General features: G+C 39.9%; 4 protein-coding genes and 1 pseudogene across 4 annotated transcripts; 2 read left to right on the top strand and 3 right to left on the bottom strand.

Annotated features, from left to right (window-relative positions):
- Positions 1-9031: 9031 nt before the first annotated feature.
- LOC142440337 (olfactory receptor 2L3-like) lies at positions 9032-9979 on the bottom strand. The gene has a single exon (XM_075542801.1). The coding sequence runs from the start codon at positions 9977-9979 to the stop codon at positions 9032-9034; it is 948 nt and encodes a 315-aa protein (XP_075398916.1).
- Positions 9980-27233: 17254 nt separating this feature from the next.
- On the bottom strand, positions 27234-28181 carry LOC142440336 (olfactory receptor 2L3-like). The gene has a single exon (XM_075542800.1). It carries the CDS (start codon positions 28179-28181, stop codon positions 27234-27236), a length of 948 nt encoding a protein of 315 aa, XP_075398915.1.
- A 12969-nt stretch (positions 28182-41150) lies between these two features.
- Positions 41151-42173, top strand: LOC142440335 (heterogeneous nuclear ribonucleoprotein A1-like; annotated as a pseudogene).
- A 6-nt stretch (positions 42174-42179) lies between these two features.
- On the top strand, positions 42180-43546 carry LOC142441192 (lactosylceramide 4-alpha-galactosyltransferase-like). The gene has a single exon (XM_075543245.1). The coding sequence runs from the start codon at positions 42200-42202 to the stop codon at positions 43406-43408; it is 1209 nt and encodes a 402-aa protein (XP_075399360.1). The 5' UTR covers positions 42180-42199; the 3' UTR covers positions 43409-43546.
- Positions 43547-51319: 7773 nt separating this feature from the next.
- On the bottom strand, positions 51320-52267 carry LOC142440334 (olfactory receptor 2L3-like). The gene has a single exon (XM_075542799.1). It carries the CDS (start codon positions 52265-52267, stop codon positions 51320-51322), a length of 948 nt encoding a protein of 315 aa, XP_075398914.1.
- Positions 52268-72089: the final 19822 nt, after the last annotated feature.

The following is a 72089-nucleotide window of genomic DNA, read 5'->3' as shown; positions in this document are numbered from 1 at the left end:
GAAATGGTAAAGTGCAAGAATCGAACAGAAAACTTAATATGGAACTGGAGAAAACAAAGTAAAATAGAATTAAGTATGCAAAGATCTAGAGTTAGGAAACCAAAAAGGAAGGACATTCTCAGCATATCATAAACTGAAACAATTGAAAAAAATCAAGCATTGAGTTGAAATATGGAAAAATTATAGGAGCAAAATACTGAAAAAAGCAGGAAGCACACAAATAAAATGAAAGCAATATAACAGAGACACTGTCCAAAAGAACTGGTTGATATTCCACTATTTCAGGAAGTAGCAAATGAGAAAGAACCAATGGTGCAAAAGAAAGAATTCCAAGCTGCACCAAAAGCAACAGCAAGAAACAAGGCTCCAGGGATTGATGGGATACCAATTGAAATCTTTCAACAAGCCGAGGAAGCACTGGAAGCATTTATACATCTACATTGTGGAATCTGGAAGAAAGCTACTTGACCAACTTACTGGAAGAGGTCCATATTTGTGCCCACTCAAAAGCAAGAAGACTCAACAGAATGCTCAACTGGACCAATATTATAGATATTGTAGCAGTGTGCATACTCTGGTCTAATCTGATTTGTAAGGCAGAATTGAGGTTATGATAGTGGGGATAAGGAAGCACCAAAGAACTAGAGGAAAGTGGTATGTTTCATTGGTGCTATACTGCATGCTGAATTTAATTTATTTTTATTTATCCATATTTAATTATTTTATTACTTTCACATAAATTTACCAAGAGTCCTGGTGGTGTATCTGTTAAGCACTTGGATGCTAACCAAATGTTCACAGTTGAAATCAATCCACTAACTGCTCTATGGATGAAAGACATGACATTCTTCTTCCATAAAAATTCACAGCTTTGGATATGCAGTGGGAGAGTATTTCTCCATTTTATGTGGTAGCTATATATCTGAAGCATCTAGACAGCTGGGGGGGTAGAGATTTGTTTATATGAACACAGCACATTATTTTATTGATCCATCAGTTATTGAACACATGAGTTTTTACTTTTTCTTTCAAAAATAAGTAAAGCCATTACATTTAAGTATTATTTTTGCATAGACATGTATATTCGTTTGAGGCTACCATAACAAAATAAAATCAACTAGGTGGCTTTGAATAAGAGATATTTATTTTCTAACAGTTCTGGAGAATATAAATCTCAAAAAGATTACTGGTATGTCCATGGTCTTTCTCTGTTGACATTAAGGAAGATTCTTCTTGTTGCCTTCAACTTTCTGTAGCCCTATGCACTTATTGACAATGTCTGACATGTAGATGCATCATCATATGTCCATAATTCTTCAGTCTGTATCTCTGCGTTGTTCTCTCTGAATGTTTATACAAATCCTCAGATCGAATTAGGACTGTGCTACTCCAGAAGAATCTCAAGCTGACTGATAACATCAACAAAGACTTTATAGTGTTCTAATTAGAGCTTCAAGAAATCTTTTTAAGGAACTACATTTAATAAATTACAGTCTGCCTTTTGAGTTCTGTCAGGTATATATACAAACGGCTGGAATTATTAAATCGTATGGAAAGTCATGTTAGCATTAATGGGAAGTGATGGACTTCTGCCTCTTAAATAATGAGAAAATACATGCTTGTGGTTCTATAAGAGCGTATAACTAAGGCAGCGTAGAACTTGAGTATGATGTCATATAATTCATTGGGATTTGCAGTTGCATATCCTTGATGGTTAACAATGTTAAGCATTTTTTCTTTCTTTTTAATTGTTTTATTAGGGGCTCATACAACTCTTATCACAATCCATACATACATCAATTGTGTAAAGCATATCTGTACATTCATTGCCCTCATCATTCTAAAAACATTTACTCTCCACCTAAGACCATGGCATCAAGTCCTCATTGTTTCCCCTCCCTCCCCGCACCCCCTTCCTTAGAAGCGCTTGATAATTTATAAATTATTATTTTGTCATATCTTCCCCTGTGCGACGTCTCCTTTCACCCACTTTCCTGTTGTCCGTCCCCCATGGAAGAGGTCATATGTAGATCCTTGTAATCGGTTCCCATTTTCCAACCCACTCTGCCTTTACCCTCCCAGTATCACCACTCACACCACTGGTCCTGAAGAGATCATCCGCCCTGGATTCCCCGTGTTTCCCATTCCTATCTGTACCAGTGTACATCCTCTGGTCTAGCCAGACTTGGAAGGTATTATTCGGATCATGATAGTGTGGGGGGGGGGAGGGGGAGAGAAGTATTTAGGGACTAGATACCTGATCCCTTCAACAGCTTGTGGTCACACAGGCTGGTGTGCTTTTTCGATGTGGGCATTGTTCCTTCTGAGCTAGATGGCCGCTTGTTTACCTTCAAGCTTTTAAGACCCCATATGCTACACCTTTTGATAGCTAGGCACCATCAGCTTTCTTCACCACATTTGCTTATGCACCCATTTGTCCTCAGTGATAGTATCGCGGAGGTGTTCACCCAATGATATGATTTTTTGTTCTTTGATTCCTGATAACTGATCCCTTCAGCACCTCATGATCACACAGGCTGGTGTGTCTTTCCATGTGGGCTTTGTTGCTTCTGAACTATATGGCTGCTTGTTTAACTTCAAGTTTTAAGACACCAGACACTATATCTTTTGATAGCCATGCACCATAAGATTTCTTCACCACATTTGCCTATTCACCCACTTTGTCTTCAGCCATTGTGTCGGGATGGTGAGCATCATAGAATGCCAATTTAATAGAAATAATATTCTTGCACTGAGGGAGTACTAGAGTGGAGGCCCAATGTCCTTCTGCTACCTTAATACTAAACCTATGAATATAGGCATATAGATATATTTCCCCATCCTCATATATAAATATATTTGCATCTGTACATATCTTTATCTAGACCTCTATAAATGTCCTTTGCCTCCCAGCTCTTTCCTCTATTTCCCTTGACTTTCCTCCTCTCCCATTATCATGATCAGTCCCCATCTGGGTTTCAGCAATAACTCTTCTTTACATTATCCTTGATCAAAGCATTTTTTTCATATGTCTGTTAGACATTTGCATTTTCTTTTTAGTGGAATGATTTTTTAGATTCTTCACTATTGTTAATTAATTATCTTGTACCATCATTTTATTAAAAGAGCCATTTATATATTAAAAATGCAAAATTCTTAACAGATGTATTATTTGCCAATATTTTCTCCATTTCAGACTTGCTCATTGAATCTTAGTGAAATGCATTGCATCATAAAAATTTTAAATTGTTACAAAGTTTACCTTTCTTTCTTTAGTTGTTGTGTACTTTTAGAGTCATGGCTAAGAACATACTTTCTAAAGTGTATGAGATATATTAAGAACCTAACAAGGTTATGAAGATTTCCTCCCATATTTAAACTGAATTTTTAATATGTATTTATTGAGTTCTTACACTTGAAATGTATTATCAATTTTATGTGTTATGTGGGAGTGAGCCAATAATAATGCACATTTTGAGGGGTGTGGGTTTTCAGTTTCTTAAGTACCATTTATTAAGAAGATATTTTATCCTATGAATGCAGAATGCGAGTCCTCTAGTGTAAAATTCTGTATTAAAATTTATTAGTTCTTAGATTCTTGACTTGAAATACATATTTCCATATATGCTTTTGAGTTAATGTAAAATAAAAAAGGCACTGAAGATTTGATAAGTAGAATTTTGAATTTACATAAATGTAGGAACTACAGTCATCCTTACATTACCAATTCTTATAATACTAAACATTGGTAGTCTTGTATTCCTTTAGATCTTAAGTAAGTTTGTTCAACCTGATTCAGAGCTGACTCAAAGGCAACCAAAAACAACACAATTTTGTAAGGTTTGACTATCTGTTTTGCAGTGTTTTTTTGTTAAATGTGTGTCTAATAATTTTATTGTACTCTAAATAGAATTGTATCCTTAGTGTAACTCAAAAGTCATGCCATCGAGTTAATTCCAACTCAGCGTAGCCCTATAGGATTGAAGAGAACACTCCATGTGTGGTTCTGAGATTATAGCTCTTTTCTGAAGTTCAAAGTCTCCTAATTCTTCCTTGAAGCCCCTAGAGGATTTGCACTGCTGATTTTACAGTTAGCAGCCCAACTAGTATCCACTACACCACTAGGACTCTGATATAAACTTGGCTTTTGTGGATTAATCTTGGAAGTTGGAATTTTGCTCAATTTGTATTAGTTCTAATAGATTTTAGATTTCGAATTTCATATTCGTGAGATGATGCTATCAATCACTTGCTGTTAAGTATCATTAAATTGGCTCTTTTTCATATTTATTGTTATTAGGTGCCAGGGAGTTGCTTCTGACCCATAGTGACCGTATGCACAACAAAACAAAACACTGCCCTCCCCCACTGCCATCCTACCTATTGTCCCTCTGTCTGCACAGGCCCATTGTTGCAGCCACTATGACAATCCATCTCATGGAGAGCCCGCCTCTTGTTCTGCCTGTCCACTTACCAAGCATAATACCCTTTTCCAATACTTGACCTCTCCTGACAATATGTCCATAGTATGCAAAATGCAACATTATCATCTTTCCCTCTAAGGAGCACTCTGGCTGTAATTCTTCCAAGACAGATTAGCTGTCTTTTCAGCAGTCCACAGTACATTCAATATTCTTATCCAGCACCACATTTCAAATGCATTGATTCGTCTACAATCTTTCATATTCAATGTCCAACATCGACATGAATATGAGGCAATTTGAAAAACCAAGGTATTAGGCATCTCTTAGCCCTCAGAGTAGTATCCTTGCTTTTCAATACTTGAAAGAAATCTTGTACAGCAGACATACCTAATGCAGAATGTGTTTGATCTCTTGACTGCTGCTTCCATGACCATTGATTATGAAAAAACAAGATAAAATTTTTGTCAGTATCAACCTTTTTCCATTGATGATGATGTTACCTATTGGTCCAGTTGTGTGCATTTGGGTCTTCTTTCCATTGACACATAATCCACAGTGAAGACTGCAATCCTGGAACTTCATCAGCAAGTGTTTCAAGTCCTATTGAGTGTCAGCAAGCAAGGAGCCTTCCTCAAATTCTGATGCCTCCTTCTTCTTCATATATTCCAGGTTCTCTGATTATTTTTGCCTAGCAACTCCATGTACAACAGAACACATCATTTTACTGTCCTGCACCATCCTTACAATTGCTATGCTCGAATCACCTTGTGTACTTTCTCTTTCCCATTGACATGAATTTTACATCACTTTCCTGATAATGGTTCTGAATAATACCTCCAGTAAATTGTTGAGTAAAATTTGATAGACCTGCCATTTTTATCTCCTTTCGACCTTTGAGAGGAAGCATTTAGCTTGTCACCATTGAGATGTTAGCTTTCTTGGTTTTATCCTCCTGTCCTGTTGAAAAGTCCATCCTACTTGGAATAAAGCATTTTATTTAAAGAAATGTGAAGAGTGATCTCTAAAGTTTTATTTAGAATTTAATCAATATCAGTATATATAACAACTCATAGTAGCATTACCCTTTACTCCTACAATAAATGTTTTTTTCATAGGTCTTTTCAGCCAATTGAGAACATTCCCCTCTGTTCCAATTTGTGGAGTATTGTTTGCAAGGAAGTGTTTAGTATTTTTTCTAGTGACTTTAGGCAACTCTGAGGTGGTCATGTATTTTGTTATTCTTTCTTCTGTTCTAATTGAGTTGATGCAGCAATTAAAGTATGTATATCCTGTAACTATTGAGTACAGATTTGCCTTGTTGTAGCTACCTGTCCTCACATTGTTTCTGACTCATAGTGACCCTGTATACAAAGAAGGAATCGCTGCATGATCCAGGACCATCTTCGTAGTCAATGTTACCTTTGGACAATTTGCAGCTATGGCGTCAATCCACCTCTTGTCTTTCCATGACACTGTGTTTTACAAGGCATGTTGTGCTCTCCGTATATGATCTTTCCTGATGAAACAGCCAAAGTATGTGAGACAAAGCTTCAAGATCCTTGATATTAAGGAGTTTCTGCTTGTACTTCCTCCTAACAAATCTGTTCTTTTGGCAGTTCTTGGTACTGTCCAGATTCTTTCACACCAAAACAAACTCACCGTGTGATTCATAGCAGTTCATCTGACTCATAGCAACCCTATAGAACAGGGTAAAATTGTCCCATTGAGTTTCCAAGACTGTAAATCTTTACAGAAATAGAAAAACTTCACATTTATCCCTTGTCCCCTGTTCCCCTGGATACTGATTGTTGAGAACTACTGACGTTGTGGCTAGCAACCCAAATCACAACCACTATATGAAGACCATTATTAAAATGCATCATTTTCCTCCTGTCTTCCTTATTCATGATCCAACTTTCATATGCTTGTTACAAGTGCCTCCATTCCTTCAAAATGGCATCTTTTCTCATTAAGAATTTAAAGACATCTTGTGCAGCAAATCGGCCCAATGCAATGCATTTTCTGATTGCTGGTTCCAAGAACACAAGTTGTGAATTCAAGAAAACTGAAAACTTTGATAACTACAACACTTTCTCCATGTATACTGATTTTGTCTATCAGTCAGTTTGTGATGGATTTATTGTTTATTTAATGCTTTCCTGAGTAATTCTACACACTTCAATTTACATCATGCCAAAATATACAGTTTGAGCATCTTAGAAGGACTCAAATTTTGCTTCAATTAAATGTTTTGTTTGTTTTTTTAATTTTGCAAGCAAAAATACTGAAGTGGTAAAATCAAGACGATGGCCTGGACAGGATAAGGTTCCCCATCAAAAGTGTCATGAGTTGTCCCTTGTTCTCTTCAAAGAATGAGCAAGTGCATTGTCATGATGGAAATCCATCTTAGCCGTAGCTTTCAAACTGCCCTGTTTCTTACCAGTACAATTTTCCATTTTCACCCAATTCACCCAAATCACCCAAAACAAATCACCATAACTTTCTGAGCTGACAGTTCTGGCCTAACATTTTCTGGGCAAGAGGATCCCCTCAAAGGTCACAGTTCTGCTTGGACATTTTTTAAGATTCCTTAAAGAGACAGACAAGTGTATTATTGAGAACTTCTCTACTGCCATCACTGATCATGGAGACATATTTCAATACTGTTTGTTTGGAATAAACCTGTACTTGTGTGTACTGTCAGAATAGCAGCAATATTATCTTATTTCCCTGATACATTTTTATTTTAATAATATTGTGTTAATAATTATTTTAAGAGCAGAGAATAAAAATATAACAATGGGCACATAATATAAACTAATATGATTCTGCTATACATGTTAAATATTTGTATATAAAAATAACACAAAAGCAATTATAGATACATCTTAGGTTTCCTCACATCCATTTCATATTTTTCTTTCTCAAGGTCATTACTATCCTTATACATCCATGTAACTTTCCAATCTAATATGTCGGTAAGTTATATACTGTTATTATATACAAGTATTGAATAACACATATCTTATTATAACATGTATATGTTTTTACAAGGAACCCTAGTGGTGCAATGGTTAATCATTCAGCTGTTATCTAAAAAGACAACAGTGGTTGGGCTCCTGCAACCAAACCTCAGGAAAAGATAAGGCAGTCTGATTCCACTAAGATTACAACTTTGAAACCCTATGAGACAGTTCTACTCTGTTTTATAGAGTTACTATGTGTTGAAATGAAATTGATGGCAATGAATATGCTATAAATGTAGGTTTGCTTTTGTAATTCACTTCATTGTATCAATATTATGCTTGATACTGATTTATATGGATGATTGTATGTCTGGTTCTTTGTGTTAAATATTTTCCAACATTTTCTGCATTGGTATGAATCAATCACAACCCAGCGATAATTATTTTACTATCAACTAAATGAATATTGACTCTGTCTTATGTTTTTTTTTTTGCTTTGTGAACACTGCTGTAATATATACTCATATTCTTGTCTCCCTCAGCACATGTGTGATAATTTTTCTAGGATAGATACTTTGAATAAGTATTGACTTTTAGAGTGCGCATATTTTCACCTTTATCTTATCCTGTCAAATTAATCTCCAAGTGATTTAACCCTTTCACAAGCCTGAGGCATCTAGTGCCCACCTACCTTTTCCTGTGTCTGAGGTTTCCTGGAAAACTGCTATCCTACTTTCAGTGCACGGTGCCATCAGGTAAAACACAAAATCACCTAAACTGACTCTCATTGAGGCAATGCTAACTCATAGTGACCCCGTAGGAGAGGGTTGTCCCACCCCCGTGAATTTCCAAGACTGTAACTCTTAGCAGGGGCAGAAAGCCTCACCTTTCTCTGAGAAAGCTGCTGTGGATTCCAACTCCTGACCAGCTGGTAACGACCTGGGTAATTGCATGAACCTGAAGAAACAGATTCCGTCTGACTGACCCCAGCACCAACCTCAAGGCACAAACCGTGTTAACTATATAAAAATCACTATTACCTCAAAAAATTGTGTTTACAATATTTAAAATGCTTTCCTTTACAAATGTGCTTGACACATTGAATGGACATATGGATTATGATATGCATTTTACCAGCCCCAATAAAACGATTTTTAAAATATGCCTTCCTTTACTGAAAACTCATGGTGTCCATGGTATATAATAGAAAATCATTTGAAAAATTAATTCAAATTAGAAAATAGTTTGTTCTTGAAAAGTTTTACAAGAGGCAATGCTCTTTATCCTACAAAGGAAATTGAAATAAACTCTTTATAAAGTTAAATTGTCTTAAGCAAAAATGGCCTAATTTGTGCCTGGCTGTGTATTAACACAGAGTAAAAGGATATTTAAATATTTGCAATAGTAGAATAATAATAAGTAGGGTTACAAGAGTATCTACAATGGACAAGAACATAAAATAATACGTATAAGAATTGGACTCAACTTGTGTCTGATGTGGAACTGAAGTCATCCCCATTCTAACAAATGGTTTTCTAAATTAGTATCATATTACAAGTTCTACAACAAAATATCTTAGAGATTGGGTTGACCACAAATGATCAGACATTAGAGGATGGCACCTCTTTTGAGAGGAACAATTTAGATGTGCTCTGTTTCACAGCTACAAAACCTTCTGGTCACCTTCCTGAGAGCCCCCACAACTTCCTTGTTCCTCAGACTGTATATGAGGGGATTGAGCATAGGGGTCACCATGGTGCCAAATACAGCAACAATCTGGTCTTGTTCAGGTGTGTGGGAAGAGCTGGGAGTCATATAGATGAAGATGCCTTGGCCAAAGTAGAGACTCACCACAGTCAAGTGGGAAGAACAGGTGGCCAGGCCTTTTTTCTTCCCCTTGCTGGACTTCATCCTGAGGACAGTGAGGAAGATTAGGCTATAGGATGACAGAATTAGAATAAACGGGACAAGGAGAAACACAATTGTGGATACAAATACCACCATCTCATAAGTTGACGTGTCTGCACAAGAAAGTCTCAAGACGGCAGGCATCTCACAAAAGTAATGATCAATCTCTCTAGAGCCACAGATAGGGAATTGCATTGGATAGATGGTATGGACAAGGGCCCCAAGAGCTCCTCCTATCCAGGCTGCAGCAGCCATCTGCAGGCAGACTCTGGGGCTCATGAGTACTGTATATCTGAGGGGGTTACACACAGCCACATAGCGGTCATAGGCCATGAGGGTCAGCAGGACACACTCAGCAAGTCCCAGAGTGAGAAAGGAAAACATTTGAACTGCACAGGCAAAATAAGAAATGTTCTTCCTCCCTGTGAAATAGTTGATTATTGTCTTAGGGACAGTGCTGGAGATATATGCCAGGTCAATGAGGGAGAGCTGGCTGAGCAGAAAGTACATTGGGGTGTGGAGGTGAGTGTCCAGCCAGATGAGGAGAATCAGGAGGGCATTGCCAGTAAAAGCAGTGGTGTAGAAGACGAGGACAATAAGGATGAGAAGGTGGGGATGCCTGAATCCAGGAAACAGTCCCAGGAGGATGAAATCAGTTGAATTTTCATTATTTGTACTCATTTTTTTTAATTATTTCAATGCCAAGTTGAACAAAAAGCCTATGGAAACACAATAACATGATAGTGGTTGCATTACTTTATTTTATTACTTTGTTTATTTTTTAATTAATTTTGTTTAATTTAAAATGAATTTCTTGCCCAATTACCAAACTCTATATGATTTTGGAATCATTAAAAAATGTTCTATATATATTTATAAAGTAGGAATTTGAAAAATTCTACAACGAATGAAATTCATAGACTTGGAATTACAGTTATGTGCATTTGGCCAAATGATATATATTTTTTAATCATTTTTGAGGTCTCATACAACACATCATAATTCATACATACATGCATACATTATGTCAAACACATTTGTACATTTGTTGCCATCATCATTCTCAAAACATTTGTTTTCTACTTGAGCCTTTGGTTTCAGCTACTCATTTTTGCGCTCCCTCCACAACTCACCTCTCTCATGAACTCTTGATAATTTATAAATTATTATAATTTTGTCATGTCTTACACTGTCCGTGTCTCCCTTCACCCACTTTTCTGTTGTCCTTCCTGCAGGAGGGATTATATACAGATCCTGGTGATTGGTTCCGTCATTCTATTCCACCTTCCCTCCACCATCCTGATATTTCCACTCTCACCACTGGTCCTGAGGAATAAACTGGTCCTGGATTGCCTGTGTTTCCAGCTATTAACTGTACCAGTTGTATATCCTACGTTATAACCATTCTAGATGGTAGTGGGGGGAAGCTTTAAAGAACTAGAGGACCCGATTAAAAGGCCTTAAGCAGAGAGTAAATGCTTTGAAAATGATTAGGGCAAAGAATGTATGATGTGCTTTATACAATTGATGTATGTATATGTAAGGATTGTGATAAGAGTTGTATGAGCCACTAATAAAATGTTTTTTTAAGTTAGAACAAAAGGAAATGGGAAAAATTGAGAACAGTGCCATATGCTAAAAATAGCTTACATATATTAATAAAACTTTTCTTAGAAGTCACTGCTCATGTATACAGATGCTTCATCATTACATGTATAATTTCAGAAGCATAAAAGTAACTATGGGTATCTGTAAAATACACAAATTTGGATCAGTCCTTCCTAATTCAGTAAAACTTAAAAAAGAAAGAGAAAAAAGAAAAAGGGACTCTCTGGGAAATAATTTTAAAAAATTAGAGGTGGACATATAGTAAAAAAAGAAAAGAACTAGAGGAAAGTTGTATGTTTCATCCTAACTACACTGAATGGGAGAGTGGGACGTGTGGGTAAGGAAGTTTGTGTTAACAAACCCAAGGTAAAGGGGACAATAAGTGATCCAAAATTGGGGGTAAGGAGGGTGTGGGAGGTCTGGTAGAACTTGAACGAGGCCAATCTAACTGTGAGGAATTACTGAAACCCAAATGAAGGCTGAACATGATAATGAGACAAGAGGAAAGTAAAAGGAAATGGAAACTACTAAGAAGCAAAGGGCCTTAATACAGGTATAAATACAGGGGCATGTACATATGCAAATATATTTATACATGATGATGGGGAAATCGATCAATGTGCATTATTTATAGGTTTAGTATTAAGGTAGCAGATGGACATTGGGCCTCCATTTAAGTACTCCCTGAATTCAAGAACACTTTGTTCTATTAAACTGGCATTCCAGGATGCCTTCCCAACACAATCGTTGAAGACAAAATGGGTGCATAAGCAAATGCGGTGAAGAAAGCTGATGGTGCCTGGCTATAAAAAGATATAGTGTCTAGGGTCCAAAAGGCTTGAAGATAAACAAGTGGCCATCTAGCTAAGAAGGAAAAGAGCTCACATGGAAGAAGCACACCAGCCGGTGTGATCATGAGGTGTGATGGGATTAGTCATCAGGGATCAAAGAACAAAAAAAAAAAAAAAAAAATTATCCTTGTGAATGAGGGCATGTGCGGAGTAGACCCCAAAGCCCGCATATAGGCAACTGGACATGCCCTTACAGAAGGGTTGTGGGGAGGAGATGAGCCCATCTGGCCAACTGATATTTAATCCTTTATAAAATGGTGAAACCTCACTTTGTCCTCTTAACAAGGGTTTTCAAGCATATATCCTTGGCTTTTAACTTATGGCTACTAGTATATTTTATTTTGCAATGGCCTTATAGAATGCATTATGCTTACCTGCTACCACACAGATATTTTAAGAATCTCTGGAGGCATTCCTCAATTAGACTCCAGAGACCTTCAATACCAGGGACATTTAGTGTGAAGGAGGCTGTTTTCTTCTAATGTGTTTTTTTCTCCTTCATAATCCACATATTTTAATTTCTGTTTTGGTCTCTAGTTCAATTTTATCCCAAATAAATGAATAACCTCGTTATTCAACAAAGCATGTCCTGAAACACGACAGTTGTCCTCTTTCAGTTACATTCTTGATCATCGATTCTTGACCACAAATAACAAAATTTGTCATTGATTTTACACTGTGCCACATTTAAGGACAAACATTTGGAAGGGAAAATGCCAAGCAATGTATATCAGTGTCTCTATCAGATGTATGAGATCGAATACTTATAGTATTGGCTCCTCAAATTCAAAGAAGGGTCTAACTTTATTCATGCAAGCCAAAGAAACCTTTTTAATAATCAGCAATCAGAATTGGTACTTATGTTACCAATAATAAAATCAATACTCTTTCTCACTTACATGATTATTTCATGCTATTCCAATTACTTTATCTTTAGGCAAGTATATTTCCTTTATAAGAGGGGGAAATGAAGGCACACATAACACAAAGCTCAGCACTTAATAAAAAGTGAACAGAGCTCTCAGTGTGGCCATATTTGAAATGTAGTTAGTATGAGTTGATATCAGCTCCATGGCCCTAGGGTTAAGATTTCTATGATATATTTTGTGGTTCCTGGAGGAGCTTGTGCTATTTGGGAAGGGCTCTACTTCTGATGTTTCTCAGTCTCTCTCCTTGTTGCCATGACCAAGCTTCCTCTTAAAGCAGCTATTTTTCCTTGACGAGAGTAACAAATATAACTGTTCTTCAAAGCAATGTTTCATAATGCTAAAATATCACATGCAAAATTATATACTGATGAACACACTTGTAGGAAAAGCAGACTATAGAAAGTGTATAGACTTTTAGTCTGGAAATGAAAATTAAAGAAAACAACTTCAAAAGTCCATGCCATAAGTAAGGCATATAACTTAAACACCATTCTTAAAGTTGGAAAGTGGTACTATTGGATTCCAAGATAGCTCTCAAACATCTTTCCAATTTCATAAGGAGAATAAAGGAATAGTTTGGTTAACATATTGAAGTGTTAATCAGTAAAATCTTCCATTAATTTAATTGATACAATCTTAATTAAAAGATATTTAGACATAATGTATCCTATTTAAAAGCTCCACAACTGGATCAAACAGTTATTGGTGATCTTTATTCATTTTAGTATTAAAAATGAAATTTAACTCCGTGGATAGTCTTAGCTAAACTGCTAGAAACCTTTAGGTTGTACTACTTTCTAGTGAAAGTAATATTTGTCTTGCAAGTCTTCATATATATTAATTCTATTCACAGTGTCTATTAAAGGAGAAAAAGTCAGTGATGTTAACAAAAGGAATCAATAAAGATTTTGTGGACAGGACAGAAGGCAGCTTCTGTTAACAAGGTTTGGACATAATTCTCCCATTCTTAACTTCTCCTACTCTTTCAAATGTTTTCAAATCTTCTGAAAAAAAATGGTAGCCAATGAGAGCATAGACTTAATTTTCTTTTAACAATATTTTATAATTTTTGTATAAATTAGATCCTCATATCCTTTCAATCTACTGTGCTGTATGAACATGCAAACTGCCCGTGCACACACACACATACACACACACACACACTCACACACACAAACACTCACACACACACACACACACACCAACAATAATAAGAATATAAAGCAAAGAGAAACTTCAATCTGAAAAAGAAAGAAGAACGTAATAAAAACTAGAAATTAACATAATAGGTAAAAATAATAAAAATATAAGATATTGAAATTTGGCCTGTTCCTGTATTAATTCACTTTCTTAAACAGTACGTCTAGGGATAACTATTCACAGCCCTAGTTAATGGTCCAAGGGAATTTAATAGAGGTTTTCCAGTGCACTCTGTCTGAGGGAAAGATAATTCACATCCGTGGTCAGTTGTCCAAGGGAATTCAATGGAGGCTTAATCTGGGAGGAATTCATCTATTAAATTTGACAAACCTGGTGCTCAGAATTTAATCTATCATTCAATTCTCTCCTCTGATCTAGGGTTCTATTATTTACAATTCTTGGATCACACATGCTGGTGTGTCTTTGTGTGTAGGGGGGGGGCTTGTCTGGCACCTCAATTATTTGGATGCTTATTTTGAACTAGCTTTTATGGCCCCTGACACTATTCTTTCTAATAGGCATGTGCCATCTGATGTTTCCATAACATTTAGCTACAGCACTCGTGTCTTCAATGAGCCTTCAGAGGACAACCATTGAACGGGTCCACATCAAATGGACTGATAGTTCTTAGGGTAGCATTTATGGTGAAGTACAAGGAAAGCTTAGTTCTTTTAAAATACATGATTCATTGTGTTGGTGTTATTATCAAGTCAATAGGGGTTCTGATGGAGAACATTGCAACACCCAGAATGGCAGGAAAATAGCTCCAGAAGAGATATATGAGGCAATTACACAATGAAGATTAGCTAACAAGGATGCTGAACTAACCAAGAGCCAGACACTATTCAAAACACATTGTATGAGTTTTCTCCATGTTGTATGAGTTTTCTCCCTGACTGCCCACAAGCAGAGGAGAAATGTAGTCAAAGATATACAAAAACATACTACCAGGTTGTGGAGGAGAAAGGTTGCGAGTTCTCACTTTTAGGCTCCTGGATCACCGTCTCTCACATCAGTTCTGCCAGTCTCTTACAGCTCTGTAACTTACATATTTTTGAAGCATTAGAATTCCTGTTATTTCTCTTCTCCTTCTTAATAATAGGATGGAAATTAATAATATTCATTCACCCCTATTAGAAGCAGGGTTTTTCTCTTTTTCCCCAAACTTGCTGTTCAATATTTCCTGTCTCACTCAATGATTATAGACTTGGTGAACAACCAGAATTAATTTTTAAATTAAAAATCATGAATTGAGCATTAGGTAAATTGCCACCAACCTCAATACTGCTACCTGTTGAACCTCCAGATTCTTCAGTGATCCATTGCACACCTGGCTCTCTGGAATTAGAGCAGTACTCCTAAATTGAAAAAAAAAATCTGATCTCATATATTTCATCACCTCGGAAATTGTATTAACTAAATTTTTGTACTCCACCTTATTCAAGTCTGAGGTCTGAGTGTGAAATCTCAATACTGTCTTTTGGATTAGACCAAGTATCATATAACTCTCACTGACATGTCTCACACCAAATTGGTGAACTTTTGATGAGTGTCTTATGGGAGGTTGTCCCCAGACTTTAATTAGCCATAGGCACAGACAGAGTCATTGCTGGACTATTATAAACCTCACAAAAAATCATCAATATCCAGTATTGCATATTATTTTCTTCAAAAATAAAAGCTATCATTGAATTTTATTGGTTACTAGGACATGAGAAATTTACATAAATATCATTTGACAAAAACTTTTTAAAATGAAGCACAGGTTAGGGAAAGAACTCCTCAAGCAAAGTAGGTGATCTTGCTCTGCCTGGCCTCAAGACCTACTGTAAAGCCACAGTTGCCAATACAGCCTGGTACTGGGATCCTGATAGATACACAGACCAATGGATCAGGACAGATAACCCAGATATAAAAGCATGCACATGCAGATGACTTATTTTTTTTATAAAGGCCCAATAAGCATTAAATGGGAAACAGATGTCCTCTTCAATAAATGCTGGGAAAACTGAATATCCACTTGCAGAAGATTGAAACAAGACCCATATCCCATGCCATGCACAAAGACAAACTCGAAGTGAATCAAAGACCCAAATGTAAAATCCAAACTATCAGGATCATCAATGAGAAAACTGGGACAAATCAAAGTGCCCGAGTGCAGGGACTACACGGACAATCAAAGACAACCACGGAAACACACTTTGTAGAACACAAAAAAGATGAATAGGACCTATTAAAAATGAAATACTCAGTTATATCAAAGGAATATATAAAAAGAGAGCCCAGAGAAGGCGAAAATATATTTAATGAACAAAGGAGTGATTACTATAATGTACAGTATATTACAAGCCTACATCAAGGGGGAAAAACAGCTAATAACCCTCTGAGAAGGTGGGCAAATGACATGAACAGATGATCCGCAAATTATGACATTCAGACCTGTTGGGAAAATGCAAGCCAAAATAACCACGAGATACCATCTAACACCCATAACTGTAGTTCAGTTTTTAAAAACTGAGAACAGCAAATATTGGAGAGGGTGTGGTGAAATTGGAATTATTATCCACTTCTGGTGGGCTTAAAAATAAATACATAGAGCCACTGTGCAAGGTAATATGGTGAGTCTTAAAACACATGGCAATTGAAATACCATATGATCCAGCAATACCGTTACTGGGCATATATTCAAAAGAAATAAGAAACAGATCGCAAACAGATATAGCAAATAGATATAGCACCCTGCTCGCCCCCCAACCCAAGCACATTCACAATGCTAACAAGCTGGAAACAGCCTCAATTCCCATCAGTGGAAGAGTGGATGAAAATCTCTGATGTGTACACAAAATATAAAGAACGCACTCCTAAAAAAAACAGAGATGAAACTGTGAAGCAACTCAAGACATGCAGGGATCCGGAAGACATTATTACACTGAGAGACCTTAGCCAATCACATAAGGATGAATAATGTGAGACCACTGCAGTAGGAACAAGAAGCAAAATGGACACACTCAGGCTGTAGAACATACAATCTGCTTGCTGAGGGCCATACAGCCCAGTAGAGAGCCTGACCGGCACAATTGAACCATACACCATCTGCTCTAGGCAAGTATTTTGAAGGTCCCTTTGCCAGAGGGCACCTCACATCAGTTGGGATCAAATGGTCAAGGAACCGAAAGGCGATGTTGTCAATAAAGGGCTGCCTCCTGGACTCATAGACAGCCCTATCAAGATGACAGATACTGATGGGGAAAAGAAATCAGGAGAGGGGAAAAGTAGAAAACCAGTCTGGGTGAACACAAATGCATGTGTGCTTGTAGGAAAATCAGGAGGCCTGACCTCCAGTTGGGGTGGGGGATTGGCTAGAAATGCTCTTGGGGATATGAAGGCAGAGTGTTTTTGGTGCTATGCACTGAGAGGCCACATTAACCCATGCTCCTGGATATATTCTGTGAACCCAGTCTGTAGAAAGCTGGGACCTGGAATCCCGGCTCTTCAAAGCACACAACATGCTCCATAGGCTGCATCAGTGAAATCTACCACAGAAACTCAACAGGGTGAACAGTGCTCTAATTTAGACACATTTGTAACCTGAGGACTTACGATGGAAAATACATGGAGTCTGAGGGAGAAGAAGACAGCCATACCACGATGATAGAACTGTTGGTAGGTAGACAAATATGGTCTCGCTACATCAGTGCCCTATATGTGGATTAAGATACATATTATTCCATCAAACTTAACTGACATTCTCAATAATAATTAAATTTAACTGAACATTAATCCCTTTAGTTTATGTAAGTAGCATCTAGCCTTGAAAGGAGTGAATCTGTTCAAGTGACTAACAGAAATAATGTGATAGGGAGTTATCCTACATTGGTCCAATATCCCTCTCTCAACAGGGTTATAAAAAATTAGTACGAGGGGCTTTTTGAACACAATATTAATGGAAGATATTTTTTGCCTTTGGTGGATGATTGATAAGACTCTCTCTCATAAATCAAAAGAGAGATTTTGAAAGGGAGCTGAGGTAGTTAATTTATTGTGCCAACTTGGCCGATAAACACATGAGGGGTTAATTGAACGGCGAGAGGAAAAGGGCTCAGTGAGCCTAGCCTTTCTAGTTCTCCAGTCTCTTGCTTTCTGATAGTGAGACCAGGGTGCAGCTTCCTTAGCTAGTTCCCTGCTTTAGCTGGCAAGGCTCACTTCCTGCAAGACATCCCTGAAGAGGAGCCACATGGACCGACCCTGTTGCAGGCCTGGGTGCTGGAGCAGCCGTGTGGAGACCCCTGCCCTGAGATGCTTACACACTCACTGACACTGCTTTCCTCCTTCAGTCAGTATCATTATATCTGTCTGTGAGATGGAGGAGGATTTTGAGGATGGATTTCGGATACATGGATTAATGTTGAACTTGAAGGCTTGAGCATAATTGGGTTGGGATGTTTTCTTTATGTGCACTTAACCTTTATATACAGCTCTTTCTTATCTGTGGATTTGTTTCTCTAAAGTAACCAGACTAACACAGGAACCAAAGACAGATTTTTAAAACCACAAAAAAACATAGATCCAGGAATGAGTTTTGTGCTCACATTGAATCCTAGTTATAACTTAAGAACAATTAGTTCTCACATCATGGCCATGCTCGGTACGCACCTTCAGCTAGGAACAAAGAAGACACAGATGCTATTTAGTAAAATGTGACCAAGAAATTACCCTTCTGATGAAGTAGCATGTGGGCTCTTAAAGGCTTGTCTACAAACATCTCTATTAGAGAGGGGTTAACTAAGTCCACATGGAAGAAGCACACCATCATCAGTCACCATGGATTGTAAATCATACAGTCCGAAGTCAGTGGAGAGATTATTATCAGAGGCTAAATTGTGAGAATCTGATTTACAGAAGTCAGTGGGTGCATGTGGGAGCCCAAGATGCACTTGTGGGAACGACATACGAGATAAGCCTCTGGTGATCTCCCTCTGTCCCTAATTGAAGGACTGGAGAAACTGGTTATTCACAGAGTGCGTTCGAGAGATGACTACCGAGGATCAAAAGGAAAACCCTGGCGCGCACAGTTAAAATTTTATACCTTGATCCCTCCTCTGACGCACACTGCACCTGAAGTGGTTTGAAAACGTTTTGTATTTTGGTTTTGTTTTTGTTTGTCCATCTTGAGGTTTAACTCAGAGGTGTTATGTCATTGAGGGCCACACTCATGAAGCTGTGTTATATGTTTCTCTGGTTTTTGGTGTAGGAAGCACAGGACTGATGACCTTATAAGGGCAGCAAGTAGAATAAGACCTTCAGGGGAGGGGAAAGCAGGAGGATACAGTGGTGGTAATGAGGGTGTAAAAATGTGGACAATATCAAGCAGTCCAGGAAGAAAATAATGTTTGAAAACTGATTGTGGTAGCAATTGTACAATTCTGCTTTATGTGACTGAATTATGGAATGATATGTATTAAAACCCAAATACTAATACATTATTAAAATAATAAAAAAATTAATTAATGGAACACATTTAGAAAAACATACTAAGAAATTTTATTCTGTAAATGAAAAATTAGGGAAAACAACTGCAAAATTCCACTGTTATAAGTATAAGAAATAACTTCAATATTCATCCTTAAACTTAAAAAGTGCAACTATTTGATTCTCAAGGTACTTTTCAGCCATTTTCCAAATTCCATAGTCAATAAATTTTGATATAATCAAAAATTGAAATATTAATCCATAATACATTGTATTAATTTAATATAGCAATATTTTAAAAGGGTACAAAATCACAATGCACCTATAATTTAGTCAAATAGGAAATATAGGTTGTGCACTGGACTGAGTATACTATAGAATAACATCCAAAGAAACTCATTTGTGCATGAAAAAGTTTTATGTAAATGATAATTGTGCAATAAGAAAGCATCCCAATCCAATCCAGTCCAAGCCCTTAAATCTGATATTGGCCCAACTGTCCAATACCAATCTACAAAGTACTGTACAGACTCACGAAACACATCCAATGAACCCGAATCCAAGCAGAACAATCACAGACCAGGGGAGGGAAAGTCCTTGGGTCCAGTAGTGTTGTAAGCATCTCAGTGCTGGCAGGGGTGTCCACGTGGTTTCTCCAGTTCCCAGGGCCATGGGTCTATCATTGCAGTGCCATATGTTTAGTGAGAAGAGCGTCACCAAGGGAGTCTGTCTTGTCAGTAAAGTGTCTCCAATGGAGTGAGCAGAGAGAGAGAGAAGTGTCTTCGGCCTCCAAGGTGAAAATACAGGAGCTCCCAGAATCCTCAGGAGAAAGCCATGTCCACACAAAGATAAAATTGGTTATGACCTAGTTGACAGTCTAGACTCCACCCCTTAACTCTATATCCTCTATGGTCCCAAGCTGACACGAGACAATACAACTACCTCATTGTGTTTGTTGTTCATTGCTGTATTAAAAATTAAATTCTGTGGGTAGTCTTTTCAAAAACAGCTAAAATGATTATGTCTGTTACTTTCTATTGAAAGTAATACTTTCCCTCTAAGCCTCTCTATGTCTACATTCTATATCTCCATGTCTATTACAGTGAGTAAAGGTCATGGCTGTTAACCAGAGAAACCGGCCCAGAAGGATCTTTGTGCAAATGACACAAGGCAACCTTTTGGGGGCATTGTTTCCAATGATGTTCCAAATGTCATCAAACTCTTCTGAAAAATAATGACCAATGAGAACTCAATCATTGTGTTCTGTTTTTAAAAAATGTTTTCTTTCATTTGTGTATTCATTGATATTTAGGTTCTTATTCCCCTTCAACTTCTCCTGCTACAATAAAACATTCAACAACAATGAGAATCTAAATGATAGATAAAAGGCAGTCTAAGGGAAAACACAAAGAATAAAATATAGATCACATTAAAATGGATCAAGGGAAACAGATAACAAGATGTTAAATTTTAATCCACTATATGTGCATTAATTCTCATCCTGATGCACTCAGAAGTGCCCATCATCAAACTGAGGAATCTTGATTGCTGTCTTATGGGATTTTGTCCCCAGAGTTCAATTAATCATAGACCCAGGATCAATGCAGGCCTCTTATCAAACTCCAGGGAAAAATAAATATCCAGAACTGCACATTGTTTGTTTTCAAAATTAAAATAAATGCTTGGGTTTTATTGTTTACTGAGAAAATGAAAAAATTACATAGTTATCATTTGAAAAATGCTTTTTAAAATAAGGAACAGTTGATAACACTGGGATTATAATTTTTTGCCCCAATTCACTCAGGAATGAAGCTCCAAATCATGAATCGCAAGCTGAGTAAACCAAGGTGACCGCTCAAACCCAGGACCCTTCTTGTAAAGAGGGAGCACAACGCAGAAAGAAATGGGCCCAATTGTTACCTAGGAGGCTCAAGGTTTCCAGCCTCTCCACTCCTGGGTTCTTCTATCACTTGCAAGACAGATATCCGGGGAGGACCAAATTCAGACAAGAGTCAGAAAAAAGGTTTGAAGAGGAAGAAGAAGTTTATTAAGGAGGATACTCTGGAAACAGAGCCCAAAGGGTCCTAAGTTAGTCTCAAAGGCCTGGAAAAATGTAAATCTGGACTTTCTAGTCTGCTAGTAGTGAGCTTCACACCATAGGCTGGCTTTCTGGTGAGTCTTCTGCTATTATATTGTCCTCTGTAGTGTCCCTCCTCCTTTCACACATGTATGTCCTGGCACCCAGTGCCCTATCCCTCCGAAGATTTCATGGTTCAATCTTGCCTCAGACCCAAAACTCAAGAGCCCATTTATCCTGTCTTTCTTCCTTCATCTATTTCAATATCCCAAATACCTCTGGTCACTAAAAGTGATAAGGAAATATGTTTTATTCTGCACTTCATCCTCCTTTGTGCAGAAGAGGTATTTGCAGATGCTTGTCTCCACCTCTTTAGTGTTTAAGATTCCTCCCAGTTCCCTTCCAGTATCACTTCTACTCTTGCCAGTCTCTGACTAGCTAACACTATACCCACTCATCAGCTCTGCAGCAGTAATGCAGATAAGTTTTCCAAGGGAAAGGCATATCATAGAAACATGAGCTCTGAAGCCTTCTCAAAGGAAATCATCTATTTGTAACAAGTATACAGAAGTTTGCACCCAAAGGTTCTCTGAAAATAGAATTGATAATTTTAGGTATGAGCAATTAACAGGAAGGTGTTAATTCTCTCAGAAGAACAAGTTAAAGAAACACAAATACCACTAATTTCAAAGAGCCAGAATATAATTGCATCTGATTATGGAACATTTATACTTCAATGCACTGAGAAACCAAATTAAAGCCTAACTTCTCCTAAGAGGCGAGGCTTCTCAGCAATGTGACACCAATGGAGTAAGTTTAAGAGAGAGATGAAAGTAATGTTTTTTTTATTTTATTTTAATTTTTAATCTTTTTATTGGGGCTCATAAAGCTCTTATCACAATCTGTACATACATCAATTGGGCAAAACACCCTTATACATTCGTTGCACTCATCATTCTCATAATTCACCTTCCACTTGGGTTCCTGGAATCAGCTCGGTTTCCGTTTTTCCCCCCTCCCTCTCGTTCCCCAATCCCACCCCTGGTCCCTTGATAGTTTATAAATAATTATTATATCTTATCTTACATTCCAAGGAAAGAGTCTGCTTAAACCATTGTCATGCCAAACTGCCTGAGAAACAACTTCAAGACTTCACAGACTAGAAGTAGAAATCCTCACAAAAGGATTTATTTTAGCCAAATAACTGAGAAAATACTAAAAATCCAAAGGAAAAACTAATAATAAAAATATCTGATTGGTACACGGGAAATATAAATGCAGGTAATAAATATTGTCTCATGACACCATTGCACCCAATCTGACCCCACGACACCAAGAAGAAACACTAAGGGCATTCAACAGAACAGCAAGGATAGCAGAGCAAGGAAGTCCCCCCAGGGAATCCCAAAAAAGGACTTTGGGGCCAGGGCATGGCACCCCATCTGAAAACACTCCTAAAAGTCAACAAACAGACCATGAACTGTTTACAGGCTTTTTCTCATTGGTTTTCGTTATCTTTTGTTGCTTTGTTTTGTTCTGCCTCCTTTTGTGCATGTTATTATCTCTGTAAGTGTTTCTATGTAAGACAGGCAGGATAAACAATCTGGAGGGGGGAAACAACAGCATGATCATTCTGAGAGTCAAGGAAGATATGGAGGCAGGGGAAAAGAAGTGGGTTTTGAACACCCTGGGATCAGGGAAAAACCCATGGTGTAAAATTGATGAGGAGGATGGTGTAGGAGCCCTGATAGGGCTTGATCAAGGGCAATGTAACAGAGAGAAATTACTAAAACTCAGATGAAGGCTGAACATGATAGTGGGACAAGAAAAGTAAAAGGAAATAGAGGAAAGAAGTAGGAGACAAACGGCATTTATAGAGGTGTAAATACAGGCATGTACATTTATATCTGTGATGATGGGGAAATATATCTATGGACATATATTTATAGGTTTTGTATTAAGGTAGCAAATGGAAATTGGGTCTCTACTCAAGTACTCCCTCAATACAAGAATACTTTGTTGTATTGAACTGGAATTCCATGATGTTCACGTTCCCCACAGGATCACTGAGACAAAGCAGGTGCATAAGCAACTGTGTGGTGAAGAAAGCTGATGGTGCCTGCCTATCAAAAATTATAACATCTGTGTTCTTAAAGGCTTGAAGATAAACAAGCAGACGTGTAGTTGAGAAGCAACCAAGCCTACATGGAAGAAGCACACAACGTATGCAATCACAAGATGTCCATAGATCAGGTATCAGGCATCAAAGAACAAAAATCATATGATTGTGAATGAGGGGAAGTGCAGATTGGAGACCCAAAGCCCATCTGTAGGAAACTGGACATCTCCGTACAGAAGGGTCATGGGAAGGAGATGAGCCTGTCAGGGTGCAGTGTAGCAACGATGAAACATACAATTTCCCTCTACTTCTTGAATGCTTCCTCTCCCCCCTTCCCCACTATCAAGATCACAATTCTACTTACAAATCTGGCTAGACCAGAGTATGTACACTGGGAGAGCTGGAAACACAGGGAATCCAGGAGAGAAACACCAGAATATGTACAGGGAGAGCTGGAAACACAGGGAATCCAGGACAGAGAAACCCCTCATGATCAGTAATGAGAGTAATGATAATAGGAGTGTAAGGGAAACATGGGGGTTGGAAGGGGAACTAATCACAATGATTTACCTATAACCTCCTCTTGTGGGTGGACAACAGAAAAGTGGTTGAAGGTAGACATTGGTGAGTAGAAAACATGAAAAAAAATTTATAAATTATAATTGGATCATGAGGGAGGGAAGTGGGAGAGAGGGAGAAAAATGAGGTGCTGATATCAAGGGATCAAGTAGAAAGAAAATATTGTGAAAATAATGATGGCAACAAATAAACAGAGGTGCTTGACACAATGGATGCATGGACGATGGGTTGTGATACAGGTTGTATGAGCCCCAATAAAATGATTTTTTAAATGTCTCATGAAATGATCCACATATTAGAATTAGCGGAAAATACCTCAAAATACTTTTTAGAAATATTGAGGTAAAGTGATATTTCTTAATATTGCTCTTTGATTCATGTATCTGGAACTCCCACTTAATTGTAAAGTGTGACTATGCAAGTAGAGTGTATGACACCAATTGAGGGGATTTTTCAGCTTTCTTTAGCATGCATTGGCTATATAGATGAGCCATCTTTGAAATATGAGGAAAGAGAGAAAAATTCCAATACTATTGGAAGAACCCATACAGACCTCTATCTGAAGTAGTGGAGGCAAATACCAGAAAGACCACCCCTCCTGTGGCACAGAACTCTGAGACAGAGCAAGAGAAGCAGTGCCAAGACTATGGGGCTGTGAGACAGAATTATAGGCTAACTTCCTGGTCCAGGAACCAAGGGACCCTGTGACTGAGAGGCTGAGGACTAGAGAGAGAACTGGGTGCTACAACAAGAGAGGTGTGATTGTGGACGGATGACTATATCCTTACTGATTACTAATCCTGGTTTTTGGTAGTGTGTTACCTCTTCTAATGAATACCCATAATTGTGAGTATGGTCTGTAAGTTCTATGTGGCCATGGTAATGGATTATCAAGCCCTGTATAAATTAAGAGTGGTGTGGGATGAACAATTGATGTAAGAATATATAAAGAAGAATGGAGTATGGAAGCATATCTGACCTCTGCTTGTGGAAATGGGGAAGATATAGGAGATCAGATATGGTGCCCAATACGTATTATAAATATATTTAAATAAGATAAAGCATCAATAACTGTCCTTTTAAAAAATATGTCTCCTCATGAGGATAATTTTCAGGAGAAAAATAAAAATTATTTTTGAAAATGAATGAAAATTTTGAACTTGAAAAATAAAGACTCTGAGAATAATTCACAACAGGAATTCTTTTTTAGATTTTAACTGGCCAAAGAAAGAATTGTAAATCTTGAATAAAAACTGATAGGTATTATGCCTATCAAGAGGTAGAAAAATTTCAGAAAAGTGGGAAATCTCCTAAAAATAGTGGACATTATTCACACAAATGTGTCCACGAGTAGACTAATGAGTAGAGAGGGAAAATAAGTAGAAAATAATTCAAAAATAAGAACTATAAATGGCCCAGATCTATTCAGGAATAATCTACATATCTAGGAAACTCCATAAATTTAAAATAGTATAAAAGAAAATAAATCATAATGAAAATGATATAAGTCAAAGAGAAAATAATTTTACAAGTAACAAGAGAACAATGATACAACATACAAGAAAGCACAAATACATTCAGCTAACTTTTTATCTGAAAACTGCTGCGGATAGAAGGTAGTGGGCCTGTGCTTCAGGAAAACAAGCAGACAGGACTAACTTTGATCCACTATGGCCACATAATCAGAGGCTCTGTGAAACACTCTTCTCAAGAACCAGATCTGGATCTCCCCTGGGGAGCAGAAACTTCTGCCAATTACACCCTGGTATTTCAGGGAGGAATCAACACAAAGAACTCCCCAAAGTTGAGGACTCCGTGCTGTCCTTGGCGGACACCTGTGATAATCTCATGTCTCACCTCCATATTCCCCACTCCCCCTAAGCTGACCAGCACTGCACTTCCAACATACTTTGGATCTGGGCGTGAGAGGAGAACATGCAGAGAGAGGGGGAATGCAGGGATTGAAGTGGTGCAGGAAAATCCATGAGTGCCCAAACCTGGGTGCTTGAGAGGGTCTTATCCAGCTCACTGTGCATTGACCAGATAATATAGTCATATTCTTGCATCCATCAGCACACGTGTGATAATTGTTCTAGGATAGGTATTTTGAATAAGTATTGACTTTTATGGTGGGCATATTTTCATCTTTATCTTATCCTGTCAAATCATCTCCAAATGATTTAACCCTTTCACAAAGCCTGAGGCATCTAGTGCCCACCTACCTTTTCCTGTGTCTGAGGTTTACTGGGAAGCTGCTATTCTACTTTCAGTGCACGGTGCCATCTGGTAAAATACAAAAACACCTAAAATGACTCTCATTGAGGCAATGTTAACTCGGGGTGACCCCATAGGACACGGTTGTACCACCCCAGTGAATTTCCTAGACTGTAACTCTTAGCAGGGTCAGAAAGCCTCGCCTTTCTCTGAGAAAGCTGCTGTGTATTCGAACTCCTGACCAGCGGGTAAGGACCTGGATAAAACATGAAGAAACAGATTCCGTCTGACTAACCCCAGCACCAACCTCAAGGCACATGTGGTGCTAACTATATAAAAATCTCTTTTACCTCAAAAATTGGTTTTTACCACATTTAAAATGTCTCCCTTTACAGAACACTCATGATATCCACAGTAATTAAGAGAAAATCATTTGAAAAATTATTGCAAAGTTATCATTTGGTCTTGAAAAGATTTACAAGAGCTAATACCTTTTAACCTGCAAAGGAAATGGAAATAAACTCTTCATAAAGTTAAATTATCTTAAACATAAATGACCTTATTTTGGGCCTGGGTGTGAATTAATACAATGATAAAGGATATTTAAATGTTTGAAATAGTAGAACAATAATGACGCGGGGTTGACAGAGTATTTTCAAATTAGAGTAATTTATAATAATACTTAGAAAACATGGATTCAACTTGTGCATCTGTTGTGGGCATAAGGTCATCCCCATTCCAGTCAATGTTTCCCAAAGCACAAGAGTTCATCTGTTTTTCCTTTCTGAATTGGTATCATATTTCAAGAATAGCAACAAAATATTTTAGAATTGGGGTGACCATAACTGATCAGACATTAGAAAATGGCACCTCTTTTGAGAGGAACAATTTACATGTGCTCTGTTTCACAGCTACAAAACCTTCTTATCACCTTCCTGAGAGCCCCCAATACTTCCTTATTCCTCAGACTGTATATGAGGGGATTGAGCATAGGGGTCACCATGGTGCCAAATACAGCAACAATCTTGTCTTGGTCAGGTGTGTGGGAAGAGCTGGGAATCATATAGATGAAGATGGCTGGGCCAAAGTAGAGACCCACCACAGTCAAGTGGGAAGAGCAGGTTGCCAGGGCTTTTTTCTTTCCCTTGCTGGACTTCATCCTGAGGACACTGAGGAAGATGAGGCTATAGGATGACAGAATTAGAATAAACGGGACTAGGAGAAACACGACCGTGGTTACAAATATCACCATCTCATAGGCTGATGTGTCTGCACAAGAAAGTCTCAAGATGGCAGGCACCTCACAAAAGTAATGATTAATCTCTCTAGAGCCACAGATAGGGAATTGCAATGGATAGATGGTATGGACAAGGGCTGCAAGTGCTCCCCCTATCCAGGCTGCAGCAGCCATCTGAAGACACACACTGGGGCTCATGAGCACTGTATATCTCAGGGGGTTACACACAGCCACATAGCGGTCATAGGCCATGAGCGTCAGCAGGACACACTCAGCAAGTCCCAGAGTGAGAAAGGAAAACATCTGAACTGCACAGGCAAAATAAGAAATGTTCTTCTTCCCAGTGAAATAGTTGGTTATTGTCTTAGGGACAGTGCTGGAGATATATGTCAGGTCAATGAGGGATAGCTGGCTGAGCAGAAAGTACATTGGGGTGTGAAGGTGTACATCCAGCCAGATGAGTAGAATCAGGAGGGCATTGCCAACAAAAGCAATGGTGTAGATGACGAGGACAATAACGATGAGAAGGTGGGGATCCCTGAATCTAGGAAACAGCCCCAGGATGATGAAATCAGTTGAATTTTCATTATTTGGGCTCATTTTTTTTATTATTTCAATGCCAAGTTGAACAAAAAGCCTATGGAAACACAATAACAGGAGAGTGATTGCATTAGTTTATTATATTACTTTATTTATTTTAAAATAATGTTAATTTATTTAAAATGATTTCTCCCCCAAAACCACACTCTACGTGTTCTTAAATTCACAGCGAAAATCTTCTGTACGGTTTTATAAAGTAAGAATTTTCTAAATTCCCCAATGAATGAAAGTCAAAAACTTGGAATTACAGTTATGTGCATTTGGCCAAATGATACTTATATTTTTGATCATTTTATTGGGCTCATACAACTCATCACAATGCATACATACTTTCATTTTGTCAAGCACTTTGGTACATTGTTTGCCATCATCATTCTTAAAACATTTACTTTCTACTTGAGCCCTTGGTAGGATTGAGCGTCTCATTTTCCCCTCCCTCCATGTCCCTCTTCCATCAGAAACTCTTAAAAATTTATAAATTATTATTACTTTCTCATGTCTTATGAGATCTGATATTTCCCTTCACCCACTCTTCCGTTGTGTGTCCCCTGAGGAGGGTTTATCTGGAGATCCTAGTGATCAGTTCCCCCTTTCTGCCACACCTTCCCTCCACCCTCCAAATATCGTCACTCTCATCACTGACCCTGAAGGGATGGATCATTCACCCTGAATTTCCTGTGTTTCCAGTTCCTATCTGGCCCCCTGTATAGCCTCTGGTTTAGTTGGATTTGTAAAGTAGAATTGGTATCATTATGGTGGGTGGGGAGAACTAAAGAACTGGAGCAAAGTTGTATGTGTCATCATTTCTACACTAACTGTGAGAGGGGGTGCGGGGAAAGGAAGTGGGTGTTAACAAAAAGTGGTCTGAAATCGCTGGTGAAAAGGGTGTATGGTGCCGGGTAGAGCTTGATCAAGGGTAACGTAATAGAGAGGAATTATTGAAGCCCAAATGAAGGTTACACATGATAGTGGGACAAGAGAAAAGTAAAAGAAAATACAGGAAAGAACTAGGAGGCAAAGGGCATTTACACAGGTGTAAATACAATCATGAACATATGTAAATATGTTTATATATGATGATTGGGAAAGAGATCTATGTTCTTGTATGATTAGGTTTAATATTAAGGTAGCAAATGGACATAGGGCCTCCATTTAAGTATTCCCTCAATGCAAGAATACTTTGTTCTATTAAACTGGCATTACATGATGCTCACCTTCCCCACACAATCGCTAAAGACAAAAGAGGTGCATAAGCAAATGTGGTGAAGAGAGCTGATAGTGCCGGTCTATCAAAAGATATAATGTCTAGGGTTTTGAATTCTTGAAGATAAGCAAATGGCCATCTAGGTCAGGGGCAGCAAAGCCCATATGGAAGAATGACAAACCTGTGTGATCACAAGGTGTCGATATAATCAGGCATCAAAAAACAAAAAAACATATTGTGAATGAGGTGGAGTGCAGAAGGAAGACCCAAAGCCCATCTGTAGGCACCTGGACATCCCCTTACAGAAGGGTAGCGGGAAGGAGATGAGTCAGTCTGGCCAAGTAATATTTAATCCTTTAAAAAATGGTGAAAACTTACTATATCTTCCTAATTAGGGTTTTCAAGTATATATCCTTGGCTTTTAATTTATGGCAACCAGTATATTTTATTTTGCAATGGCCTTACAGAATGCATTATGCTTATCTGCTACCATACAGGATATTTTAAGAATCTCTGGAGGCATCCCTCAATTAGGTTCCAGAGACCTTTAATACCAGGGACATTTTGTGTGAAGGAGGCTGTTTTTTCTTCTGTGTTTTTTTTTCCTTCTTCATAGTCCACATATATTAATTTCTGTTTTGGTCTCTAGTTCAATTTTATCCCAAATAAATGAATAATCTCATCATTCAACAAAACCTTTCCTGAAACACAACAGTTGTCCTGCTTCAGTTACATTCTTGATAATCCATTCTTGACCAAAAAGTAACAAAATGTGTCATGTATTTTACACTGTGTCACATTTAAGGACAAACATTTGGAGGGGAAAATGCCAAGCAATGTATAGCAGGGTCTCTATCAGATGTATGAGATTGAATACTTATAGTATTGGCTCCTCAAATTCAAAGAGGTGTTTAACTTTATTCATTCAAGCCTGTGATCCCTTTTTAATAATTAGCAATCTTAACTTGTTTTTATGTTACCAATAATAAAATCAATACTTTTCCTCACTTTCTTGATTATTTCATGCTATTCCAATTACTTTATCTTTAGATGAGTATATTTCCTTTATATGAGGGGAAAATGAAAACATACATAACACAAAGCTCAGCACTTAATAAAAAGTGAACAGAGCCCTCAGTGCGGCCATATTTGAAATGTAGTTAGTATGAGTTGATATCAGCTCCATGGCCCTAGGGTTAAGTTTTCTATGATATATTTTGTGGTTCCTGGAGGAGCTTGTGCTATTTGGGAAGGGCTCTTACTTCTGATGTTTCTCAGTCTCTCTCCTTGCTGCCATGAACAAGCTTCCTCTAAAAGCAGCTATTTTTCCTTGAAGAGAGTAATAGATATACTTGTTCTTCAAAGCAATGGTTCATAATGCTAAAATATCACATGCAAAATTATGTACTGATGAACACACTTGTAGGAAAAGCAGACTAGAGAAAGTGTCTAGAATTTTAATGTGGAAATGAAAATGAAAGAAAACAACTTCAAAAGTTCACGTCATAACTAAGGCATATAACTTAAAACACTTATTCTTAAATTGGAAAGTGGTACTACGTAATTTCAAGATAGTTCTCAAAAACCTTTCCAGTTTCATAAGGAGAATAAAGGATTAGATTGGTAAACATACTGAAGCGTTAATCTGTAAAACCTTCTTTCGTTTAATTGAATACAATATTAAGTAAAAGATATTTAGACATAATGTATCCTATTTAAAAATGCCACAACTGGATCAAATAGTTATTGTTGTTTATTCATTTTAGTATTAAAACTGAAATTTAATTTTGCGGAAAGTCTTAGCTAAAGTGCTAGAAATCTTTAGGTTGCATTACTTTCTAGTAAAAGTAATATTTGTCTTGCAAGTCTTCATATCTATTAATTCTATCTACAGTGTCTATTAAGGGAGAAATAAGTCTGTGGTGTTAACAAAAGGAACCAATAAAGATTTTGTGGACAGGACAGAAGGCAGCTTCTGTTACCAAGGTTTGGACATAATTCTCCAAACCTTAATTTCTCCTACTCTTCCAAAGGTTCTCAAATCTTCTGGAAAAAAATGGTAGCCAATGAGAGCATAGATTTAATTTTCTTTTAACAATATTTTATATTTTTTTACAAATTAGATCCTCCTTTCCCTTCAAGCTACTGTGCTGTATGAACATGCAAACTACCCGTGTACAAACACACACACACACACACACACACACACCAACAATAATAAGGATATAAAGCAAAGAGAAACTTCAATCTGAAAAGAAAGAAGAACATAATATAAAATAGAAATGACAACAATAGGTCAAAAAAATGAAAATATAAGATATTGAAATTTGACCTGTTACTGTATTAATTCACTTTCTTATGCAGTATGTCTAGGGATAACAATTCACAGCCCTAGTTAATGGTCCAAGGGGAATTTAAAAGAAGTTTTCCAGTGCACTCTGTCTGAAGGAAAGATAATTCACATCCATGGTCAGTTGTCCAAGGGAATTCAATGGAGCTTAATCTGGGAGGGATTCATCCATTAAAATTGACAAACCTGGTGCTCACAATTTAAGCTATCATTCAATTCTCTCCTCTGATCTAGGGTTCTATTATTTACAATCCTTGGATCACACATGCTTGTGTGTCTTTGTGGGTAGGGGGGCTTGTCTGGCACCTCAATTATTTGGATACTTATTTTGAGACTAGCTTTTTTGGCCACTGACACTATTCTTTCTAATAGCCATGTGCCATCTGATTTTTCCAGAACACTTAGCTACACCCCTCATGTCTTCAATGATCCTTCAGAGGACAACCATTGAACGGGGCAACATCATATGGACTGATAGTTCTTAGGGTAGTATTTATAGTGAAGTACAAGGAAAGCTTAGTATTTTTTAAAATACACAATTCACTGTATAGGTGTTATTAGCAAGTTCTATCGGGGTTCTGATGGAGAGCATTCCAACACCCAGAAAGGCAGGAAAATACCTCCAGAAGATATCTGGAGGCAATTATACAATGAAGATTAGCTAACATGGAGGCAAAACAACCCAAGAGCCAGACACTATTCAAAACACATTGTATGAGTTTTCTCCCTAATTGCCCCCAAGCAGAGGAGAAATGTAGTCAAAGATATACAAAACATGCTGCCAGGTTGTGGAGGAGAAAGATTGTGAGTGCTTACTTTTGGGTTCCTGGATCACAACCTTCACATCATTTCTGCCAACCTCTTACAACCCTGTAACTTACATATTATTTTACGAAGCACTAACATTCATGTTATTTCTCCTCTACTCCTTAGTAATAGGATGCAATTAATAATATTCATTCACCACTGTGAGAAACAGGGCTTTGTCTCTTTTTCCCCAAACTTGCTGTTCACTAGTTCCTGTCTCACTCAATGGTTATACACTTGGTGAAAAACCAGAATTAACTTTTAATTTAAAACTCATGAATGTATCTTTTTGTAAATTGCCACCCACCTCAATACTGCTACCTGTTGAATCTCCAGATTCTGCAGTCATCCATTGCACACCTGGTTCTCTGCCACTGAAGGAGTCAATTCTTATATTGAAAAAAATCTCATTTCAGAACCTCAGAAAATGTATCAATTACATTTCTGTACTCCACCTTACTCAAGTCTGATGTCAGAAGGTGAAATCTCAATACTGCCTTTTAGATTAGACTAAGTATCATTATAGCTCTCACTAAGGTGTCTCACACGAAATTGGGGAGCTTTTGATGAATGTCTTATGGGAGGTTGTCCCCAGACTTTAATTAACCATAGGCACAGAGTCATTGCTGGACTATTATAAACCTCAGAGGAAATCATCACTTTCCAGTATTGAATATTGTTTTCTTCAAAAATAAGAGATATCATTGGATTTCATTGTTTTTTAGGATAGAGAAAGTTTCATAAATATCATTTTACAAAATCTTTTAAAAATGAACCACGGGTTAGGGAAAGAAATCCTCAAGAAGAACAAAATAGGTGGTCTTGTTCCGCCTGGTTCAAAACCTACTGTAGAGTCACAGTTGTCAACACAGCCTGGTACTGTTATCACGATAGCTACACAGACCAATCAATCAGGACAGATATCCCAGGTATAAAAGCATGCACATACAGATGACTGATTTTTTTTATAAAGGCCCAATAAGCACTAAGTGGGAAGCATATCTCCTCTTCAATAAATGATGCTGGAAACAAGACCCATATGTCACCCTGTGCACAAAGACAAACTCAAAGAGAATCAAAGACCTAAATGTAAAAGCAAAGCTTTCATCAGTGAGAAACTGGGTCAAATCGAAATACTTGATGCAGGGACTAGACGGGATAGCAAAGACAACAAAGGAAACACATTCTGCAGAAGACAAAAAAGATGAGTAGGGCCTATTAAAAATAAAACACTAATGCAACTCGAATGACTTTATTAAAAGGGTCTAAAGAGGGCCTAGATAAGGCGAAAAGATATTTAACGAGCAAAGGACTGATTACTATAATGTACAGTATGTTACAAGCCTACATCAAGGGAGTAAAAACAGGTAATAACCCTCTGAGAAGGTAGGCAAATGACATGAACAGAAGATTCAGAAGTTATAACACTCAAATCTGTTTGGGAAATGCAAGCCAAAATAATCACCAGCTACCATCTAACACCCATAACTGTAGTCCAGTTTTTAAAAACTGAGAACAGCAAATATTGGAGAGGGTGTAGTGAGATTGGAATTCTTACCTACTTCTTGTGGGCTTATAAATAAATACATATAGCCACTGTGCAAGGTAATATGGTGATTCTTTAAAAAGATGTCAAGTGAAATACCATAAGATCCAGCAATACCGTTACTGGGCTTATACTCAAAAGAAATAAGAACGAGATCACAAATAGACATAGCCCCCTCCTCGCCCCCCACCCCAAGCCCCATGTTCATTGCAGCACATCACAATGCCAACAAGTGGGAAACAACCTCAATTCCCATCAATGGAAGTTGATAAAATCTATGGTGTGTACACAAAATGTCAAAGAACACACCCCTAAAAAACAGCGATGAAACTATGCAACACCTCAAGACATGCAGGGACCTGGAAGACATTAGACTGAGAGAACTTAGACAATCACATAAAGATAAGTAAGGTGAGTCCACTGCTGTCAGAACAAGCAGAAAAACAGATCATTTTCAGGCTGTAGAGCAGATAGTCTGCTGGCTGAGGGGCAGACAGCCTGGTACAGAGTCTGACCGGCGCAATTGAACCATACACCATCTGCTCTTGGTAAGTATTTTGAAGGTCCCTTTGCCTAGGGCACCACTCATCAGCTGGGATCAAATGGTCAAGAGTCCGAAAGGCGATGTTGTCTATGAGTAGCTGCCAGTAAATTTGACAGGTCCCTCCTGGAGCAGGAGACAGCCCAACATAAGGATGACGGATACTGATGGGGAAATGAAATCTCGAGAGAGGGTAAGGAGCAAATACATCTGGGGGAACACAAATGCATGCGTGTTTGTAGGAAAGCCATAGGCCTGACATCCAGTGGGGTGAGGGAAATGACTAGAAATGCTTTGTGACATGAAGGCAGAGTGTTTTTGGTGCTGTGCAGTGAGAGGCCGTATTAACTGGTGAATCTGGACATGTCTTGGGAACACAGAATGAGTGCTGTAGAACCCTGAGACACGGAATCCTGGATCTTCTAGCTATATAGCTGCTCCAGATGCTGCATCAGTGAAATCTAATGCAGAAACTGCACAAGGTGATCTGCACTCTACCTTACACTATACTTGTAAACTGAGGACTTAAGATGGAAAATACATGGTGTGTGAGGGAGAAGAAAATAGCTGTACCAAGATGACTGAACTGTTGGTGGGCTGACAAACATGGTCTTGATACATCAATGCCCTATATGCTGTATTAAGATATATATTATTCTGGAAAAACTAGCTGACATTCTCAGTAATGATTAAATATAAGTTTAACTGAACATTAACCCTATTGTTCGTTTAATTCGTGTCCAAGCACAAGAAGATTGATTCTTTTCAAGTGAATAATTCAAATTATGTGATAGGGAGTTATCATACACATATATCCAATACCCCTCTCTCAACAGAGTTATAAAAAATTAGTACCAGGGGTGAATCAAAGACAATATTAATGGAAGCTATTTATGCCCCATGGGGATGATTGATAAGACTCTCTATCATAAATTAACGTGGAGTTTTAGAAAGGGAGCCAAAGATAGATTTTTAAAAACACAGAAAACATAGATCCAGGAATGAGTTTTGTGCTCACATTGAATCCTAGTTCTAACTTAAGAACAATTAGTTCTCACATCATGGTCATGCTCGGTACGCACCTTCAGCTGGGAACAAAGAGACACAGATGCTAGATAGTAAAATGTGACCAAGAAATTACCTTTCTGATGAAGTAGTATGTGGGCTCTTAAAGGCTTGTCTACAAATGTCTCTATTAGAGAGGGGTTAACTAAGTCCACATGGAAGAAGCACACCATCATCAGTCACCATGGATTGTAAATCATACAGTCCAAAGTCAATGGAGAGATAATTATCAGAGGCCAAACTGTGAGAATCTGGTTTACAGAAGTCAGTGGGTGCATGTGGGAGCCCAAGATGCACTTGTGGGAACTACATAGGAGATAAGCCTCTGGTGATCTCCCTCTGTCCCTAATTGAAGGACTGGAGAAACTGGTTATTCGCAGAGTGCGTTCAAGAGATGACTACCCAGGATCAAAAGGAAAACCCTGGCGCGCACAGTTAAAATTTTATACCTTGATCCCTCCTCTGACGCACACTGGACCTGAAGTGTTTTGGAAACTTTTTGTATTTTTGTTTTGTTTTTGTTTGTCCATCTTGAGGTTTAACTCAGAGGTGTTATGTCATTGAGGGCCACACTCTTGAAGTTGTGTTATATGTTTCTCTGGTTTTTCGTGTATGAAGCACAGGACTGATGAACTTATAGGTGCAGCAAGTAGAATAAGGGTTTCAGGGCAGGGGATAGCAGGATGATACAGTGGTGGTAATGTGGGTGTAAAAAGGGGGACAACGTCAAGCAGTCCAGGAAGAAAATAATGTTTGGAAACTGATTGTGGTAGCAATTGTACAATTCTGCTTTATGTGACTGAACTATGGAATGATATGTATTAACACCCAATTAATATTGCATTATTAAAACAATAAAAAATTAACTGATAGCACACATTTAGAAAAATCAAACTAGGAAACTTTATTCTGGAAATGCAAATTAGAGGAAACAATTGCAAAATTCCACTGTTATAAGTATAGGAAATAACTTCAATATTCATCCTTAAAGTTAGAAAGTGCAACAATTTTATTCTCAAGTTTGTTTTCAGCCATCTATCAAATTCCATAGTCAATAATTGTTTGATATAGTCAAAAATTGAAATATTAATCCATAATACATTGTACTAATTTAATATAACAATATTAAACAAAAGGTACGAAGACACAATGCACCCTATAATTTAGTCAAATAGGAAATATTGGTTGTGTAGTGGACTGAGTAGACTAGAAAATAAAATCCAGAGAAACTCACTTGTCCTTTAAGAAAGCATCTCAATCCAATCCAGTCAAAGCCCTTAAATCTGGTATTAGCCCATATTTCCAATACCAATCTATAAAGTACTCTACTGACTCACAAAAAACACCCAATGATACCAAATCCGAGCGGAACAATCACAGGCCAGGGGAGGGAAACTCTTTGGATCCAGTGGTATTGTAAGCATCTCAATGCTGGCAGGCGTCTCCACATGGTTTCTCCAGTTCCCAGGGCCATGGGTCTATCAGTGCAGTTCCATATGTCTAGTGAGTAGAGCGTCTCCAAGGAAATCAGTCTTGTCAGTAAAGAGCCTACAACGGAGTGAGCAGAGAGAGAGCGAATTGTCTTTGGCCTCCAAGGTGAAAATACATGAGATCCCAGAATCCACAGGAGAAAGCTATGCCCACACAAAGGCCAAATTGGCTATGACCTAGTTGACAGTCTACACTCCACCCCTTCCCTCTTAATCCTCTCAAGCCCCAATCTGACACCAGACAATATAACTACCATATTGTTGTTGTTGTTAATTTTAGTATTAAAAATTAAATTCTGTGGGTAGTCTTTGCTAAAACAGCTATAAATGATTATGTCTGTTACTTTCTATGGAAAGTAATACTCGCCCTCTAAGCCTCCTTATGTCTACATTCTATATCGCCATGTTTATTACAATGAGTAAAGATAATCGGTAGTAATGAAAGAAACCACCCCAGAAGGATTTTTGTGCAAATGACAGAAGGCAAATTTTTTTTGGCATAGCTCCCACATCTCCCACCCTTAATTTCCAAGGTTGTTCCAAATGTAATCACATTCTTATAAAAAAAATAATGAGAACTTAATCATTGTCTTCTGTTTTTAAATTTTTTTTCCTTTCACTTTTGTATTCATTGCTATTTAGCCGCTTGTTCCACTTCAACTTCCCCTGCTACAATAAAACCTTCAACAACAATAACAAAAGACTAGAAAAAAGTCAAGGGAAAACAGAAAGTAATAAAATATAGATCACATTGAAAATAGATCAAGGGAAAAAATAATAAGACGTTAAATTTCAGTCTACTAAATGTACATTAATTCTCTTTCTGATGCACTCTGAAGTGTCTACCATCAAGTTGAGAATTCTTGGTTGCTGTCTTATGGGATTTTGTCCCCAGAGTTCAATTAACCATAGACCCAGCATCAATGCAGGCCTCTTATCAACCTCAAGGGAAAAATAACTATCCAGAATTGCTTACAGTTTATTTTCAAAATTAAAAGAAATTGTTGGATTTTATTGGTTACTGAGAAAATGAAAAAATTACATAGCTATCATTTGACAATTGCTTTTTAAAATGAGGCACAGTTGATAATACTGGGATTACAATGGTTGTTCCAGTTCACTCAAGACTGGGGCTGCAAACCATGAAAGGGAAACTGAGAAAACCAAGATGACTGCTTGACTGCTCAAACCCAGGGCCCTTCTTGTAAAGAGGATGCATCACTCAGCAAGAAATGGGCCTCAATTGTTACTGGAGGAGGCTCAAGGTTTCCATCCTCTCCACTCCTGGGTTCGTGTATCACTTGCAAGACAGATTTCCGGGGAGGACTAAATTCAGACAAGAGTCAGAAAAAAGGTTGGAAGAGGAAGTTTATTAAGGAGGATACTTTGGAAACAGAGCCCAAAAGGGCCCTTAGCTAGTCTCAAAGGCCTGGAAATGTAAAGCTGGACCTTCTACTCTGCTAGTGGTGAACTTCACCACATAGGCTGGCTTTCTGGTGAATTTTCTGCTATTATCTTTTCCTCTGTAGTGTCCCTCCTCCTTTCAAACATGTATGTCCTGGCACCCAGCGCCCTATCCCTCCCCAGATTTCAGTGCTCAATCTTGCCTCAGACCCAAAACTCAAGAGCCCATTTGTCATGTGGAGGTCATCCTGTCTTCCTTCCTTCATCCATTTCATTATCCCAAATATCTCTCATCACTTAAAGTGATAAGGAAATATGTTTTATTCTGCACTTCACCCTCTTTTGTGATGAAGAGATATGTGCAGATGCCTGTCTCCACCTCTTTAGTGTTTAAGATTCCTCCTAGTTCCCTTCCACTATCACGTCTACCCTTGCCAGTCTCTGACTAGCTAACACTATACCCACTCATCAGCTCTGCAGCGGTAATGCAGATAAATTTTCCAAGGAAAAGACATATCATAGAAACGTGAGCTCTGAAGCCTTCTCAAAGGAAATCATCTATTTGTAACAAGTATACAGAAGTTTGCACCCAAAGGTTCTCTGAAAAAAAGAATTGATAATTTGGAGGTATGAGCAATTAACAGGAGGGTGTTAATTCTCTCAGAAGAACAAGTTAAAGAAACACAAGGACCACTATTTTCAAAGAGCCAGAATATAATTGCATCTGATTATGGAACATTTATACTCCAATGCACTGAGAAACCAAATTAAAGACTAACTTCTACTAAGAGGTGAGGCTTCACAGCAGTGTGACACCAATGTAGTAAACTTAAGAGAGAGATTAAAGTAATGTTTTTTTATATTTTATTGGGATCTCTTACATATATCATAACATTCCACCAATCAGAACAGTATTGTACAATTGCTACCACAGTTGGTTTCAAAACATTTTCTTTCTTTTTTTTTACATAGATGGCATATAATATTTTAAAAATACCATTAAACAATGTATTATTTAAGGTTAAGTATAATATGAGGGGTTTTTAAGGGTAGAAAAAATGAATTAAAATATAGTGGCATCGGCCGCCCACTGGCCATCGCCGGCGGAGCCGGAGCCCGAGGTGCGGGGCGCACCGGACAAGGCGCCTGGAGGAGCCGGGGCGGGGCTTACCACTTGACTGTACGCCTCATCCATAAGGCCTCCAGCAAACCCAGCTCTCTGAATGAAGTCTCCGGAGGCACCCACTCCAGTAAGCTTCTGCCTGACACTCAGCTCCACATGGGACATCAGCACACTCAACTTCCCCAGTCAAGTGCCCAGATACACCCCACCCAGAAAGCCTGCACAAGAAGCACTCGGTTGTACTAGCTCCATGGATTGGTAAGTCCATCACTCTGTTCCATGCTCTGGCTCCTAGTTCTGCTGCTGCTCCTCTGATGGCACAGCTGTCTTCTGGATCCAGGAGGGTCGCTGCTCAGAGATCTCAGGTCCAGAGAACAAGCTCCATCCCTAGCTCTTTCTGGTCATGAGGTCCCTCCCGCTGCTTCTGGAGGGCTCATTCTATACACAGCAGGACGGCATTCCAGGGAAACCTGTCCCCTATTACTCACCGATGAATCCTGTCCAAACATCCCTGCCCCCTCCCTTACCAGACAAGGTCATTTGATGGGGGAGACTTTAGCTGGAAGAGCCACATTAAGTAATCCACTGCCCCTGCATTTACCTTGAGTATATCCCACTTGAATCTGGAGACCACCTACAGAACAGATTAGACAGAACGTGAACGATGTACCGTACATCCAGAACAACATATGTGAAGAAAGCAAAAAGGCCATTAAACAGGAACTAAAGAAAAGATCGAAGTGAATATCAGAGGAGACTCTGAAACTGCTCTTGAATGTAGAATGGCGGCAGCAAATGGAAGACATCAGTAAGTGAAAAAGCTGAACAGAAACTTTCGAAACACACCTCAAGAAGACGAAGGAAAACATTCTCATGAAATGTGCAAAGACCTAAAATTAGAAGCCTTAAGGGAAGAACACAGCATATCTCCAGCTGAAAGCACTGACGGGGAAAAAAGGAAGCATCAAAGAAGATTGTAAGAATGCACAACGTCACTGTGCAAAAGTGTTGTTTGATAGTCATTCATTTCACGAGGTAGCAGGTGATCAAGAGCCAATGTCTTGAAGGAAGAAGGCATGAGTGAAAATGAGACCCAAGGAACTGATGGAACACCAATGAGATGTTTCAACAGATTGGCGCAACGCTGGATTGATTCACTAGTCTGTGCCAAGACATTTGGAAGACACCTGCCTGGCAACCAACTAGAAGAGATCTAAAGGAGGTGAGCCACAGAATGCAGAGACTATTGAACAATACCGTTAAGGTCACATGCAAGTGAGGTTTTGCTGAAGAGAATGGAAAACGGTTGTAGCTGTCCATAGGGAGCAGTCAGACTTTCAGCCGTTACTCGGCCAAGGGCGGAGATGAGGGACATGATCGTTGGCATCAGATGGACTTCGGCTGAACGCAGAGAATACTAGAGAGAAGTTCCGTTGATCATGGAAGGACAGTGTGACTCATTTGATTGTGCGGAGCATAAAACGCTGTGGCGGAGCCTGGGAGTTCCACAACACTTCACTGGGCTCAGGTGGAACCTGTACACGGGCCGAGAGCCAGTCGTTCCAACAGAACAATGGGATGCTGCGTCGTTTGAAATCAGGAAAGGTGTGTGGCTGGGTTGCAGCCTTCCGCCATGCTTGCTCAATCTGTCTGCTCAGTAATCGTTAGCGACACTGCAGTAGAGGAGGGAGAACGTGGCATCAGTCTTGAGAGAGGGCTCATCAACAACCTGCGAGGTGCAGCGGAGACAGCCAAACAGAGGACTTGAATCGCGGAGGCCAAAGACGACAGCCTTCAGCGTGGATTAGCCCCCGAGGGAAAGAAAGCAGAAATCCTTTCTGCCTGTGGCTGCCTCGGAGGACGGTCACTTGGGTCATCCCCCCCGCGCTCGGCCCGCTGCCCTCACGTGAACGTCAGTCTCCTAGAGAGCCCCGAACGGCTGCGGAAACTCTTCCTCCGAGGGTTGAGCTTGGAAACAACAGGTGAGCATCTGCAGGGCCATTGTGAGCCACGAGGGACACTCAGCATGTGAGCTCATGGGAGACGCAAACGCCAAGGGCTCTGGAGGCTTTGGGTTTTTCACTTACCCTGCTGTACAGATGGTGGAGGCCGCCAGGAACGCAAGGCCACACAAGGTCGAGGCGGAGGAGTCGTGGAACCAAGTCGCGAGAAGACTCTCAAAGACCAGGTGCCCATGTAACTGTGGAAAAGACCTTTGTCTCTGGCGTCCAAGAGCAGCCCTACGAGATGATTTTGAGCCCTGTGGGAAAATGGAAGTCACTGAAGTCATGACTGATGGAGGCAGAGGCAAGGAAAGAGGCTTCGCTCTTGTGACTTCTGATGGCCATGACTCCGTGGATATGATTGTCATTCAGAAACACCAGACTGTGGATGGCCACAACCGTGAAGCAAGGGGAGCCCTGTCGAAACAAGAGGTTGTCCATGCCTCCTCCGGCCAATGAGATGGCCTCACAGATGCCCAGAGCCCATGGAAGAGCCGTGTCCAGGGAGGCATTGGCAGAAAAGGTCGGCTGCTGAGCCGGACGTGTCTCCAGCAGGCTGCCGGGATCCCGCCTCCTGCCATGGACCACCCAGGCTGACCAGCCAATTCCACTGCAGGCTCCAGGTGGGATCTGGGGAGACCATGCCCCGCACCCACGACTGCCCGCTGCTGCTCCTCCGAGGCGCCCCCAGGCAGCGCTTCTGCGCGATGTTCATCGGCTTCAAGTTTACCTTCTTCGTCTCCCTCATGATCTACTGGCACATCGGGGGAGAGCCCAGGACCCCCGGACAGCCCTACAGCCTGCCGGCCGACTTCCCCTGCCCACTCCTGCCACCTCCCAAGCCACCCCCCAGGGGCCTGGATCCTGGCAACATTTTTTTCCTGGAAACCTCAGACCGGACTAACCCCAACTTCTTGTTCATGTGCTCCGTGGAGTCGGCGGCCAGGGCCCACCCCGAGTCAAGGGTGGTGGTCCTGATGAAGGGGCTGCTGGGCGTCAACGGCTCCCTGCCCCGGCACCTGGGCATCGCGCTGCTCAGCTGCTTCCCCAACGTGCAGCTGCTGCCCCTGGACCTGCAGGCGCTGTTCCGCGGCTCGCCGCTGGCCGCCTGGTACCCGGAGGCGCTCAGCCGCTGGGAGCCCTACCTGCTACCGGTGCTCTCGGACGCCGCGCGCCTGGCGCTGCTCTGGAAGTTCGGCGGCGTCTACCTGGACACGGACTTCATCCTGCGGAACCTGAGCAACTCGCTGGGCATCCAGTCCCGCTACGTGCTCAATGGGGCCTTCCTGGCCTTCGACCGCCACCACGAGTTCCTGGCCATGTGCATGCGGGACTTCGTGGCCCAGTACAACCGCTGGGTCTGGGGCCACCAGGGTCCGCAGCTGCTCACGCGCGTCTTCAAGAAGTGGTGCGCCATCCGCAGCCTGCGGGAGCCGGAGCGCGGGACCTGCCGGGGCGTCACCACCCTGCCCCGCGAGGCCTTCTACCCCATCCCCTGGCAGAACTGGAAGAGGTACTTCGAGGACATGCGCCCCGAGGAGCTGGAGCGCATGCTCAACGCCACCTATGCCGTCCATGTGTGGAACAAGAAGAGCCAGGGCACGCACTTCCAGGTCACGTCCCGGGCGCTGCTGGCCCAGCTGCACGCCCGCTACTGCCCCACGACGCACAAAGCCATGAAGATGTATTTGTAGGCTCGCCCAGCCAGGGCAAACCCAGGTTTAGGTGGCGCAGCCCTGGGCCAGGGGCAACAGGGTGGAAAGGTGGGGAGCTCCATTCCCAGCAGGTGTGGCTAGAGGGGCTGGACACTGTGCCCCACCCCCACCCCCATCAGGCCAGGCTACATTCTCAGGGTAGAGATATCAGTGGGGCAGGGGAGGGAGGGGGGTTGGGTGGGTTTCAGTGTCCCCGGCTGATGTGGCCACCTGGCCTTCTGGATGTCAGTCAAGAACAGTGAACCCCAAAGCATCTTTTTGGAGGCACAGGGAATGAGGCAGTTTGGGGGGCATGGAGCATCGAGAGGAAAAGCTGGTGGGAGGTAGGCGGTGGGAGTGGGGGCAGAGAGTCACAGGCAAAGGGGCTGTTCGCTTCCCTGGTTTTTAGTCTTTCACTGGGGGGCAGGGAACGGGGAGAGTTGAGCCGGCCAGCAGTGGCTGCTGAGCGGGCCTGGAAGAGTCTCTGCCTGCCCACCCCACCCGCCTTTCTTTCCAGGGATGTTGCCAGGGGCGCATGTGCCAGCTGTCCCCATGTGACAGGGCCGAATATGGAAGTTCTGGCTCAGGAAAAGCGTTTGAAAGAAAATGCCCCCACCCCCACCTCACCCCCGATTCCACCCCATGATGAACACAGGGAAAATCGTACTATTAATAAAGTTCTGACCAACAAAATATATATATATATATATATATATATATATATATATATATATATATATATATATATATAGTGGCATCTTCCCACTTTCCCCCACTTTTAAAAGAAAATAATTTTATTAGGGACTCATACACCACCCATCTCGATCCATACATACATCAATTGTGTAAAGCACCTTTGTACATTCGTTGTCCTCATCATTCTCCAAAATTTTAATCTCCACCCAAGGCCCTGGAATCAGGTCCTCATTTTTGGCCTCCCTCCCTACTCCCCCTTTCCTCATGAACCCCTGATAATTTATAAATCATTATTTTGTCATATCTGGCTCTGTCCCAAGTCTCCCTTCCCCAACTTTTCTGTCGTATATCCCCTAGGGAGGAGATCAAATGCAGGTCCTTGAAATAGGTTCCCCCTTTCCAACCCACCCTCCCTATGCTCTGCCAGTATGGCCACTCACTCCACTGGTCCTAAGGGAATCATCCGCCCCGGCTTCCCTGTGTTTCCAGTTCTCATCTGTACCTGTGTACCTCCTCAGGCTTGCAAGGTAGGATTCAGATCATGACAATGGTGTTGGGGGGGTGGGGGGAGGAAGCATTTAGGAACTAGAGGAAAGTTGTATTTTTGATCGTTGCTACATTCCACCCTGACTATCTCATCTCCTCCCCTAGACCCTTCTGTATGGGAATGTCCAGTGGCCTACAAATGGGTTTGGGGTGTCCACTCCACACTCCCCAGCTCATTAACTATGGTAAGATTTTTGTTCTGATTGTGCCTGATACCTGATCCCTTGACACCTTGTGATTGCACAGGCTGGTGGGCTTCTTCCGTGTGGGCTTTGTTGCTTCTGAGCTAGATGGCCGCTTGTTTACCTTCCATCATTTAAGACCCCAGACGCTACATCTTTTGATAGGCGGTACCATAAGCTTTCATTGCCACATTTGCTTATGCACCTATTTTTCTTCCGTGATCATAGCAGTGAGGTGAACACAAAATGATACCATTTTTATGTTCTTTGATGCCTGATAACTGATCCCTTCAGCACTTCTTGGCCACACGGGCTGGTGCACTTTTTCCATGTGGGCTTTATTGCTTCTGTGCCAGATCGCCACTTGTTTAGCTTCAAGCCTTTAAGGCCCCAGATGCTATCTCTTTTGATAGCCGGGCACCATCAGCTTTCTTTACCACATTTAATTGTTCACCCACTTTGTTTTCACGGTTGTGAGCATCATAGAATGCCAAGTTAATAGAAGAAAGTATTCTTGCATTGAGGGAGTACTGGAGGGGAGATCAAATGTCCCACTGATGCCTTAATACTAACCTTATAAATATATGCACATAGATTTATTTCTCCATCCTTATGTATAAATATCTTGCATATGTATATCCTTTATCTAGACCTCTATAAATGCCCTCTGTCTCCCCTCTCTTCCCTCTGACTTCCATCCTGTCTCACTATCATGCTCAGTCCCCACCAGGGCTTCAGCAATTCCTCTTAGTTACGTTGCCCTTGATCATTACCAACCAGGCCTCCCACACCCTTCTCGCCACCAATTTGGATCACTTGTTGTTCCCTTGTCCCTGGGTTTATTAACACCACTACCTTTCCCCCTACCTCCCCATCTCCCATGTCCCTATGAAACTATCTGTCCCATTGTTTTCTCCTCCAATTGTTCATCCAGCCTATCTTATTTAGACAGACCTGTGTAGATAGTACATGCACAAAAACAAGACAGAGCACAATCAAGCAACAAAACAAAACAAAACACAAGAAAGAAAAGCTTGTAGTTAGTTCAAGGATTATTTGTTGGCCTTTAGGAGTGTTTTCTAGTCCAGTCTGTTGGGGCACCATGCCCTGGTCACAAAGTCCACCTTCAGTTTTCCCTTGGGACCTCGCCGCTCCATTCCATTGCTGTTCTGTTGCACCCCCTTAATGTTTTGCGTTGGTGTGGCAGATCTGATTGGGTGCAATTGCCTCGCTGTCTCCGGTGTTGTTGCCTGTAGGGCTATGGGTCAGTCTGTGAGGGACTTTGTGTCACATAGTGGGGCCGGCCATGTGGTCTTCTCTGTCTACTGGCTGCTCTAATTGGGAACATCGACCTCCTGGCCTAGTGGGCCATGATGTGCTCCACTCTCTCCTCCTCCCCCTTCCACTGCTCCTGTGTGTTCCGATCAGATATGTCCCTCTTCCAGAGCTGTAGATTCAGTGCCGTCCTTTGATATAAATTCTTCTGAGGGGAGGGAAAGATGTCCCCTTAGTACTTGGGGTTGGGGCCAGCCCCCCAGACCTCTCCACTAGTTCCATACTCCACACCAGCATGTTGCACTCACATCTTGAAACATCAGGATGAAGTTTGGTGCCTCTTTCCCTCCCAATTTTCTGGTTTGGCAGCAGGAGCTCTGGAGGGATGAGTCCTATCTGGCTGCCATTTTCTCCCTCCACCCTGTGGACAGATTTATAATGCCCCTTCTTGCTAAATGGTACAAGAGTCTAAAACAAGGAAACGATGCTAGTGAGCAGATTTGAAGGCTAAAAATGTAAAATAATGTTTTTAAAAAGGGAGGGAAAGGGTCTGCTTAAATAATTGTCGTGCCAAACTGCTTGAGAAACAACTTAAGACTTGACAGAGTGGAAGTAAAAATTCTCACAAAAGGATTTATTTTAGCCAAATAACTGAGAAAATACTAAAAATACAAAGGAAAAACCAATAATAAAAAATATGTGATTTATACACGGGAAATATAAGTGCAGGTAATAAAAATTGTCTCATGACACAGTACTGGAATTGCAACCAATCTCACGGTACCACACCAAGAAGAAACACTAAGGGCATGCAAAGGAACAGCAAGGGGAGTGGAGCAACGAAGTCCCCAGGGAATTCCAAAAAAAGACTTTGGGGCCACGGCATGGCACCCATCAAAAAAAACACACCTAAAAGTCTACAGACCATGAACTATTTACAGGTTTTTTTTAATTGGTTTTTGTTATCTTTCGTTGCTTTGTTTTGTTCTGTCTTCCTTTTGCGCATATTATTATCTCTACATGTCTTTCTATATAAGATAGGCAGGATAAACAATCTGGAGGGGGAAACAACCACATGATTGTTCTGAGAGTCAAGGCAGAGATGGAGGCAGGGGAAAAGAAGAGGGTGTTAAACACCCAGGATACGAGAAAAACAGATGATGTAAAATTGATGATGAGGATGGTATAGGAGCCCTGATAGGGCTTGATCAAGAACAATGTAACTGAGAGAAATTACTAAAACTCAAATGCAGACTGAACATGATAGTGGGACAAGAGGAAAGTAATAGGAGATAGAGGAAAGAAGTAGGAGGCAAACGGCATTTACAGAGGTATAAATACAGGCATGTATATATTTATCTGTGATGATGGGGAAATATATCTATGGACATATATTTATAGATTTCATATTAACGTAGCAAATAGAAATTAGGTCTCTACTCAAGTACTCCCTCAATGCAAGAACACTTTGTTGTATTGAACTGGAATTCCATGATGGTCATGTTCCCCACAGGATCGCTGAAGACAAAACAGGTGCATAACCAACTGTGGTGAAGAAAGCTGATGGTGCCCGCCTACCAAAAGTTATAACATCTGTGTTCTGAAAGGCTTGAAGATAAGCAAACAGACTTGTAGCTAATAAGCGACCAAGCCCACATGGAAGAAGCACACCAACCTGTGCAATCGCGAGGTGCTAAGAGGATCGGGTATCAGGCATCAAAGAACAAAATAATCATATCATTGTGAATGATGGGGAGTGCAGACTGGAGATCCAAAGCCCATCTGTAGGAAACTGGACATCACCTTACAGAAGGGTCATGGGAAGGAGACAATCAAGCCAGGGTGCAGTGTAGCAACGATGAAACCTACAATTTCCATCTACTTCTTTAATGCTTCCTTCCCCCCAACCATCATGACCACAATTATACTTACAAATCTGGATAGACCAGAGGATGTACACTAGTACATATAAGAACTTCAAAAACAGGGAATCCAGGACAGAGAAACCCCTCAGGATCAGTAATGATAGCAGCAATACCAGGAGTGTAAGGGAAATATGGGGGCAGAAAGGGAAACTAATCACAATGATCTACCTATAAGCTTCTCCTTCGGGGATGGACAAAAGAAAAGTGAGTGAGGTAGACATTGGTGAGTATAAAACATGAAAAAATAATAATTTATAAATTATCAAAGGTTCATGAGGGAGAGAGAGGGGAGACAGGGGGAAATGAGCAGTTGATACCAAAGGATCAAGTAGAAAGGAAATGTTTTGAAAATGATGATGTCACCAAATATACAAAGGTGCTTGACAAAATGGATGGATGGATGGATTGTGATAAGGGTTGTACGAGCCCCAATGAAATGATTTTTTTTAATGTCTCATGAAATTATCCACATATTAGAATTAGCAGAAAATACCTCAAATACTTTTTAGAAATATTGTGGTAAAGTGAAATGTCTTAATTTAGCTCTTTGATTCATGTATCTGGAACTCCCACTTAATACTTAGGTGGGACTATGCAGATAGAGTGTATGGCACCAATTGAGGGGGTTTGTCAGTATTCTTTAGCATCTATTGGCTATATATTTGAGCCATCTTTGAAATATGAGTAAAGAGAGAAAAACCCCAATATAAGTAGAAGAACCCATACAGAACTCTGTCTGAAGCAGTGGAGGCAGATACCAGAAAGACCACAGCCCCTGTGGCACAGAGACTCTGAGACAGAGCAAGAGGAGTAGTGCCAAGACTATGGGGCTGTGATACAGAATGACAGGCTAGTTTCCTAGTCCAGGAAGGCAGAGACCAAGAGACCCTGTGACTGAGAGGCTGAGGCCTAGAGAGGGAATTGGGTGCTACCTCAAGAGAGGTGTGATTGTGGACCGATGACTATATCCTTACTGATTACTAATCTTGATTTTTGGTAATGTGTTAACTCTTCTAATGAATACCCATAATTGTGAGTTTGGTCTGTAAGTTCTATGTGGCCATGGTAACGGATTATCAAGACTTGTATAAATTAAGAGTGGTGTGGGAAGAACAATTGATGTAACAATAGATAAAGAAGAATGGAGTATGGAAGCATATTGGACCCCTGCTTGTAGAAAAGGGGAAGATATAGGAAGTTAGATATGGTGCCCAATATGTATTGTAAATATATTTAAAGAAGATAAGACATAAATAACTGTCCTTTTTTAAAAAAATAGATGTCTCCTCATGAGGGTAATTTTCAGGAGAAAAATAAAAATTATTTTTGAAAACGAATGAAAATTTAGAACTTGAAAAATGAAGAATCTGAGAATAGTTCACTACAGAAATTCAAATTTAGATTTTAACTGGCCAAAGAAACTATTTTAAATCTTGAATAAATACTGATAGATATTATGCCTATTGAATAGATAGAAAATTTCAGAAAAATGGGAAATCTCATAAAAATCTCATTAAAAATCTCAAAAAAAATGGGAAATCTCACTATTTACACCAATGTATCCAGAAGGAGACCAAGGAGAGGAGAGGGAAAATAAGCAGAAAATACTTCAAAAAAATAAGAGCTAAAAATACCTCAACTTTGTTCAGTAATATTTTACATATCTAGAAAGCTCCATAAATTAAAAATAGTATAAAAATAAATCATAATGAAAATGATATAAGTCAAAAAGAAAATAATCTTGAAAGTAACAAGAGTACAATGATACAACATACAAGAAAGCACAAATACATTCAGCTAACTTTTTATCTGAAAACTGCTGCGGATAGAAGGTAGTGGCCCTGTGCTTCAGGAAAACAAGCAGACAGGACTAACTTTGATGCACTATGGCCACATAATCAGAGGCTCTGTGAAACACTCTTCTCAAGAACCAGATCTGGATCTCTCCTGAGGAGCAGAAATTTCTGCCAACACAAAGAACTCCCCCAAAGTTGAGGACTCCGTGCTCTCCTTGGCAGACACCCGTGACAATCTCATATCTCATCCTCATATGCCCCCCGCCCTAAGCTGACAACCACTTCACCTCCAACATACTTTGGGTATGGGCTGAGATGAGTACATGCTGAGAGAGGGAGAATGCTGAGAGAGGGGGATTGAACTGGTGCAGGAAAATCCATGAGTACCCATACCTGGGGGCATGAAAGGGTCTTATCCAACTTACTGTACATTGGCCAGATAATAAAGTCATACTCTTGCATCCATCAGCACATCTGTGATAATTTTTCTAGGATAGATATTTTGAATAAGTATTGACTTTTAGGGTGGGCATATTTTCACCTTTATCTTATCCTGTTAAATCATCTACAAATGATTTATCCCTTTCACAACGCCTGAGGCATCTAGTGCCCACCTACCTTTTCTAATGTCTGTGGTTTACTGGAAAGCTGCTATCCTACTTTTAGTGCATGGTACCATCTGGAAAAACACAAAAACACCTAAAATGACTCTCTATGAGGCAATGCTAACTCAAAATGACCCCATAGGACAGGGTCACTATGTGAATATCTAAGACTGTAACTCTTCGCAGGGGAGATAGCCTTCCCTTTCGCTTAGAAAGCTATTGTGGATTCCAACTCCTGACCAGCTGGTAAGGAGCTGTATATTTGCATGAATCTGAAGAAACAGATTCCATCTGACTACCCTCAGCACCAACCTCACGGCACATGTCGTGCGAACTATATGAAAATCTCTTTTACCTCAACAATTGGTTTTTAAAACATTTAAAATGTCTCCTTTTACAGAAAACTAATGATATCCACAGTAATTAAAAGAAAATCATTTCAAAAATTATTTTAAAATTATAATTTGGTCTTGAAAAGATTTACAGGAGTCAATGCCTTTTAACCTACAAAAGAAATTGAAAAAAATCTTCATAAAATTAAAATATCTTAAGCAGAAATGGCCTTAATTTAGAATGACCTGTGTATTAATACAATGTTAAAGGATATTCAAATTGTTGTAATAGTAGAACAATAATGACTCGGGTTAACAGAGTATCTTCAAATCAACGTAATATATAACAGTACTCATAATAATGGATTCAACTTGTGCATCTGTTGTGGACCTAATTTCACATTCCAACCAATGTTTCCCATGCACAAGAGTTCATGTGCTTTACCTTTATAAATTGGTATCATATTTCAAGAATAACAACAAAATATTTTAGAATTGGGGTGACCATAACTGATCAGACATTAGAGGATGGCACGTCTTTTGAGAGGAACAATTTACATGTACTCTGTTTCACAGCTACAAAGCCTTCTTATCACCTTCTTGAGAGCCCCCACTACTTCCTTGTTCCTCAGACTGTATATGAGGGGATTGAGCATAGGGGTCACCATGGTGCCAAGTACAGCAACAATCTGTTCTTGTTCAGGTGTGTGGGAAGAGCTGGGAGTCATATAGATGAAGATGGCTTGGCCAAAGTAGAGACCCACCACAGTCAAGTGGGAAGAGCAGGTTGCCAGGGCTTTTTTCTTTCCCTTGCGGGACTTCATCCTGAGGACAGTGAGGAAGATGAGGCTATAGGATGACAGAATTAGAATAAACGGTACTAGGAGAAACACGATCGTGGTTACAAATATCACCATCTCATAGGCTGATGTGTCTGCACAAGAAAGTCTCAAGATGGCAGGCACCTCACAAAAGTAATGATCAATCTCTCTAGAGCCACAGATAGGGAATTGCAATGGATAGATGGTATGGAAAAGGGCTACAAGAGCTCCCCCTATCCAGGCTGCAGCAGCCATCTGAAGACACACACTGGGGCTCATGAGCACTGTATATCTCAGGGGGTTACACACAGCCACATAGCGGTCATAGGCCATGAGGGTCAGCAGGACACACTCAGCAATTCCAAGTGTGAGAAAGGAAAACATTTGAACTGCACAGGCAAAATAAGAAATGTTCTTCTTCCCTGTGAAGTAGTTGGTTATTGTCTTAGGAACAGTGCTGGAGATATATGTCAGGTCAATGAGGGAAAGCTGGCTGAGCAGAAAGTACATTGGGGTGTGGAGGTGAGTGTCCAGCCAGATGAGTAGAATCAGGAGGGCATTGCCAACAAAAGCAATGGTGTAGATGACAAGGACAATAAGGATGAGAAGGTACGGATGCCTGAATCCAGGAAACAGCCCCAGGAGGATGAAATCAGTTGAATTTTCATTATTTGGGCTCATTTTTTTTTATTTCAATGCCAAGTTGAACAAAAAGCCTATGGAAGCACAATAACAAGAGAGTGATTGCATTACTTTTTTGTATTACTTTATTTATTATAAAATAATGCTAATTTTTTAATAAATGATTCTTCCCCAATACCCACACTTTATGCGCTTTTAAAATCACAAAGAAAATGTTCCGTACCCTTTTATAATGTAAGAATTTTTAAAATGCTCCAATGAAGGAATTCAAAACCTTGGTATTACAGTTATGTGCAGTTGGCCAAATGAAGCTTATATTGCTTTATCATTTTATCGGGGGCTCACACAACTCATCACAATTCATATATCTATCCATTGGGTCAAGCACATTTGTATATTTGTTGCCATGATCAGTCTCAAAGCATTTTCTTTGTACTTGAGCCCTGGGTAAAAATGAGCTCCTCATTTTTCCCCTCCGTCCATTCCCCTCTTCTCTCACAAACCCTTGATAATTTATAAATTATTATTATTGTGTCATGTCTTACAATGTCTGACATCTCATTTCACCCACTTTTCTGTTGACTGTCCTCCAAGGAGGGATTATATGGAGATCCTTGTGATCTGTTCCCACTTTCATCCCCACCTTCCTTCCACCCTCACAATATCGTCACTCTTATCACTGGTCCTGAAGGGATCATCCACCCTGGATTTCCTGTGTTTCTAGTTCCTATCTGGACCAGTGCATATCCTCTGGTCCTGTCGGTTTGTAAGGTGGAATTAGGATCATGACGGTGGGTTGTAGGAAGCATGAAAGAATAGAGGAGAGTTGTACGTGTCATCATTTCTACACTGAATGTGAGAGGGGGCAGGGAAAGAAGTGGGTGTTAACAAACAGGAAAAAGGGAACAACAAGTGGTCTGAAGGTGGCGAGACAGGTGTAGGAGGCTTGTATAGCTTGATCAAGGGCAATATAACTGAGAGGAATTATTGCAACCCAAATGAAGGCTGAACATGATAGTGGCACAAGAGGAAAGTAAAAGGAAATAGAGAAAAGAATTAGGAGGCAATGGGCATTTACACAGGTCTAAATACAGTCATGAACATATGTAAACATGTTTATATATGATGATGGGGTTATAGATCTATGTTCATGTATTAATAGGTTTACTATTAAAGTAGCAAATGGACATTGGACCTCCATTTAAGTATTCCCTCAGTGCAAGAACACTTTGTTCTATTAAACTGACATTCCATGATGCTCACTTTCCCGACACAATCACTGAAGACAAACTGGGTGCATAAGCAAATGTGGTAAAGAAAGCTGATGGTGCCCAGCTATCAAAAGATACAGTGTCTAGGGTCTTAAATTCTTGAATATAAACAAGTGGCCATCTAGCTCAGGAGTAGCAGATCCCATATGAAAGAAGCACACCAACGTGAGTGATGACAAGGTGTCAATAGGATCAGGCATCAGGCATAAAAAAAACAAAAAAATTATATCATTGGGAGTGAGGTGGAGGGCAGAGTGGAGACTCAAAGCCCATCTGTAGGCAACTGGACATCCCCTTACAGAAGGGTATCAGGGAAGAGATGAGCCAGTCTGGCCAACTGATATTAAATGCTTTAAAAAATGGTGAAAATACTATATCTTTCTAACTAGGATTTTCAAGCATATATTCTTGGCTTTTAACTTCTGGTTACTAGTATACTTTATTTTGCACTAGCCTTACAGAATACATTATGCTAATCTGCTACCACACAGGATATTTTAAGAATCTCTGGAGGCATTCCTCAATTAGGCTCCAGAGACCTTCAATACAAAGGACATTTAGTGTGAAGGAGGCTGTTTTTTTTTTCTTTTGTGTTTTTTTCTCCTTCATAATCCACATATTTTAATTTCTGTTTTGGTCTCTAGTTCAATTTAATCGCAAATAAATGAGCAACCTCATCATTCAACAAAGCATGTCCTGAAACACAACAGTTGTCCTGCTTCAGTTACATTCTTGATAATCCATTCTTGACCAAAAAGTAACAAAATTAGTCATTGATTTTACATGTGCCACTTTTAAGGTCAAACATTTGGAAGAGAAAATGCCAAGCAATGTATATCAGTGTCTCTCTCAGATGTATGAGATCATATACTTATAGTATTGGCTCCTCAAATTCAAAGAGGTGTCTAACTTTATTCATTCAAGCCTGTGATCCCTTTTTAATACTTAACAATCAGAATTTGTGCTTATGTTACCAATAATAAAATCAATACTTTTTCTCACTTTCTTGATTATTTCATGCTATTCCAATTACTTTATATTTAGATGAGTATATTTCCTTTATATGAGGGGAAAATGAAGGCATACATAACACAAAGCTCAGCATTTAATAAAAAGTGAACAGAGCTCGCAGTGTGGCCATATTTGAAATGTAGTTAGTATGAGTTGATATCAGCTCCATGGCCCTAGGGTTAAGATTTCTATTATATATTTTGTGGTTCCTGGAGGAGCTTGTGCTATTTGGGAAGGCTTCTACTTCTGATGTTTCTCAGTCTCTCTCCTTGTTGCCATGACCATGATTCCTCTTAAAGCAGCTATTTTTCTTTGAGGAGAGTAACAAACATAATTGTTCTTAAAAGAAATGGTTCATAATGCTAAAACATCACATGCAAAATTATGTACTGATGAACACACTTGTAGGAAAAGCAGACTAGAGAAAGCGTATGGAATTTTAATGTGGAAATGAAAATTAGAGAAAACAGCTTCAAAAGTCCATGTTATACGAAGGCATATAATTTAAACACTTATTCTTAAAGTTGGAAAGTGGGACTACTTGATTTCCAACAAAGTTCTCAAACATCTTTCCAATTTCATAAGAAGAATAACGGTTTAGCTTGGTAAACCTACTAAAGCATTAATCTGTAAAACCTTCTATTCATTTAATTGGATAAAATCTTAATTAAAAGATATTTAGACATAATGTATCCTATTTAAAAACTCCACAACTGGATCAAATAGTTATTGTTGTTCCTTATTCATTTTAGGATTAAAACTAAAATCCAATTCTGTGGGCATTCTTATCTAAACTGCTATAAATGTTTAAGTTGTGTTAGTTTCTGATAAAAGCATTATTTGCCTTGCAAGTTTTTATATGTATTATTGTATTCACAGTGTCAATTAAAGGAAAAAATGTCAGTGGTGTTAACAAAAGAAATCCATAAAGATTTTGTGGACATGAGAGAAGGCAGCTTCTGTTAGCAAGGTTTGGACATAATTCTCCCACCCTTAACTGCTCCTACTCTTCCAAATGTCCTCAAACTCTTCTGGAGAAAAAATGATGCCCAATGAGAGAATACACTTATCTTTCTTTTAATAATATTTATAATTTTTTTTACAAATTAGATCCTAATTTCTCTTCAAGTTCCTCTTTTGTATGCACATGCATGCACCACACACACACACACACACACACACATATACACACACACCAACAATAATAAGAATATAAAGGAAAGAAAAACCTCAACCTGAAAAAAAGAACAAAATAATAAAAACTAGAACATATCAAAATGTGTCAAAGGAGAAACAAAATATAAGGTGGTAAAAATTAGCCTGTTTCTGTATTAATTTGCTTTCCTATGCAGTATGTCGAGGGATTATTATTCACAGTTCTAGTTAATGGTTCAAGGGAATTCAATGGAGGCTCTCTAATGCACTTTGTCTGAGGGAAAGATTATTCACATCCTTGATCAGTTGTGCAAGGAAATTCAATGGAGGTTCAATCTGAGATGAGTTCTGCAAATGCATTATATGCTTTCACTGTTATCCATGTACTTTGACAAACCGGGTATTCAGAATTTAAGCTACAATTCATTTCTTTCCTCTGATCTTCAGTTCTATGATTTACAATCCTTGGATCACATAGACTGTGTGTGTGTGTGTGTGTGTGTGTGTGTTGGCTTCTCTGGCTCCTCATTTATGTAGATTCTTATTTTAAGACAAGCTTTGATAGTGCATGACACTATTCTTTCTCATAGCCACATACCAACTACTTTTTTCACGGCACTTAGCTATAGCACTCATACCTTCAACGATCCCTCAGAGGACAGCAATTGAGCAGGGCCACATCATTTGGACTGATAGTTCTTATGTTAGGATTTATGGTGAAGTACAAGGAAAACTTAGTTTTTTTAATACAAGATTCATTGTGTAGGTGATATTAGGAAGTTCAATAGATGTTCTGATGGAGGACATTACAACACCCAGAAGGGAAGGGCTATACGTCCAGAAGACATACATGGAGGCAATTATATGATAAAGAATAGCTGACTTGGATGCAGAACTAACCAAGAGGCAGACACTATTCAAACACATTGTATGAGTTTTGTGACTGACTGCCCATAAGCAGAGAGAGAAATGTAGTCAAAGAGATGCAAAAACATTGTTCCAGGGGGTGAGTTCTCACTTTAAGCTCGTGGATCACCATCTTCACATCAGTCCTGCCAGTCTCTTACAGCTCTGTAACTTACATATTTTTTCGAAGCACTAGAATCCATGTTATAATAGGGGGTACTTAATAATAGGGTGAACTTAATAATATTCATTCACCATTGTGAAAAGCAGGGTGTTTTCTCTTCTTCCCCAAACTTGCTGTTAAACAGTGCCTGTCTCATTCAATGATTATAGACTTGGTGAAAAACCAGAATTAACTTTTAAGTTAAAAATCATGAATTTATCATTAGGTAAATTGCCACCAACCTCAATACTTTTACCTGTTGAATCTCCAGATTCTGCAGTCATCCATTGCACACCTGGCTCTCTGGAATTAAATCAGTCAATTCTTATGTTGAAAAAAAAAACTGATCTCATACATTTCGGAGCCTCGGAAAATGTATTAACTACATCTGTACTCCACCTTATTCAAGTCTGATATCAGAATGTGAAATCTCAATACTGTCTTTTGGATTAGATCTAGTATCATAATAGCTCTCTTTAAGATGTCTCACACCAAATTGGCAAACTTTTGATGAGTGTCTTATGGGGGGTTGTCCCTAGACTTTAATTAGCCATAGGCACAGAGTCATTGCAGGACTATTATAAACCTCACAAAAAATCATCACTATCCAGTATTCCATATTATTGTCTTCAAAAATAAAACATATCATTGGATTTCATTGGTTACTAGGATATGAGAAAGTTGCGTAAATGTCGTTTGACAAAATATTTTTTAAATGAACCACAGGTTAGGGAAAGAATTCCTCAAAAAGGACAAAGTAGGATTTCTTGCACTGCCTGGCCTCAAAACCTACTGTAGAGCCACAGTTGTCAACACAGCCTGGTACTGTTATCATAATAGATACACAGACCAATGAATCAGGACAGAAAACCCAGATATAAAAGCATCCACATAAAGACGACTGATTTTTTTTTTATAAAGGCCCAATAAGCATTAAATGGGAAACATATGTCCTCTTCAATAAATGATGCTGGGAAAACTAGATTTCCACAATAAATGATGCTGGGAAAACTAGAAGATTAAAACAAGATCGATATCACATCCAGTATATAAAACCAAACTTCAGGTGAATCAAAGACCTAAATGTAAAACCAAAGCTATCCAGATCATCAGTGAGAAAACTGGGACAAATCTAAGTGCCTGGGTGCAGGAACTACATGGGTTATCAAACACAACAAAGGAAACACACTCTGTAAAAGACAAAAAAAAAAAAAGATGAGTAGGACCTATTAAAAATAAAACATTTATGTAATCTCGCAGGAATTTATAAAAAGAATAAAAAGAGAGCCCAGAGAATGTGAAAAGATATTTAATGAACAAAGGACTGATTACTATAATGCACAGTATATTACAAACCTACATCAAGGGGGCTGGGGGTGAAAGTTAATAACCCTCTGAGAAGGTGGGCAAAAGATATGAACAGACGATTCACAAATGACGACACTCAAATCTGTCTGGGAAATGAAAGTCAAAACAACCATGAGGGGACTTCCGGGAAGATGGTGACAGAGTGACACATACCAGTGGGACTCCTCAGAATCCGGCCCAGGAGAGTTGCTTAGAGGGAAATTCAACACTGCTGGAATGCAGAAGAAGCATCAAAAAGATAAGTAGGCACATACCCATGGGGTTTTGTGGGGCTGGGAGCTTTAGGCTTACCTCAGTAAAAGGCAGCTGGGGCTTGACTTTGGCCCCACCACTGTATCTGCCGGAGACTATAGTGGGGCTTGGTCTCAACACAGCTACAGTTTGCCCCCGCCTATCTCAGGGCAGGGACAGGACCCTTGCAGCTCCACGGGTAGGGATCGGGATTCAGCTACATTGTTGCTTCTGTTTATATCTCTGCTCTCTGTCTCTCCACAGTCTGTGATGGCTGCTCAGTAGCTATCTTGGCTCAGCTGCGGCTTGCTGCACTGCCTCCAGGCAGGGTCTAAACCCTTGCAGCTCCATGGGAGGGGAGTGGGACTCAGCTACATAGTTGCTTTTGTTTCCCTCTCTTCCCTATGTTCCCGCACAGTCTAAAGTTCTTACTTTTTAAATTTTTCCTCCTCTTTGTCTCTTTCCTGTTCTCTCACACTCCACTGCTGACCTCCAGACCACTCTCTTTGGCCTAGGACAATTACACCGGTACCACACCCAGCTAGATGAACATAATGTGTAGCTAGTCCAAGGCTAGGAAAGCCCTACTTTCCCTCCAAGGAATACTCTGCCCAACTTCTCACAGGGGAATTCCTGCCTGTGTACCTGGGGGCATAAGGCAGCTCAGCCAACACTCAGCAACATTCCAAGCTGTTGCAGGAACCTCTGCCTAACCTCTGCCAAACCAAAGCAGGCAACCCACCAGCCATCTGGGACACTCCCCTGATAGGGAAGCCACAGGAGGATAAATTGGTAGGTTAATCCCATACTAAAATTAGCTGTAGGCGGTTCAAAGAAGCATTCCCATAAATCTCACCGAGAGAGCCAGTGCTCTTCAACTTCCTGGAAAAATGCCACCTGGCTGCTCTAAAACAACACAAGCCAAAAAGCCATCGGTCCAAACGACCTCAATGAAAAAACAGAAGAAACAAAAGGCAATGGCAGAAGATGTCGTGAACATAACAGCATACATAGAAGAAGCAGACATTGAGCTGCCACAAAAAGAAATTTTCAGAATGCTGCTTGGAGTCATACAGGAGATGAGGGAAACAATACAGAAAAAGGATGAGATGATAGAGGAGATAAAGGCCATACACCAAAGGGAAATACAGGAAATTGGGGAGGAGATAACAAAAACCGGTAGCAGAAACACGGACCTTGAGAATCAAGTGGAGGAATAAGAGAGCTGCATCAGTTACTTGGAGGGCAGCCAAGTAGACTTTAACAAACCTGAACAAAGACCTAATAAGATCATCAGGGAAGCTGAAGAAAACCTAAGAGCTATGTCTGATGCTATGAAGCAGAACATTAGAATTATTGGCTTACCAGAGGAAGACACAACAAAGTCATCTGCAACAATAGTGAGAGAGTTCTTGGAGAAAGCTTCCTGAGTTTAATGAATGAAAACCAGGCAACCATTCAGGAGGCTGAAAGAACACCAGCAAGAATGGATCCCAATAAGAAGTCACTAAGGCAAACAATAGTTAAACTATCCAACTTTGAGGAAAATGAGAAAATCATGAGAGCAGCTAGGGAAAGACAAGCAATCACATATAAAGGTTCCCACATAAGAATATGCTCAGACCTATCAGCAGAAACTATGAAGAAGAGGAGAGAGTGGAGTAACATATTCCAAAAATTGAAGGAAAACAATGCAAACCCAAGAATACTCTACCCAGTTGTATTATCCATCAAGATAGATGGAGAAGAAAGAGTCTTCCCAGACAATGAAAAACTCAAAGAATACATTAGAAGAAACCCCAGCCCTATAAAGGATCCTTGCTGACCCAGTATGGGCAGAAGAACAACAATCACAAGCATAAATAAGAGACAACCACATAGAACAACTTCACACAGAGGGCAACAAAGAGAAAACAGACCACAAGATAGCATTGGCTTAAGGATGGAAAGAAGTCAAGATTGATACACACACACACACACACACACACACACTCACGCACAATATACTAATGAGAAAGGAAAGTAGGAAAGCTCCCAACACAAAAGGTATAAGATGACATCCCAGAGTCTGCAGATGGAGATAATAATCCTTAATATCAATGGCCTGAACTCAGGCATTAAAAGACTGAGACTAGCAGACTGGCTTAGAAAACACAACCCATCAATCTGCTTCCTACAGGAGACACATCTCGAGGCTACAGACAAAAATAGGCTGGGAATCAAAGGCTGGAGAAGGTCCTACCAAGCAAACAGCAATACAAAAAAACAGGGGTTGCAATCCTAATCCCGGATAAAATTGACCTCAAAGTGCAAACCATAAAAAGAGATAAGGAGGGACACTATATAATGCTCAAGGGAATTGTAGGCAAAGAATCACTAAGCATTGTAAACTTATATTCCCCAAATGAGAGACCGGCTGAATACGTCAGCCAAACACTCCAAAAGATTAAAAAGGAAATCATAGACTCAACAATTATAGTGGCTGACTTTAACACACCACTGTCTGAGAAAGATAGATCACAGGGAAGAAACTCAATAAGGAGGCTCAAGAGCTAAACACCACAATTAGAAAAGTTGACGTGATAGATATTTACAAAGCTTTTCATCCAAATACCAAAAAATTTCACATTCTATTCAAGTCCTCATGGCACATATTCGAAGATAGACCACATGCTGGGTCATAAGGCAAATCTACATAAATTTGAGGACATTGAAATAATACAAACCTCTCTCTATAACCACTGTTCCATAAGGCTGGAAATCAACAAAAGGAAGACAAAGAAAACAAGATCAAACAATTGGGGGTTGAATAACTCTCTACTGCAAAAGGAGTGTGTACTGGTACAGATCAGAGATGAAATCACAAAATTTCTCAAACCAACGAAAATAGCACACAACGTACCAAAATTTATGTGACACAGCAAAGGCAGTCGTCAGGAAGTTTCATAGCAATGCATGCACACCTGAGAAAGGAAGAGAGACTCATGATTGATATGCTGACACAAAATTTACAACAACTAGAGCAGAGTCAGCAGGCAATCCTACTAATAGTAAAAGAACAGAAATTATAAAAATCAGGGCTGAGATTCAGGAGAGGGAAAATAAGAAAACCATGGGAAAAATTAATACTGCTAAAAGCTGGTTCTATGAAAGGATAAACAGAATCAATAGGCTACTGGCAAATCCAAACAAAGAAAAGAGGGAACAAATTTCAGTAGCAAGAATAAGGGATGAAAGGGGTCATTACAACGGAACCTAACAAAATCAAAAGGATAGTTACACAGTATTATGAAGGATTGTACTCCAATGAATTCAACAATTTGAAATACATGGACAAATTCTTGGAAAAACATCCCTCTCTAGACTATCTTCAGTGGAAGTCAAGAATCTCAGCAGACCCATAGCAATAGAAGAAATAGACAAGGTAATCAAGGGATTCTCAACAAAAAATCCCCTGGACCAGATGGCTTCACTGGAGAATTCTACCAAGCATTTAAGGAAGAACTAACACCAATCCTACACAAACTCTTCCAGAACATAGAAAAAGATGGCAAACTCCCAAACCCTGTGAAACTAGTATAACTCTGATACCAAAACCGGGCAAGGATCTCCACAAGAATCAAGAGCTACAGACCAATATCCCTAATGAACATTGATGCAAAAATCCTTAACAAAATACTAGCCAACAGAATACAAAAGTATATACAACAAATTTTCACCATGACCAAGTGGGATTCATACTAGGGATGCAGGGATGGTACAACATACTAAAGACCATTAGTATTATTCATCACATTGACATGAGAAACTATAAGAACCACATGATAATATTGATAGAGGCAGAAAAAGCATTCAACAACATCCAACAACAATTCCTGTTTAAGACACTTGAGAAGATAGGAATGGAAGGAAAGTTCCTCAAGATAATACAAGCTATGTATGAAAAACAAACAGCCAATGTGCTAGTCACTGGAGAAAAGATAAACACAATCCCACTGAAAAAGGGGACCAGACAAGGATGCCCCTTGTCCCCACTCTTATTTAATACCATGCTGGAGGTTTTAGATAATAGCATAAGGCAAAGGAAAAGCATCAAATTTATTCACCTGGGGAAGGAAGAGGTGAAACTATCGTTATTTGCAGATGATATAATTTTATATATGGAAAATCCCAAAAGTTCCACAAGGGGAGTACTGGAAGCAATAGAGGGTTTGGCAGAATGGCAGGATACAAGAGCAATAAACAGAAGTCCATAAGACTGTTATACACATCAGATAAGACCACAGAAGAAGAGATCAAAAAGGCGGTACCCTTCAAAATAGCCAAAAACAAATTGAAATATCTAGGGATATACCTGACAAATTGAAATATCTAGGGATATGCCTGATTAAAAATAACAAAAGAGCTATATGGGGAAAACTATAGAACACTATTACAAGAAACCAAGAGCGACCTCAACAAATGGGAGAGAATTCCATGCTCCTGGATTGGAAGAATCAGTATAGTCAAGATGTCAGTTCTGCCAAAGGCACTATATAAGTTTAATGCACTCCCAATACAATTACCCTCATCTTTCTTCAAAGAAAAGGAAAAAATGATTACAACTTCAAATGGAGAGGGAAGAAGCCCAGAATTAGCAGAGAACTCCTCAAGAAGAAGAACACTGTGAGTGGGCTTGCTTTACCTGACTTCAGCACATGCTATACAGCCAAAGTTCTCAAAAATGCATGGTATTGGTACAATGACAGATACTCAAACCAATGGAAAAGAACAGAAAACCCAGAAATAAAGTCATCAGCATACACACAGCTGATCTTAGATAAGGGCCCCAAAAATATCAAATGGGAAGCAGATGCCCACTTTAACAAGTGGTGCTGTAAAAAATGGATATTTACCTGCAGAAAAATGAAACAAGACCCTTATCTCACTCCATGCACAAGAATAAACTCAAAGTGGATCACAGACCTTGAAGCTAAACCCCAAACTATTAGGGCCATCAATGAGGGAATTGGGACCAACTTGAGAACTTTGGCACAGGGAATACACAGGCTATCAGAAATAGGGAAGGACACACACACACAGAGGAGGCACAACTTACAAATGGGATATAATGAAGATAAAACATTTGTGTACATCAAAAGAACTCACCAAGAGAGTAATAAGAGAGTCCACAGACTGGGAAAACATTTTTAGCAATGACACATCATACAAAGACCTTATTACTAAAATCTACAATACTCTGCTAGCTTCCAAAAAGAAAAAAAAATAATAGCCCACTTGAGAGGTGGGAAAAGGACTTGAACAGAAGTTTCACAGGGACAGAAATCCAAATGGCCAACAAACATATGAGAAAATGTTCCCGATCTTTAGCCATAAGAGAAATGCAAATTTAAACAACAATGAGGTACCACCGGACACCCCTCAAAGGTAGCCCAATTCAAAAATCAGAAAGCAACAAGTGTTGGAGGGGCTGTGGGGAGACAGGAACTCTCAACCACTGCTGGTAGACCTGTAAGTATGTACAGCCACTATGGAAATCAATCTGGCGATATCTAAAACAGATGGAAAGAGTTACCATATGACCCAGTAATCCCCCTTCTGGGCATATACACAGAAGAGGCAAGAAACAAACCAAGGCCACAAATATGTGCTCCAATGTTCATTGCGGCACAGTTCACAATTGCAAGGAACTGGAAGCAACCCAAATTTCCATCAACTGATGACTGAATTAAAAAACTGTGGTATATACATATAATGGAGTTGTAGGCATCACTAAAAAGCAGTGATGAATGCATAGAGCACATAGCGGCATGAGAAGAACTGGAGGAAATCATGCTAAGCAAAGTAAGTCAGGCACAAAAAGACAAGTACAATATGAGTCCGCTGAGATAAGTATTAAAAAATGCAAAAGGGTAATAGGGAAAAAGCTACTGTATACAAAAATTTTGGGGTGAGGATTGTGTAGTATGGCAGAGACCAGATCAAATCCAGGGATGCACTTGGTAGGCAACTGGGGAGGAGGTGGGGAAATAAAAAAGAAGGATGAATATAAAGAAGAAAAGGGAGCGGGGGCAGGGGGCACTAACCCACCCAAGGGGAGGGTATTGTTTATATCTCCACAGGGAAAGAGGGACCTGACTTCAACCCAGTGTCCCAAGGTATGAATGCAACATTCTGGCGTGGAGTAGGGAACCAGTGGAGAGGTCTGGGGGGCTGGATTCAGTACAAAATACCCAAGTGGATGCCTGATCCTCCCCCAAGAAGAATTTATTTCAAAGGAAGGCATTGAATCTGCAGTTCCGGGAGACAGACACAGGAGCAGATGAAGCGGGAGGAGGAGAGAGTGGAGCACATCCTGGCCCACCATACCCTGAGGACAATGACCCCAATTAGAGCAGCTAGTCCACAGAGAGGACCACATGGTCAGCCGCACTATGAGACATGAAGTCCCTCAGTGACCCATGGCCCTGCAGGGGAGAGCACCTGGGACAAAGTGTGGGAATTGTGCCCGACCTAATCCAGTCACACTGAGACAAAGCACTGGGGTAGTGCAGCGGAATAGCAAGGGAATGGAGCGGCAATGTCCCCAGGGAATGCTGAAGGTGGACTTTGGGGCCAGGGCGTGGTGCCCCAACAGACTGGACTGGAAAACACTGCTAAAGGCCAACAAATGATCCTTGAACTAAACTAAAAGCTTTTCTTTCTTGTGTTTTGTTTTGTTCTTTGTCAGTAGTTTGCTGTTGTTTTGTTGTATATTGTTGCTTGGCTTTGCTCTGTCTTGTTTTTGTGAGTGTTATCTTTGCAGGTCTGTCTAAATAAAATAGTCTGGATGAACAATCGGGAGGAGAAAAGAATGGGACTGGCAGTTCTGTGAGGACATGGGAGAGGAGGAGGTGGGAGGAAAGGAAGTGGTGTTAACAAACCCAGGCACAAGGGAACAACAAGTGATCCAAATTGGTGGTGAGGTGGGTGTGGCATGCCTGGTAGGACATGATCAAGAGTAATGTGATGAAGAGGTATTGCTGAAACCCAGGTGGGGACAAAGCATGATAGTGTGACAGGAGGAAAATCAAGGGGAATAGAGGAAAGAGCTGGGAGGCAAAGGACATTTATAGAGGCCTAGACAAAGACTTGTACAAATGCAAATATATATATGAGGATGGGGAAATAGATCTATGTGCCTATATTTATAGGTTTAGTATTAAGGAGGCAGAAGGACATGCGCCTCCACTCAAGTACTCCCTCAATGCAAGAATATTTTCTTCTATTATGTTGGCATTCTATGATGCTCATCCTCCTGACACAACAGCTGAAGACAAAGCGGATGAATAAGCTAATGTGGTGAAGAAAGCTCATGGTGCCCAGCTATCAAAAGAGACAGCATCTGGGGTCTTAAAGGCTTGAAGATAAACAAGTGGCCATCTAGCTCACAAGCAACAAAGCCCACATGGACGAAGCACACCAGCCTGTGCGATCACGAGATGTCGAAGGGATCAGTTATCAAGAATCAAAGAAAAAAATCATATCCTTTGGGTGCACACCTCCATGATACAATCGCTGAGGACAAACGGGTGCATAAGCAAATGTGGCAAAGGAAGCTGATGGTGCCCAGCTATCAAGAGATAGCATCTGGGGTCTTAAAGGCTTGAAGGTAAACAAGCGGCCATCTAGCTCAGAAGCAACAAAGCCCACATGGATGAAGCACACCAGCCTGTGCGATCACGAGATGATGAAGGGGTAAGATATAAGGCATCATCATAACAAAAAAATCTTACCATAGTGAATGAAGGGGAAAGTGCAGAGTGTAGACCCAAAGCCCATTTGTGGGCCACCGGAGATCCCCTCACAGAGGTGTCTAGTGGAGGAGATGAGTCAGTCAGGGTGGTAGGTAGCACTGATGAAGAATACAGCTTTCCACTACTTCCTAAATGCTTCCTCCTCCCCTCCCACCCCACTATCATGATCTGAATTCTACCTTGCAAGTCTGGATAGATCAGAGGATGTACAGTGGTGCAGATAGGAGCTGGAGGCACAGGAAATCCAGTGTGGATGATATCTTCAGGACCAGGGGTGTGCGGGGCGATACTGGGAGAGTAGAGGGAGAGTGGATTGGAAAGAGGGAACCGATTACAAGGATCCACATGTGACCTCCTCTCTGGGGGGGGGGCGCAGACAACAGAAAAGGGGGTGAGTGGAGACGTTGGAAATGGCAAGATATGACAAAATAATAATTTATAAATTATCAAGGGCTCATGAGGAGGGGGAAGCGGGAAGGGAGGGAAAAAAAGAGGACTTGATGCAAAGGGCTTAATTTGAGAGCAAATTATTTGAAAATGATGAGGGCAAAGAATGTACATATGTGCTTTACACAATTGATATATGTACGGATTGTGATAAGAGTTGTATGAGCCCTAATAACACATTTAAAAAAAAACAACAACCATGAGATACCATCCAGCACCCAAAACTGTCCAGTGTGTTAGAGAGTGTTTTCTAGAGAGACAAAAACAGATTGCTAGTAATTTTATATATATACTTATAAAGATAGATATATAACACAAGAAATGAACTGTTAAATTATATACAAATAGATATATAATACAAGAAATGAACAATTAAATTATAGAGCAGTACAAATAGCTCAGTGCAACTCACTCCCCTGAGAGAGTTGTGAGACACTCGCAGTCCTTCAAGTCTTGAGGGCCACCAGTTCGTCCTCTGTAGAGAGAGCTAGGCTATATATACACAGGCAGCAAACAGCACGGTAGGTCATTAACTGTCAGCCAGGTCACCAACTGTCAGTCCCCTGCTCCAGAGATGTACATTCCAATCGTGTGGGCTTACAGGGACTTCAACTTACAGCGAGAACAGTCCACTGGCTAGGCATCCCACAGGTAGTGTAGCCTCTAATTTGAGGCACAGAACAAGCAAAGGAGCCGCACACTGTTCCGATGATCAAAGAGTGAGAGACAAGAAAGGCGAGGCTCACCGAGCCATTTATCTCTCTGCCATTTAATTAATCCCACTTGTGTTTACCGGAAAGGCTGGCACAATAAGCTAACTATCTCATCCAGTTTTTAAAAACTGAGAACAACAAGTATTGAAGAGGGTGTAGTGAGATAATTCTTATGTACTTCTTGTGGACTTATAAATAAATATGTATAGCCACTATGCAAGGTAATATGGTGAGTCTTAAAACAGATGGCAATTGAAATATCATATGATCTACCAATACCATTACTGGACATATATTCAAAAGAAATAAGAAACAAGTTACAAATAGACATAGCCTGCTCCTCACCTCCCACCCCAAGCCCCATGTTCATTGCAGCACATTCACAGTGCCAACAAGCGGGAAACAGCCTCAATACCCATCAGTAGAAGAGTGGATAAAAATCTCTGGTGTGTACACAAAATGTCAAAGAACACATCCCTAAAAAACAGAGATGAAACTATGAAACACCTCAAGACATGCATGGATCTGAAAGACATTAGACTGAGAGAACTTAAACAATCACATAAGGATGAATAATGTGAGTGCACTGCAGTAGGAACAAGCTGCAAAATGGGCAAACTCTCAGGTTGAGGGGCAGACAGCTTGGCAGAGAGCCTGACCGGCGCAATTGAAGCATACACCATCTGTTCTCGGTAAGTATTTTGAAGTTCCTTATGCCAGAGGGCACCTCACAATGGCTGGGATCAAATGGTCAAGGGACTGAAAGGTGATGTTGTCAATAAGTGGCTGCCTCCTGGACTCATAGACAGCCCTCTCAGAAGGATGATGGATACTGATGGGGAGACCAAATCAGGAGAGAGGGAAATGAGCAAACAGGTCTGGAGGGACACAAATGCATGTCTGTTGGTAAGAAAATCAGGAGGCCTGACCTCCAGTTGGGGTGGGGGAAATGACTAGAGGTGCTCTGGGAGACATGAAGGCAGAGTGTTTTTGGTGCTATGCACTGAGAGTCCACATTAACCCATGCTTCTGGATATATTCTGTCAACCCAGTCTGTAGAAAGCTGGGACCTGGGATCCTGGCTCTTCAAAGCACACAGCATGCTCCATAGGCTGCATCAGTGAAATCTACCACAGAAACTCAACAGGGTCAACTGTACTCTATCTTAGACACATTTGTAACCTGAGGATTTAAGATGGAAAATACATGGAGTCTGAGGGAGAAGAAGAGCGCTATACCAGGATGATAGAACTGTTGGTAGGTGGACAAACATGGTCTCGCTACATCAGTGCCCTATATGTGTATTAAGATACATATTATTCCATCAAACCTAACTGACATTCTCAGTGATAATTAAATAAAAATTTAACTGAATTTTAACCCCTTTTGTTTGTGTAAGTAGCATCCAGCCATGAAAGGAATGATTCTGTTCAAATGACTAATAACAATAATGTGATAGGGAGTTATCCTACATTGGTCCAATATCCCTCTCTCAACAGGGTTATAAAAAATTAGTACCAGGGGATTTTCAAACACAACATTAATGGAAGATCTTTGTGCCCTTGGTGGATGATTGATAAGCCTCTCTATCATAAATTAACATGGAGATTTTGAAAGAGAGCTGTGGTAGTTAGCTTATTGTGCCAAACAGGCTGATAAACACATGTGGGTGGGGTTAATTGAAAGCCGAAGGGAAAAGGCCTCAGTGAGCCTTTCTAGTTCTCAGGTCTCTTGCTTTCTGATAGTTAGACTAGGGTGCAGCTACCTTAGCTATTTCCCTGCTTTAACTGGCAAGGCTCACTTCCTGCAAGACAGCCCTGAGGAGAAGCCACATGGACCTACACTGATGCAGCCCTGGGTGCTGGAGCACCCGTGTGGAGACTCCTACCAGTGCTAAGATGCTTACACATTCACAGACTCGGCTTTCCTCCTGCAGTCAACATCATTGTGTCTGTTTTGTGAGATGGAGTAGGATTTTGTGGATGGGTGTTGGACAGATGGATTAATGTTGGATTTGTGGGCTTGGGCAGCATTGGCTTGGGATGTTTTCTTGATGTGCACTTAACCTTTATATAAAACTCTTTCTTATACATGAGTTTCTCTAAAGTATCCAGACTAACAAGGAGCCAAAGACAGAGTTTTAAAAACACAAAAAAACTTAGATCCAGGAATGAGTTTTGTGCTCACATTAAATCCTAGTTCTAATTTAAGAACAGTTAGTTCTTACATCATGGCCATCCCAAGATGCATTTGTGGGAACTACATAGGAAATAAGCTATACCAGAGTAGCTATACCAGGAGCATAAGGGAAATGGGGGAGGGGTGGAAGAGGGTCTGATCACAGTGATCTACCTGTAACCCCCTCCTTGGGGTATGGACAACAGAAAAGTGGGTGAAGGTAGACATTGGTGAGTGTAAAACCTGAAAAAATAATAATTTATAAATTATCAAGGGTTCATAAGTGAGGCAGGAAGGGAGAAAGGGAAAAAAATGAGGAGCTGATACCAAGGGCTCAAATAGAAAGAAAATGTTTTGAAAATGATGATGACAACAAATGTGCAAAGGTGCTTGACACAATGGATGTATGATGGATGGATGGATGGATGGATGGATGGATGGATGGATGGATGGATGGATGGATGGATGGAAGGATGGATTGTGGAGTTGTGCAAGCCTCCAATAAAATTATTTTTAAATTGTGTCATGAAATGATCTGTATATTAGAATTAGCAGAAAATGTTTCAAAATAAATTTTAGAAATATCGTGGTGAAGTGAAATTTCTTAATATAGCTCTTGGATCTATGTATCTGGGACTCCCATTTAATAGTTAGGTGGGACTATGCAAATAGGGTGTATGACACACATAAATTTTGGACACAATTCACACCAATACATCCACAAAGAGACTAAGGTGAGGAGAGGGAATAAGCAGAAAATACTTGAAAAGATAAGGACTAAAAATGCCTCAGATTTATTCAGGAATATTCTACATATCTTGGAAGCTCCATAAATTTAAAATAGTATAAATGAAAATAAATCGTAATAAAAATGATATAAATCAAAAAGAAAATGATCTTAAAAGTAACAAGAGAAAAATGATTCAACATACAAGGAAGCACAAATACACTGAGTTAACTTTTTATCTGAAAACAATTGAGGCCAGAAGGTAAGGGTCCTCAAAGTGCTACAGGAAACCAAAAAGAAAGGAAGAAATTTGATCCACTATGGCCACATATCAGAGGCTCTGTGAAACACTCTTCTCAAGAACCAGATCTGGATCTCCCCTGAGGAGCAGAAACTTCTGCCAATTACACCCTGGTATTTCAGGGAGGAGTCAACACAAAGAATTTCCCCAAAGTTGAGAATTCCATGCCGTCCTTGGTGGACACCTGTAACACTCTCATGTCTCATCTTCATATCCCCCCTAAGCAGACCACCGATTCACCTGCAACATACTTAGTGTATGGGTATAAGATGAGTAAATGCTGAGAGAGGGGGAATGCAGGGATTGAACTGGTGCAGGAAAATCCATGGGTTCCCATACCTTGGGGCTTGAGGGTCATGGCCCACTCACTGTATATTGGCCAGGTAACAGAGATTCAAACCAGCGGGTGGCTGACTCTTGATGCCCAGGTTGAACTCTATTGCTGTACTGTGATGACATGCTTCTGGAATGAGCAGTGAAGAATTAGGTGGGCTTATGTTAGGGGAAATGTTACCACAGGGGAATTGGAATCACATATCTTCCGTGACCCAGGATTCAAAGTGAAACTGTTTGCATGTCTATCGTCAACTCATGTTCAAGAACACATGCCTCTGATATTCAGAGCCAGTGAATACAACTTGGGTGAGTTATCAGTCAGTGTCTTGGGTATTCTCTTATATTGATCATCATCCTGAACGCCTTGAAGACTTGGAGATTGACTTCAAACCAGGATATTGACTGGGGAAGTTTTTGTTTCCATGTGTTGAACTCTTTTGAGATAGGCTGGTATCAAATGACCAGGTCACTTGACCCTTTGGGATATACACCAGGTACATAGAAATTGCTATTCAATTAGAGGAAATAAAAACAATACAGTATCTTGGAGGCAACATTAACTCTCTATGCACACGTGAAAACAAGAAAAAAATGGCTCAATTGAGTAAAATACCTGCAGCTATGGATATGGATGAGGTCTTGGAGGAGGGGAAAACCTCTAGAACTTTTCAAGAGTACATTTAGAACATGATATTCAGCTGATTTAAAACAATGGAATATATATATATACAGGGGTGGGGGAGAAGAAGATAGAAACATTGAGGAAATCACTACAAGACAAATTAGAAGAAATAAATTAAAACTAAGTATAATCCAACAATTCCAAATAGAAATTCAAAAGCCAAACACTAAGATAATAGAATTGGGTACTGTTTGAAAGCATAGAACAGACTTATTGAAACAATAGAAATACAAATCAGTGATTTCAAAAACAAATCTCAAAATTCAAGGCCAAGTTTTGTGAAGACCAAAACAGCTGAAGAAACCCTAATAATTCCCTATGGTACACTATTAAAGGAACAACTTATATTTAAAGACATCCAAAAGAGAAATAAGAAAAATTAAGTACAAAAATAGTTGAAGAAATATTAAAGAAGAATTTCCCTAGCACTATGACAGCACAAAAGATAACAATCCAAGAAGTCCAGAAAACATCAAACAGAACCATTTCAAAAATTCACCATGACACATCTTGGTCAAACTATTTAATGTGAAAGAAAGGGAAAGAATTCTTAAAAAAATACAGGAAAAAAAGAAT

This window comes from Tenrec ecaudatus, chromosome 2 (assembly GCF_050624435.1).
Source record: "Tenrec ecaudatus isolate mTenEca1 chromosome 2, mTenEca1.hap1, whole genome shotgun sequence".
In the NCBI taxonomy this organism is placed as follows: Eukaryota; Metazoa; Chordata; class Mammalia; order Afrosoricida; family Tenrecidae; genus Tenrec; species Tenrec ecaudatus.
The sequence above is the reverse complement of the archived record's forward strand: the minus strand, read 5'-3'. Positions and strand labels throughout refer to the sequence as shown.

Coding starts and splice junctions, on each gene's coding strand:
- LOC142440337 (XM_075542801.1), bottom strand. CDS start 9,979: ATGAGTACAAATAATGAAAATTCAACTGATTTCATCCTCCTGGGACTG.
- LOC142440336 (XM_075542800.1), bottom strand. CDS start 28,181: ATGAGCCCAAATAATGAAAATTCAACTGATTTCATCATCCTGGGGCTG.
- LOC142441192 (XM_075543245.1), top strand. CDS start 42,200: ATGGAAGAGCCGTGTCCAGGGAGGCATTGGCAGAAAAGGTCGGCTGCT.
- LOC142440334 (XM_075542799.1), bottom strand. CDS start 52,267: ATGAGCCCAAATAATGAAAATTCAACTGATTTCATCCTCCTGGGGCTG.